The sequence below is a fragment of the Uloborus diversus genome, chromosome 6 (assembly GCF_026930045.1).
Source record: "Uloborus diversus isolate 005 chromosome 6, Udiv.v.3.1, whole genome shotgun sequence".
NCBI lineage: Eukaryota > Metazoa > Arthropoda > Arachnida > Araneae > Uloboridae > Uloborus > Uloborus diversus.
The window spans coordinates 97,481,067-97,541,339 of NC_072736.1; the positions used below are offsets into that span (position 1 = coordinate 97,481,067).

Sequence of the window (60,273 nt, forward strand, 5' to 3'; positions counted from 1 at the left end):
ATACACACACACATACACACACACACACAGACAGACAGACATTTTCCAAAAATGGTCGAAATGGACTCAGCACACCTCAAAACGTTCGAATCCGTCAAAATTCGAAATTCGAAAATTTGCACGAATCCAATACTTTCTTCTATATATTAGATATAGAAGAAAGTAAAAATAGTCGAAATCGACTCAGCACACCTCAAAATGTTCGAATCCGTCAAAATTCGAAATTCGAAAATTAGCACGAATCCAATACTTTCTTCTATATATTAGATATAGAAGAAAGTAAAAAATTGCCAAATGCCTCAGCTATTGACATCTTTCCACAAAAAAGTTAGTCGAGATTCCTGCTGGTCGACTGGATAATGAGTAGGTGTCCAAACAGCACAAATAAATAAAACAAACCATTAATTGCATTAAAGTTACATTAAAATGGAAAATAATCAGGCAAATCCATTTATTATTTGCCAATTTGGTGCGAAAATGTTACTTTAAGATTTGATTTGAGAAAAGCCTTCAATATTCAGCAAAAAATGCTCGGCATTGCCTGGGTCTGTAATAATTATGAGAAACAATCTCTACTTTTATTCATTTTCTACTTTAACTGAAAGAACTCAAAACATACTGTTATGACGAGATTAAAAATAGAGCTTCTTCCTTACCCTTAAAAGTAAAATGGAAGAACAAAATAGTATTCTTTAAGAATCGAAAAAAACAGCATTTGAGCATATACAAATTTTGAGGAATTTCCAAAATAGGAAATTAAACTTCACCTGTTTAAAAAGTTTTATCAGTTATTATTATTTTTGAACCTAGTCTAAAACCTTTTCTATAAGGCTATCTTAATATATAACTAGTATGTTGTGGCCATCACGAAACTTTCTTCTATATTTTTCCTTTTTCTGATCCCTCCCCATGCTTGACGAGGAAGCAATATTCCTAACAAAAACAAAATTACACATGCAAAAACTTGACGACCATCCCAATGTCTGAATTATTGTAAAAACAGAACAAAGAGCGAAAATTGAAAGTTACTTTAAAAGCCTTACTTGAATTAATTACAAATATTTTATTTATTAACAAACATAAGATGGCAACAGTTAAAAATTTTAAATCATTGAGATAATATTTCCGATCATTTCCATACAATTAAAATCACGAGAAATACGCAGACGACAATCTATTACGATTTATCTCTCTTATTGTTCATTAATAAAGCTATTTTTAATCGCAAAAAAAAAAAAAAAATCAACACCTCTTGGAGCGATCGGCGTCAAAATTGAACCAAAGCCTGTTTACATATGGATTCACATATATTCCAAATTTCAACCAGAACGTAGCATTACTTCTTGAGATAGGGCACTCAAAATGGAAAAAAAGAACGGGTGATTGCGCTACCCCCTTTTTAGCTGTTGACACAAAAATAAAATCAGTTCTTATACCCACTAAGGGCTACTTGCCGATAAATTTTTCTTTCATTCCGTTCATTATTTCTTGAGATACAGCAGTCACAATTGACGACAAAAAACGTTCTATAGCTCAACCCCCGTTTGAGTTATTGACACTAAAATTGAATCAGCACCTGTTCCTGTTAATACCAACATATAGACCAAATTTTGTTTGATTCCGCCAGTTACTTCCTGAGGAATAGCAAGCACGCGTAACTCGAAAAACGTCCCATTGCTCCACCCCCCTTGGAGGAATTCGCGCCAAAAACTAATGGGCACAAGTTCACATAAGGGCACATATGTGTACTAAATTTCGTTCGATTTCATGCGGTAGTTTTTGTTGTAGAGCGGCCACAAAAAACTGGTCACACACAGACGTGACACACATACATACACACACACATACACACACACACACACACACAGACAGACATTTTCAAAAAATGGTCGAAATGGACTCAGCACACCTCAAAACGTTCGAATCCGTCAAAATTCGAAATTCGAAAATTTGCACGAATCCAATACGTTCTTCTATATATTAGATATAGAAGAAAGTAAAAATCAATGTCCTGAGATAACATATATACATATATATATACATATATATATATCAACGCACAGCCGAAACCGCTGAAGCTTCAGACTTGAAATTTGGCAGGCATGTCCGCATGATTACGAAAGTAACCACTAAGAAAGGATTTTTCGAAATCTCAATTAGTTCGGGAGAAATTAATAAAAACCTCTTAATTTCTGCGAAATTAAAACCTGTTATTGAATTCAAATCCCTTATTTTCGAAGGCTTTCCTCCATTCAAATCATTATTCAGTACTTCATCTCAACTTTTGGTCGATAGCGAACTATAAATTTGATATTGTTTTTGTTTCTCACGTGGTTCTTCGAGGCTTTTCTCAAGTCAAATCATAATGTTTCTGTCTATTGCTTTCATTTCTTCAAAACTAGAAACGAAGTTTTTTTAAGAACATCATCACAGGCGAACTATCCTTTTGAATTTAGAAGAGTGTAGTTTCCTGTTAAAGTTTGCTTTGCAATAACCATTAATAAATCACAAGGACAGACATTAAAAGTAGCAGGGACCAATTTAAGAGAAGACTTTTTTTCACATGGCCAATGTTATGTAGCTTTCTCCAAAGTCAGTTCATCAAGCAGCTTAATAATTTTAGCACCAGAAAAAAAAACTAAAAATGTTGTATACAAAGAAGTTCTTGCTTAAACATAGGTATATCAATAAAATGTGGATGGCCTGTGTTTGCAAAGATAATCAATACTTTAAAAGGATCGTTAATAACAGTTAAAGATCGGTTAAGGACAAAGGCATATATGTAAGGAGTTCAGGGGCCCCGGGATCCTCCCCAAATTAGAAAAAGTTGTAGGTAATAAGAAATTATTATAGGGGATTTTCGAAACTAGGTGCACCAAGCACTGTTAACCCCTGCTAATTCCATTACCCGAGCAATGCCGGGTACGGGAATGCTAGTTGAAGTATAAATTGTTTATAAAAATGTAGCCGCCCGTAATCTTCCTAAGCTTGCTTTAGTTATTTGGGGAAATTTCAATTATTGTGTGTTCCTTCTGTGATTTAAAATATTACAAAATTTGCTGTTATCGTTTTGGGATACCTTGGATAAGGTATCCCCTTCCCTACTTTTAAAACTGTGTGTTACTAATTTTCGCTGAAGAGATATGGTCGCTAAATACTGAGATTCTTCTGGTGACTATAAAATGATGCTGCACATTTTCATCCAAAATGTTTCCAAAATAAGTAGTAAAATTTGGCAATTGTATGAAATAGTGCAAAAAGACAAATTAATTGAAGATTTTGTGCTGTTTATGAATTTGATTAATTAGGTTGGTGAATTACTTTACATGTTATCAAAAGATTTAAAGATTATTTTAATGACGATATTTTGGTTACATGGTGAAAACCAAGAACAATATTGTGTAGTCTTCAGCTACCAAATAGAGGACAAGTCCAAAGCGAATCCTTCTTGTTCTATGATCAACACAGGGTTGCTACAAAATCATTGAACGTTAAGTCCCGGTTCAAGCTGATTTCTACCAATGTCTTATCTCTCTATCTCTGATGTTGCTGACCACCATGATCCTCAGTAATTGCTCGTTTCGACGATCGCCCAAGTTTGTATTTAATTTCTATATAAATATATATAACTGCGCCAAGTGTTTAGAAATAATGTTGGAATTATTATTTTATTTTTGTGATTCGTAGTTACATTTTTACTTTCTTCTATATCAAGGGACGCAGGAGCGTCCCGCCCCGCCAAGGAAACCAAACGTCAGCAGCCAACAGAAGCAAATCCACCGCCAAAGACGAAAGAAAATAAAGCGACCAAGAACAAGATTACGCGACAGAACGAATTGGGGTTTTTCACCCCTCTGTATCTCAGCCCCATGAAGACCCCCGGAGCTGTTTTTTGGTACACTCAATTTCTAGTGGCTTCTGACGCCGTAAACCAAAATACAATCCCCTAGACCATGAGGGGGAGGAGGTATTAAAGTTATAAAATCGCTGTTCCAAAACGTTTTCACTTTCTTTGACAGAGCCCAGACGAAAAAAGGAATCAAGCTGAAATTTCGCACACACATTCCTTGAGCCCTACTGATGTGCCTTTTGACCCCCTCCCCCCCTCGTTTTTACCCCCCAAATTGTACCTTCCCGGGGTTCTATCACAGCCCCCCGGGGGGCTACGGTAATGATTTTTTCTATACATATTCTTGGGGGGCCATTGAGTACATATACAAAAATTCAACCCCCAGGGACATCATGGGCCGGAGTAATTAAAGTTTGAAATTTACTAATTTTCCCTAAATTCTTATGTACTTACTCTCAGCTCATAGGGTTTGTTTATCTCGGACTGCAATTGCAAGGTTAGAACAGATCTAACAGTTATTCCAAAGTTGTCTTAGGAAATGAAATTCAATCAAGACTAAAACATATCCAACAGTTGCAACTAGACGTTAAATCGCGGATATCACAAATTTGCCACAGCGACTGCGCATGTACGCAGACTTAGCTCATTGGGCTTTCTGTTTTCAGATTCTATGTTGTTTGTTTATACTTAAGCAGAGAAACAAATTAATGAATGAGATTAGAATGCTGTCCTCCCCCCCCCCCCCCAGTTTCGCCGATACAAAATTTCTTTTCTTCCTGTTTTTCAGTTTTGATATATTCATGGAGGGAAGAAATTTTAAATGTCGGTGCGAAACTGGGGGTTAAACCATTACAATATTTTACGTGACAAATTATATGAAACTGTGCGCATATGAATACGGCACATATTCGGAACTCCAGCGCTCGAATACGCTACCTTGCGGTGATTTACAAAACTGCCGTTGAAACTAAAACATTGCCACGTTGCGTTCCACTTGTGTCTGTTGACGTAAACACAGGCAGTTTGTTCTGAGAATTTATTAACGCAATCGATGAGTCTTAGTTTGCTTTCAGCTACAGAAATTAATTCGTCCCTTAGTAGTATTCTCGAGCTTCTCAAAATAATGTTAGTTTTCCTTATTTCCTTCTAAAATATGAGTTGATTGAAAATGGTGAAGGCGAAAACTGGATTAACAAACTTGGATAACGTTATACAAGGTAAAAAATTTTATTGTTTTGTATGAATTTGTAAGAATATGAATTTTTTTTAATCTTAAATTAATTTAACTAACCATCTTTTACAGCAGCATTTGGTTGGAATGGACGGTATGCAAAATATTTTCTTGAATATATTATCGTAAAACAAAATGAAAAATGTTTCACCGAGAAAGAATTTACTTTATTCCTTTTATTCTCAGCTGAAAGGTTTCGCCAAATTTGTTTAGGGTTATAGTTTTAGTATTGTGCGAGCAAAGTAGCCTTGGCGAGATTTCGCGTTTTTAGTTAAACCATTTTTAATTTTTGTCATGAGTGGAATAAAATGGTCGTAAGATTACAGAATTCGATAAGTAAAAAGAAATAATGGTCAATCAACTGAAAAGAAAACTACCACCATATATCCGTGAGAACTTTGTTGATGATTCGCATAACATGACACAATTAAATCGTAGATCAGAAATTAGAAAAATCGAAACAGAAAAATTTTAAATTAACCGATTCGGGAATTCGAGAGAAATAACTCAGCAACAAATGCAAAACAATAAGCGCTACCCAAGCAAGGCAAAGAAGTATCATCTTCTTTCGATAATAATTTGTAATGTCATATTGAATTTTCTAGCATTAATTGTTGTTCTTGTCAGGCTACAATTATTATTTAGTTTTATCAAGAATTGATAAATATCGAATTCAACGTCGTGGAAATAGCTGCTTAGAACTTAGTGATGTAAAATACCCGGGTATTTATTTTTAGGGGTAAATACCCAGGGTATATACCTGGTTAAATATCCAAAATGGGTATTTACCCGGGTATTTATTTCAAAAATTTATATTCAACTAAAATACTTTTCTGTATGTATTCCACTATGTATATATATGAACCATATACAAAACAATAAATTTTTGCTCAAAAGTTGTATTTTGATCACATATTTAAAGAACAATTGTGTGAAACAATTTAGCAATCTAATATGATATCCACATTAGATGTGTCCGATATGCCTAATCAATGTTGATAGCCAAATTTCAGATAAAAAGCTATTCTACAAAAAGTAAAAAGCTTAACTGGTTACAAAAAAAGCAAACATCAATTTTTTAAGGTCCTTGTCTTTTATAACCTAGTAATATGTCCCTGCATGACATCAAAATGTTGCTCAATTTATTATTACTGCTTATTTTCCTATATCTTCTGCAGAAATTTCCTCCAAACCTAGTTCAAGTGTTCAGGCGTATTCTGCATCTATAATGGCAAGTAACAAAAAAGGAATTAAACATTTGAAAAAAGGGAAGGAATAAAAAAAAATATATAAACAAAGCCAAAGACAAAGAAAAGTTGCTTTGAGATTGAACTCATCAGCATTGGAAATCTCAAAGTTTTTTTCGTACCAAGACTACAAAGCAACACAAATGGATAGTGAGGCAAATGCATTACAAATTCAAAAAAGGCATGCTTTGAAGCGGCAACCAAATTTTGAAAAGATAAAAAATGGGGAGAGAATGTAATGAATATGTATACAAATGTCTGGCGTGGAAATAATGATTTACCACCGGCAAAGACAAATTCAGGAAAACTATATCAAAATTCTCTTTTAAATTTTCCTATCATCCTATTTAAGTTTTAGAATAGTTCATTTTAAATTCTGACAGTTTTTTTTTCTTTTTTTTTGATAAGATTTCACTAAGCCTTTAATTAAAAAAAATATTATTTATAAATTTTTATATTTTTAATCTTCTATTTTATGGTTTATGTTTTAAAAAGTAATTCATCACCTTTTGATACCATCTCTTTTTTTTTTTTGCAAAATGCGCAATTACTAAGGGATTTATTTACCCTGCCTTCGGATAAATACCCAAAAAAATATTTACCTTCCCACCCTACATCACTAATTGCGTGTATTAAAAATAGTTTGAATCATGAAGTACTGGGGAGCAAGTGCAAATGAGCAGTTCAACAGAAAAAAATATTTTGATTTGTTTTTGCTTATTAATGTGAAAACTGTTTCTATATTTGCCCATTATCTTCTAAACAGCAATAAAATAAATAATATCATAGCGTTAATAACTTCTCAGTTTATTCTTCTAAACATCCCTCCTGCTTCCCTTTTTTTTTTTCATTTTGGATATGACTAAACTAGATTGTAATTTTGAAATTCTTGAGTTCATCATTGAATTGCTTATACTCCTCCAATTATGACATTGAAAAGAAAGATTCTTTTCACACGATATGTTTATTTCATAATTTCATCAAGTCTTTCAATAAAAAATATTATAAACTGTTTAATACATATGTATGTTTCAGTTTTACCAATTATTTCATATTTAAATTCAAAAAAAAAAAAAAAATCCCATTCACTTTTTGCAATTTTTTTGTAAAATACCCAGTTTTTGGGTATTTATCCAGGCCTCGGGTAAATACCCAAAAAATATTTACCTACCCACAGGGTATTTACCCGATCCACATCACTATTAGAACTACGAAATACGTAGTTTGCATTAATCTTTGACGTTTAGTAATGCTTCTTGAATTCTCATTTCTTTCTACGTGGGCCAGAATATCCACAAGACTTTGAAAATTAATTTAAAAAGAATAAAGCGAAAAATATCATACATACGAACAAAAATCACAACACTTTTAGCATTTTCTTCGTTATCACATGCGTTTGTTTTAGTTTTTAAGTCGGCCATTAGACAGTGACTGCAGTGCCCCCTATAGTTCGTTGGAGTTGCGAATAACTTTTTAATTGAAAGCGAAAAACAGCACTTTTTTATTGGTTTGCTTATTTTCTAAATTAATGGATTTTTCACAATCAATACATAATGAATTGAAAATATATGAAATACGTGTGTGGATATCCGTGCTTTGCAGTAATTTGTTAGCTGAAAATTTTTTTGCAATTAATTTAAGCAAGACTTTAAATGAGCTTAGTCCGCTCGCAACACGCGCATTCGCTATGGCAAATTTGGGATATCCGCGATTTGACATCGAGTAAAGTTGTATAGATCTTCTGACACATTCAATTTTAAAATAATTAATGGCTTTTTTTTTTTTTTTTGCTTGGTGATAACATGCGTTATTTCCTTTTTAAATGAACTTTTAAACAAAACTAGGTATTAAACAAGACAAAGACTTCTATCAAGAAAAAGATAAATCACCAAACAATTAAAATTATCCCATAAAACGTAAAATAATCCACGATTTAAGAAAAAATGTAATTAAACAAAAAGTGAAATGCTAGATTAAAATAGCCCTCAAGCTGTAAAACATTTAAAGAAACCTTCATGAAAATGTTGAATAATCTGTCAAATAAAGAAACTGTAATAGAATTTATCGCGAAGTTGTAAAATACTCGAAAGCAATATAATTTAAAATATAGTATTTTATTATCCAAGAAATTTTCTTTGCAACAGAGAGAGGATACAAGAATTGTAATAAAATTTAAACCGCCCAATTCTCGCAAAATGAACATAGAATCTTAATAGTCAGAAAATAACTTGACGTAAAATTAGGCTAGCCATTATTGTTCCTTAAAAACACAAAACAGCGTTGTTTCAATTGAAAATTTTTTGACTTGATGTTCTCAATTCTAAAAATACAGACAAAGTAATAATATCAAAGCAAAAAGATGTGATATCTCATCAAAAACAACCCTGTTGTAAAAATTTCCCCGCCAAGAAAACCTTTAACTTTCCGCACAGCAAAGAAAACCTGCATCCTAAACCCAAAAACCCTCAGCCATAAAGTTATGATATATAGTTTACCCGCCAAGTATCTACCAAACTATCATCCTCCCTCTTCTCCTTTTTCATCACAGCTACTTCCATTAGAACCTCCTCCCACCTTCAACTCCGCAGAAATATGGATAGATCTTTTAAATTGTTTATCTTGTTTGGCGGGAAGCTTTTCAAAGTGAAGTGGTTGCTTGGTGAGCAAAAAGCTTCCCGCCAAACAAGATAGACGTTGGAGTCCATTTCGATTATTTTTGGAAAATGTCTGTCTGTGTGTGACCAGTTTTTTGTGGCCGCTCTACAGCAAAAACTACCGCATGAAATCGAACGAAATTTGGTACCCATATGTGCCCCTATGTGAACTTGTGCCCATTGGTTTTTGGCGCGAATTCCTCCAAGGGGGGTGGAGCAATGGGACGTTTTTTGAGTTACGTGTGATTGCTATTCCTCAGGAAGTAACTGGCGGAATCAAACAAAATTTGGTCCATATGTTGCCATTAACAGGAACAGGTGCTGATTCAATTTTGGTGTCAATAACTCAAACGGGGGTTGAGCTATAGAACGTTTTTTGTAGTCAATTGTGACTGCTGTATCACAAGAAATAATGAACGGAATGAAAGAAAAATTTATCAGCAAGTAGCCGTTAGTGGGTGTAAGAGCTGATTTTATTTTGGTGTCAACAGCTAAAAAGGGGGGGTAGCGCAATCGCCTGTTCTTTTTTTCCATTGTGAGTGCCCTATCTCAAGAAGTAATGCTACGTTCTGGTTGAAATTTGGAATATATGTGAATCCATATGTAAACAGGCTTTGGTTCAATTTTGACGGCCAATCGCTCCAAGAGGTGTTGATTTTTTTTTTTTTTTTTTGCGAATAAAAATAGCTTTATTAATGCAAAAATAAGAAAGATAAATCGTAATAGATTGTCGTCTGCGTCATAGACGTCGGAGCCGGGGGAGCTCAAGCTCCCCCGGCTCCGGGGGGGGGGAGGGCTCAAGCTCCCCCTGGAATATTTCAGACCGGCTCAGCTCCCCCGGAAAAATTCTCGCACAGCAGCTTTCTGTTGTACATTGTTTACCTCAAACCTGATTTCAAAAATGTGATTTGCATTTTCTAAGAATTTCCACCTAATAAGCAACAAAAGCAGGGGACAGAGGGAGTGGTCAGTGCACTTGAGTGCACCTTCACCCCTTTTTCTCACTGTTTACACACCTCTTGATTCCCGGAAGAAAAATAAAAGAATTTTAGACAAGCTATCCTACCGGCTACAGAAAAGTGGGCTTTGCCCCGCGGCCTGCAAAAATTAGTACCAGAACCGATAGGGGTTTGCTCCCCACCTTCAGCTCGTGTTTCGGAAGCGGCATCGCAGTTTAGTTCACATTTTTATTAGTTTCGCCTCGCATGCCGTTTTTTCCTCACGTTATCACAAAAAGGATAGTGAGTCAGTTTGGCATTTAAATATGAATAATATGGAAGGTGCTACAGACATAACTATAAAAACTAGTATGTTGTGGCCATCACGAAACTTTCTTCTATATTTTTCTTTTTTTTTTTTTTTTCTGATCCCTCCCCATGCTTGACGAGGAAGCAATATTCCCAACAAAAACAAAATTACACATGCAAAAACTTGACCCAATGTCTGAATTATTCGCAACTCCAACGAACTGTAGGGGGCACTGAAGTCACTGTCTAATGGCGGAATTGAAAACTGAAACAAACGCACATGGTAACGAAGAAAATGCTAAAAGTGTTGTGATTTTTGTTCGTACGTATGATTTTTTCGCTTTATTCTTTTTAAATTAATTTTCAAAGTCTTGTGGATATTCTGGCCCACGTAGAAAGAAATGAGAATTCAAGAAGCATTACTAAACGTCAAAGATTAATGCAAACTACGTAGTTCGTAGTTCTAAGCAGCTATTTCCATGATGTTGAATTCGATATTTATCAATTCTTGATAAAACTAAATAAAAATTGTGGCCTGACAAGATCAACAATTAATGCTAGAAAATTCAATATGACATTACAAATTATTATCGAAAGAAGATGATACTTCTTTGCCTTGCTTGGCTAGCGCTTATTTTTTTTCCATTTGTAGCTGAGTTATTTCTCTCGAATTCCCGAATCGGTTCATTTAAAAATTTTCTGTTTCGATTTTTCTAATTTCTGAGTTACGATTTAATTGTGTCATGTTATGCAAATCATCAACAAAATTCTCACGGATATATGGTGGTAGTTTTCTTTTCAGTTGATTGACCATTATTTCTTTTCACTTATCGAATTCTGTAATCTTACTACCATTTTATTCCACTCATGATAAAAATTAAAAATGGTTTAACTAAAAACGCGAAATCTGGCCAAGGCTACTTTGCTCGCACAATACCAAAATTATAACCCTAAACAAATTTGGCGAAACCTTTCAGCTGAGAATAAAAGGAATAAAGTAAATTCTTTCTAGGTTAAACATTTTTCATTTTGTTCTACGATAATAAATCCAAGAAAATATTTTGCATACTGTCCATTCCAACTAAATGCTGCTGTAAAATATGATTAGTTAAATTAATTTAAGATTAAAAAAAAACTCATATTCTTACAAATTCATACAATAAAAAATTTTACCTGGTATAACGTTATCCAATTTTGTTAATCCAGAGTTTTCTTGTTTACGCGTCCACCATTTAATACTTTTTTGAAAGAAATAAGGAAAACTAACATTATTTTGAGAAGCTCGAGAATACTCTTAGGGGACGAATTAATTTCTGTAGCTGAAAGCAAACTAAGACACATCGATTGCGTTAATAAATACTCAGAACAAACTGCCTGTGTTTACGTCAACAGACACACATGGAACTAAAACGTGGCAATGTTTTAGTTCCATCGGCAGTTTTGTAAATCACCGCAAGGTAGCGTATTCGAGCGCTGGAGTTCCGAATTGCAAAAGCAAAGCAAAGAGCGAAAATTGAAAGTTATTTTAAAAGCCTTGCTTGAATGAATTACAAATATTTTATTTGTTAACAAACATAAGATGGCAACAGTTAAAAATTTTAAATCATTGAGATAATATTTCCTATCATTTCCATACAATTAAAATCACGAGAAATACGCAGACGACAATCTATTACGATTTATCTTTCTTATTGTTGCATTAATAAAAATATTTTTATTCGCAAAAAAAAAAAAAAAAAAAAAAAAAAATCAACACCTCTTGGAGCGATCGGCGTCAAAATAGAACCAAAGCCTGTTTACATATGGATTCACATGTATTCCAAATTTCAACCAGAACGTAGCATTACTTCTTGAGATAGGGCACTCAAAATGGAAAAAAAGAACGGGTGATTGCGCTACCCACTTTTTAGCTGTTGACACAAAAATAAAATCAGTTCTTATACCCACTAAGGGCTACTTGCCGATAAATTTTTCTTTCATTCCGTTCATTATTTCTTGAGATACAGCAGTCACAATTGACGACAAAAAACGTTCTATAGCTCAACCCCCGTTTGAGTTATTGACACCAAAATTGAATCAGCACCTGTTCCTGTTAATACCAACATATGGACCAAATTTTGTTTGATTCCGCCAGTAACTTCCTGAGGAATAGCAAGCACGCGTAACTCGAAAAACGTCCCATTGCTCCACCCCCCTTGGAGGAATTCGCGCCAAAAACTAATGGGCACAAGTTCACATAGGGGCACATATGTGTACTAAATTTCGTTCGATTTCATGCGGTAGTTTTTGTTGTAGAGCGGCCACAAAAAACTGGTCACACACAGACGTGACACACATACATACACACACACATACACACACACACACAGACAGACATTTTCCAAAAATGGTCGAAATGGACTCAGCACACCTCAAAACGATCGAATCCGTCAAAATTCGAAAATTTGCACGAATCCAATACTTTCTTCTATATATTAGATATAGAAGAAAGTAAAAAGGTTACTAAGGTAAGCAACTTGTTCAAATCAAATGCTTTCAACTTTCCAGAATCTTATCTTATTTTAAGATTTTTGACTTCTTAAGGCACAATGTAAAGAATTTTTAGCGGAGTCCTTTGAAACTGGTTGATGAAAATAAACTTGCAAAATATAACGTGACAGTTAAACTAAAAGACCAAGTGGTCGTGTTCTTTATTCATTGCAATTACCTACATAAAAAAAAAACTCGGGGAGGGGGGGAGATCCCCATTTACAAACAAATTAATTAATTTTTTTCTTTACTCCGTCGTTTATTTCTCTCTTTTATCATTTTTTACTCCTTCATGAAAAGTTAAGCCCCGAACAAAGAAAAATCTTTAAAGACTTCCCAAAAGTCTATGTAGTTACAAAACAAGAAACAGTCCTAAACTAATTCTCGAGAGATCATGAACGTACATATATTTCGGGTTTAAATTCTATGTTTCGATCAAAAGGTACCATCAGATTGCAGAAATGCCATTGTTCGATGATCTATAGAAACCGAAAGTAATCTGTTGCCAGATAGAGACCCTGTAGCGCCCGAAATAGATATTATTCAAACAAATTTTTTATTTATTTTTAATGGGAAATATTATCAAAAGAAACAACATAAATCGGTGGCGTACTCAGAAATTACTTTTGTAGGCGCAAATTATTGCTGTGATAAAAAACGCAATTTTTAGAACTATCTTACTGTAAAAAATTAAAAAACAAAATGTGCCTGTTGTTTTGTTTCATTTTAAACCGTCAGGGATAGATTTTTTTCATGAAGTTATAAAACTGAAAAGATATATATCATTCATAAAGGTACAGGAACATTACAGGAACAAAAATTCACATAAATCAAAATCGGCGAAATCTTCACTATTATAATATTCCTAAAATCTTTCAATGATTATAACAACAGTTACTACGTAAAAATCAGTTTAAAAAAATGCGAGTTCATTGAAATGAAAAATTTTGAACATAATAATACTTTACGAAGTTAGATTTATTCAAATTTTTTGCTTTCCTAATTTACGATTTTTTTTTGTCATATACAGATATATTTTTATGCCTAAATTGTAACTTTTCATTTATTATTTTTCATTTATTAAAAAAACTCCTACAATATTTTATAGTTTCTCTCAAAGAGTTTTACTAAAATTTATCTGAACAATAAAATATATAACGAACACTTCATTTTAACACATTTCCAACGTTCTGTTTCTATACCCTCCTGTTTCATCTTTTTCCCTTTTTCTAGTTCTCAGAAAATAAGAGTCTTCTAAATGCTACGCTACCGAAGTCCTCCCTTTCCTTCAAAATTATTACAGACGAACGCCTAAAATTTTGTTTTCAGGACTCGGTTCCCTCAAAATTTCCGAAAGAGAGTCCCTGAATACCTTGTTCTCCAACAACATGGGAAATTAAATAATATTGTCTTTTTGGGAATTCAATTTCGAAAAATTGCCCGGCGCCTAACCAGGGCCTGATTACGTCACAGGCCAATTAGACCTCGGCCTAATTGGCCTGGCCTAAGGGGCCCCAAATTATTCAAATAATTATGCATAACATTACAACTATACGAAAAAATTGCATATATTTTTAAAAGTAATAATTAAAAAAAATGACATTTTATTTAGAAAAGAACTTCCTTAAAGGAGAATTTTTATTAATTCTGCCACTAGCGAATTTACCATGCCACAATTTCGAGTGTCCCGAAGGGGATTCGTGAATGCACATGATAAATAATTTACATAGTTCTGGGCCCCGAAAATGCATTCCGACAGGGCTAATAGAGTCTTCAGGGAGCCCTGAAATTATTGCAGGCCTAGGGCCTCACATTTTGTTATTTGAAACCTGCCCCTAACGCTGTCAAATATCATCCGCAGTCGCGTCTTTTAGAGATTATAATTTCGAAAAAAATAAGGAGAAGGAACCTCTGAACCTTTTCTGATAACATCATTGAAGAACGCTCTCTAGGACAACTTTGAAAAATTACCAGAGTAGAACCCTAGTACAGCCTTTTCCCCTGACATCATTGAAGATTGTCTACAATAGCGATTTTGGATCTTCAAATTCGAAATATTGAGAGGGAAATGTAAATCGATTTGAAAATTCAATCGAGGACAATCCCTCGAGTCATATTACTAGTTTCACTAACGACAACAAATATGGTATATAATCCGTTTTTAAGACATTAACTTCGAAAAATTTTCTGGGAAGTTTATTCGAACCTTTTCTCCTCTTAACATTCCAAAAATCGCTTAAAAACTCTTGTTTAGAACAAGAATTTTGAAATTTTCCCTTATACGCGCTCATCTTCGAGTACTGACCGATCCCCTTTCAAAACGAGAGTTTTATCACCTCATTATCTCCATATACAATGTATTTATTAAATATGATTGAAAATTTTGCTGGGAAAGAGAGAGAGAGATGGAGAGAGAAAAGCTTTGAGAAGCTAATATTTTATGGGGGAAAAATTTAAGTGCCCCCCCCCCTTAAATTATTTTCTGGTTATGGCATAATGTGTCTCAGCTCCCCCTACTTCCACCAAGTTCCTACGCCTCGGGTCTGCGTATTTCCCGTGATTTTAATTGTATGGAAATGATCGGAAATATTATCTCAATGATTTAAAATTTTTAACTGTTGCCATCTTATGTTTGTTAACAAATAAAATATTTGTAAATAATTCAAGCAAGGCTTTTAAAATAACTTTCAATTTTCGCTCTTTGCTTTGATTTTGCAATAATTCAGACCTTGGGATGGTCGTCAAGTTTTTGCATGTGTAATTTTGTTTTTGTTGGGAATATTGCTTCCTTGTTAAGCATTGGGAGGGATCAGAATTATAAGACAGATATAGATGAATTTTACCGTAGATGGATGACCCGTTACATTCGGCATCTCTTTAGTTAAAATAGCTTCCAAAGGTTTATATACTTGAAAAATTTACAAGATACAAAAAGATGTATAGTTAACTCATTCTATGACCAGACCGAAAACCCTTAAAGCGCATGCCGCAGTTAACGAACGGAGTTGCTTTTTGCTATGTTGTAATAGCACTTTTCTCCCCATTTTGCTATCGGGATTTTAATGTTGTTTTTGCTGTTCAGCTTGCATTCGAAAATCACTTTGCTTTATTAGTTTTTAGGCACTGAATTAAAAAAATAGTGCAATAAAATACAAGATTGCTAATATGTGCTGAAATATTCATACATTTACACAGTACATAACAGGAAAATAATAAGCAATAGAGGATAGGTTGAAAAGCAATTATATTCGTAACACTAATTATTTTATTGATTTATTTTTCCTTTTGCTTTTATCTCAGTATATCATTTTTTTTTCTTTTACTGTTAAATGTAAGATGATCTATCTTTCAAAAGGCCTCAACAAAACATTCTTCAAACAATTGACTGATCGATCCAACTTGAGAGCAAGGGAATTGAATGGGCAAAAATGCTTGGGAAACTATGTGGGACTGATTTTCTAAGAGGATAAAAAGTATTCTTCGGTGCCTTTTGATATATTGTGACACTTCAAAACAACCAATAAACACAGAGACATCCCTTTGTTGGTCGCTTCTTTTATTGTAACACCAATGACTTTTAAATCCCTTATGAGTGCCCAGATATCAGTTACTCAAGCGTGGGAAGTATTTTAAAGATAAATGATTTCAAAAGATCAAAACTTGCAGCTAACCCCCCATTTCCCTAAAGGATACTTTTGTGCATGCAACTAAAAGCCCCAAGCTGAGAGAGGAATAACAGAGCGGGCCTGGGAGCATTGTGAGAGAGATCGATTCCCTAAGGAGGTGTCCCTCTTGGTGTCTTGTGGTCAACCCTTCCACATTATTTTCTTACAACAAAACAGTTTAGATCAGAAAGGAATTTCAAAGCAAGCTTTTATGCTTATACAATGAAACATGTCTTCAGAAGAAAAAAAAAGGAAATCTTGCTTGAGATCGAGTCGGATTTTTTAAATCTTTTTTTTAAACATACTTGAATAAATTTGTTATATTCAGTAAATTACCGCCCTATAGCAAGGGCTAAGGCAGAAATATATGAAATATATTTCAGCCAGCTCAGTCAATTCCAGCCGAGGACTGCAGTTTCGTTGAAGATGAAACTGCAGTCCTTGGCTGGAATTGAATGAGCTGGCGGTGTATTTCCTGTAAATTTTAGTTAGTTTCATAGGATTATTTAGTAATAATGGCAATTTGATTATTGAAAAGAAACCAAATATTTAATTTCTATTTTTACAATCTCATAAATGAAGGTGAAATTAAAACATTGGAGCTATTTTAAGACAATAAATAAAATCTGAAAAGAATGGGAGAAAAGTAATGTTTCATTTCGTATGAGTAAAGCGTACAACAAAAGAACTCAAGATATTATCATTTCATTTGTACTATCGTATCAATTTTATGTTTTGCATGGTCAACTTTTACGTATTGTCAATGCGGTCATCATAATTTTTTTATGTGAAATTAAAAATATTCAAAACTGTATCACTAAAAATCCATCAAAGGGTGCTGTGAATTAAAAAGTTACAATTTACAATTGAAAATATCGTGATTTAAAAATAAATTAATAATAAATAATAATAGTATACAAATAAATAAAAAGCGTAGTAAACACATAATTAAAAAAAAACATTTTTTTTAAAATACTCGTACAAAATTAAGATAAGTATTATAAAATTTGAGGATTATGAACTATTTAGTGAAGGATGCTTGTGTAAGAAGGTGGATTTTTGATAACAAATATATATATATATATATATATATATATATATATATATATATATATATATATATATATAAATATATATATATATATATACATATATATATCTGTTTATTTGCTTTATTCAGGCATAGAAATATTGGTAAATGTGGAAGGAAATATTTTCACACTTGTTCATCAGGAGTTTAAATGCCAGAATGCTAAGAAACAAAGCTTCCACGAAAATATAAAAATATAATGCCTGATTATTTGAAGCATTATACCTGTCCCATCCAAGAGTACTTGAAAGGTTAATATCTTAGTAAAATAAAATACAACAAGTTTCGTGAAATACTATAAGTTACATCCCTTTTGTCTCAGGAAAAGAGCTTGATTACCGCTCCCCTAAAAGCACCAGAACCCAACAGAGAAGCGCAATAACAGGGTTCTGCCCCTGGAAGGATTGCCGACACATATTTGGCCGAAGCAAAAACTGCTAGAAACGCCGTGACGACACCGGATCGTCGAAGGCAGTTAGGAACCATTTTCTTATGACGAGCCTGAATTTTTGGTAAAGCACAAGCTCAATGAAGGAAGTTTTCAAAATAGAAGATTTTTACTAAATAAGTTATTGCAAAAATTCAGTGACAAATGGCGACAAAGAAATGTTGAAGATTTTTTAATACACATTTAAGAAAAATATATATATATAATACAGCTAGAAGTCTTTGCCATATCGTCTCATTTCATAGTAGGGGATTAGGGGAAAATTATCGTTTTGAAACAGGCTCTTCCTTTACATTATTTTAATAGCAATTAAATCTGGATTGAAATTTAATTTCATTGCAGAGAATATTGTATTGGTTTTAATGTAACTAAATTTCATCAAATAGAAATGTTCAAAAAAATTAAGTCCAAACACACAAGTTGACCGTTTATGTGGGCCTATGTTCATTACAGCAAAACCGAATTTTAGCTTAGGCTTTGATAATCTCCAATTTAAGTTATACAGAAATAACATTATATGACAACATTTGAAATATCCGTAAAACAAATTTTCACTACAGCGGAATCATTGAAACAGGATTCGACGGTGACCAAATATTTTCCAACCAGGGAATCACACAAATTGTGCAATAATGAAAAACTTAATGTGGGTATCAATTGAAAGAGCATAAGTAGACTTATTTTTTGGAGGGGGACAAATATATTATTTGCCTATACCCTCCCCTGTAAACAAAGTAAAAAGTTTTAAAGTCTGCAGAAACTAAAAAATGTTGACAAATTTAAGGACCTTGCAAGAAATGAATGTGGTAAGACATCCATCTGCAAAGCATGGGAAAGTTGTCCCCCAGTTAGTTCTCACCAAAACACATTGAATTAGGCAATTTTCCCTTACATTTTGGCCCCATACTATGATAACCGTTCCAAGAGAAACAGCAGAGCCCCGAAAACTCAGCCTAGATGACTGAAAAGTGGTCAAGTTTTAAGATGCCTTGCTATCACAAATGAGTGTTTAACATGTTTTTCAAGCATGGGTTCTTTTGGTCTCGCCAGAATGTGCTCAAGTTTTCTACTTTTGGCTGCGTTATTGGGTGCCACATTTCCAGGACTCAGCAGTAGAAAATTTTTTTCTTCAATGATTGGTCCCAAATGTGAAGAAGTGTTGCATCTTTTAATTTTTTGGAAGAGAGATGTATTGCACAGTATAACATGGCGCTGTGTGGAACTGCTCTACAAATAACGAGTAAATCTAAAAAGTGTTTTTTAAAAGAGAAAAAATCAGTATTTTAAAACAAAACCTAGATGGTTGTTAGTGAAAATCTTAATGTGACAATGTAAAAGGGTTGTTATGACAGCTAAATAATGAATGGATTTTACAAAACCAGATACTAAATTATTAACCTTTTTCTTTCAATTGAAAACAATAAGGAACTAATTATAAGAGAAAAATTACTTTATAAAACATGTAGTACAAATAATTTTGTGACAAGCATCAAAATTAAATATGTTTTCTTTAAATATATATCAACAATACAAAACTAATTTGTACCATAAGTTTAAATAAAAAAAATAGATTCGAAATAAGTTGTTAATGCTGAAAATGCCAATGGCAAGGTAGTTGCATCAATGAGAGTGAAGTGGAAAAACCACAGCGGCTGTACCAATTGCATATTTTTACTTGTAAGATTTACAAATGAAGGAAAACTAATGGAAGAAATACATTTAATTTAAAAAAATTATCACACAATCAAGAACTGAACAAACTTCTTTGGCTGCGAATGAGGTATGGATTGTCTTTGCACCAATTTTCATCAAAATATCATAAAAGAACTGCCTGATATTCTTGTAGCAAGCACTCTTCGATTCATTTATAGAGTGCCAGATCTTTTGGGGAATTCATTGTTTTTCTATAAAAAATAACTAATGTCAATTGGTACTATTTGCATATAAAATTCTGTAGTCGCCTATTCCATGTCCGTACAAGCATGATTAAAGTCAATTAGCTGCAAGACAATGTGAGGTTCCCAGATCAATTGCATCTAGGACAATAATATATGCCTGCCTTTCAAAGACCATGGGTGTGCAATCAGTGAGATCTGTACAAATTGTTCTGTCTGCAACACCCCTTCATGGCTTCCACTCCAGAGAACTGGTATCAATTTAAGAATTTAAGCACTGTAGAGGAATGAGAAGGTGCAAAGTAAATGAATCTTGGAAATACATTTTGAAAAGTAAAAGGATGGTTCAAAACATTCCCATTTTCAAAGTGGAAACTGAATAGAGCATGAGAGGTCTCCGAATAACACTTGTATGAATCACAGTTTCTCTGATCAGTTGTAGGTCAGTTGGTGGCAGGACAATGAGCAATTATTTGCAGCCTTAAAAGTTCTGACTTTCCTGACCTTCAAAGAAAAAGAGATTTAAAATTAGAAGGTTTAATGAAGTTACAAAGCATACTATTAAACAAATGAAAATGCTAAAACAATTTTAATGCAATAATTTCTTCAAAAAATGAGTTTTTAAAATTATTTAGAATGTGACTAATATGTCACGTGTAAAATGAAATACATCACACGTTTTCAACAAGTAATATCATTAGGATTGAAATTGCAATTTCAAAACCAACAAATACAGTCAACTTTTGATAACTTGAAGTCCTAAGGAACCAGCTAAAACATTTGAGATATTGGTAGTTCGAGTTATGGAAAGTTTCCAAAACAGTCTCAAGAGTTTGGGACCCAATGAAAACTTTGAGATGAAGGAATATTCGCTTCGGAAGGAATTAAGCTTTGAGTTACCAAGATTCGACTGTGTGTATATATATATTTGAATTTTACAATTCAAAATCATTTTTTCTTTCTGATTCTTTTGATCAACTAAAATTGACTTGGAATACATTGCAATGCTCAGTGGAGAAAATTTGTGCCTATTAACATTGTTTAATTTACTTTTACATAATTAATATGCTCAAAAAAAAAAAAAAATAAATAAATACTGAGACTGGACTCATTAAAAGCAGCAGTCTTATATTGCTTGTAAAATATTGATGCCAAGTTAAACGCTCAATATATTAAAAAGTTAAGATTTTCTCATGCAGGAAAAAAAAGCTTAGGGGCCAACTTGACTTTCAAACAGAGATCATAAGGAAAAATTGAAAATTCCAGACTTTGGGGTCCGAACGAAAATTCTAGTCCACAATAAGAGGTGAAAAAAGGCTTTCATTCATTTAGATCAACATTTGTAAATAAGGACAGAATTAAACTTTACCTTTAAAGTATTTACTATCTAAAGTCCATTTCAACAAAACTTAGTATTGTGCATTAAAGTGGTCCATGCATTAATGGACTAGATTCTGTACTTTGCCAAGTGAGCTATTCCGATTATTGAGATAAAGGTGCTGAACTTTGGATTAGCAGCTAGTGCAATGTCTGATTAAAGTCTTGCATTTCCTTCTCTCTCTCTTGAAGGGTTTGGAGCAGATATGTTACAAGCCACAAGGATTGACTTTTTTTATCAAAATTTTTATTTCTATTGAAATAAACATGACAATGGATTACGTCATTTGCAGAAAAACATATCTGGCTTTAGTATTGCCAAATATAGGATGTATAAGACCTTTTAAAAGTTCTACAAATAGTTTTTTTACACTGGAAATTGGCCTACTGAAAAATTCACATCATGTGGAATAACACATTCTTGCCCTAAATTCTTGAAATATGCGATTCAGTGGCATAAACTTTAGACTCAAATTGCTCAACTGAATGACTGTATGAAATGCTGCAATATCCACAGAAATAATCTTTTTTCTTCCTCTCTTCATCTTCTTAATGACATTCAATCATTGTGATAAAACTGAACGTATTCCAGGCTTTTTAATTAGATTTATAGGATTTCCCGAGTATCGATTGTGAAGATGTTCAGTATTTAAGAGTTAAAATAATTGAACGAGGTTAAAAATAGAGTTTATAATACTGGGATGTTCAGAGTACAGAGAGATCAGCCTATGCCAAGTCTACGGAGTTTCGCTGGGAACACCAAAATGTGTTCAGAATATTGGGGTGTTCACATTAGGGAGTGTTCAGATAGAGTAAACTTAGCATGAGGTTTGAAGGGAAACCAGAGCATGTGTATCAAGAATAGTTTTTGAGAATATTGATGGTTTGTGATTGGTGTATTGAATTAACCTCCAATACATATGCAAATAAATAGCATTACACTGAAAAATAAATGTTTGTTAATGATCTAGTTTTTTATTGGGCATCTGGCTCATAAAATTTTTTAATCTGGCACACTGATCTATTATATGTTGTTAGATATTAAAAATTAATTATCTTTTATAGTTTCAAAATACACTCTATAACAAAAAAAATCGACGCACCAAGAAGCAGTCATCCAATTGCTTTGAAATTTTGTATACATAAATGTTTTGATCAGATATGCAAATGATTAAAATTTGGTGTCCAATGAATGGTTTGATCTCCAGCGCATTGAAACTGCGCATCCAGCAGATGTATATAAAGAGCAGTTCTACAACAGTTGTTACAACTTTCGGCTTGATTGCCATTCAGATTACCTTTCAACAACTTAAAAATACTTGGCCACGTGGTTTGTGCTCATTACGAGCAACTGTCCGAGTTTAAAAGAGGTCGTATCATTGGATTGAAAGAGGCTGGTTGGTAAAATCAGAAATTCACTCGTTATTTGAGTCGAAGAGATGCAGCGATTTGAAGATGCTGGCAAAGGATGGGTGGAAAATGGCAGGGTTTAGCATCAGGCTGGTAGCGGTCAACCTAGGGTCACAAAAGATCGTCATGACAGAGTGATTGTCGGATCAGCTGTCACAGCGCTTTCTTCATCTCTATGAATCAACAGACGTTCAACCTTAACACCAGTGTCCATCATGACCATTTATAGACGGTCGGGACTACGAAATCTACGCTCGCGCCGACTGTCACACCACCTGCCATTGATGCATATACACTGCCAAGCAGGCTTGGAGTAATCGCCGATTACGTAATCGTAATCTGAGTAATCGATTACGTTTTTCTGTAATCATAATCATAATTGTAATCTGCTGATGGGATACTCCCGTAATCGTAATCGAAATCATAATCAGGATTTTCATGCGTAATTGTAACTGTAATAAAAGTAAAATAATCCGTAATTTCCTCCTTGCTATTGTGTAATCTTGACTTTCAAAAGTGAAAAAATTTAAGCTGCCCTTTTACTAATGTATGGAAAGATAACATAGTTCAATAGTAACATAGAAAATGACTTCTTTCTTTAAAGGACTATTCAGTGCTCGTCCCCACTCGTCCCTGTTTGCAAACGAGAGTCATAAATCGAGCCCTCTCTTAAGTGTTTAGTAAAATTAGTACCCTGTGGGCGCCTTTACAGGAAGCTTCATGGGAACGTCTTCCCAAATCTTTACAATTGGTCATTCATCAGTTTCCCTTTCATCTGTCAATGTTCAAGGCAATCAAGCAAAGCACATTGCCACCTCAAAATCTTATTTTTGCAGAAAAAGTACAATGACATCAAAAGTACTTAGCTTGGCGCAAAAAAAGCTTTTGGTTTTTTTCTACTTTAATGAGAAAGTAGTGAATGACTGGAAAAAGATTTTGTCAAAAGAAAACCAAATTCGCATTTGTGTTTCAGTGATTCTTTACACACTCTTGCCTTTACACGCATTGCATTTATGTTTTGCTACATGACATCTAATCTAAACCCTGATGAGTAAGATTTTTTTTTTTTTTTTTTTTGAATGTTTTCAAAATAATTTCTAGCATAGTTTCTTCTTAAATGTATGTTTATATGTTCACAACTGATATTATCCCAAATTAATGAGAATGTATGAAAGTGAAAAGTTCGCATGGATAGATTTTAAAATATTTGCTTACGTTTAATTGTATCAAGGAATTAACACAAATTTTGAATTTTAATTATCTTTTTATGCCACATTTTTAAAGTGAGAAAAATTGCACTTCACTTCTGCATCAAAACTGTGATGTATAAATATTATTATAAAATACTCATTTATGCAAAAAAAAGCTGTTTGACTAAAAAGTGGAAATCATAGCAAAACATGTTCAACAAGGCATTATGGTCTGGGGTGCCATTTCCTTTAATAACTGGATCCCTTTGGTCGTAATTAGAGGTACACTTACTACACAGTAGTACGTCGACGACATCCTAAGACCTGTTTTGCTGCTGTTCCTTTTTTAGTACCCTCGGTTGGTTTTCAGCAGTACAACGCCAGATAACATACGGCCCGTGCTGCTATGAACTGTCTGTAAGCTTGTCAAACTCTTCCGTGGCAAGCCAGATCGTCAGATCTCTCTCCCATCGAGCATGTCTGCGGTACGATGGGATGGCAATTGCATCTGGTAAGGAATGTTGATAACCTAGTCCGACAATTGGAGCGAATTCGGCCGGAAATACCGCAGGACACCCTCCGGGAGCTTTATCAGTGTTTGCCACGCCGAGCTTCAGTTTGTATCCAGGCTAGAGGCGGCTCAATATCTTATTGAACTTGTTACTGTAACTCTGACAAATTATTCAATTGATCTGAGAATTTAATCATCTACTATTCTGTGTATTGTCTTCCTACCCACCAATTTTCGTCTCAATCGGATCACTCCTTCTTGGTGCGTTGATTTTTTTTGTTATAGAGTGCACAAAAAACCTGAAAATTGAAACGCAAAACAAAATGTATATCAAATTTTGAACAAAAGAAAAATTCTCACCATTTTTTCCCTTTTTTTTTTGCTAAAAAGATAATTTCTAAACATCTTCTTGACTTTTCCTAACACATCGTGCAACTTTTCTTTTAAATTCTATATAATTCTCTCTCCATTCTTTCTGCAACATAAAAATTACTTTATGAATACAACACAATAAAATTGACAAAATTTGTATTAAAGTAACCTTTTTTTTTCACATTAAACAGACTTTTAAGAATTCATTCACTCAGAAACCTTAATATTATTGTCTAAACCACATCTTACAACAAAATAAATTTACTATATTTTTCTAAAGATTTAAGAAAATAATTACATCTCGTATACAATACATATATCAATAACATGTACTCTTTAATTAAAAGCTCACCTTTAAAACATAACTCAATAATTTTACTTCCTACTGATAGATAATATATCTTTCCAGAAAATGTAAAATCTAATTTTATATTTAATTTTCTATTTAGAGTATAAAAGAACGAAGGTATTTAAAAAGTACTTTTTTTTTTTTTTTTGAAAACAATGCATTTCATTAAACATTCTTGAAAATCAACTCCAAAAATATCAAGAGCATGCAACACTTAAAATGACTTTACTAATTGAATAGAACCTAAAATACAGAAAGACTAAAGCATCATTTACAAGAAAAATTTCAGCAAGAAACTACTTTATTTCTACACTAACTGTATTTTTAATGGTTTGCTACAACGGAGCACACAGGAATTTCTCATGGGGGTATGGAGGTTAAGGATCAAAGGTCCACTATTCTCATATACTCCAACACACATCCAAACTTATTCTGTTAATTTTATCGATTGTCAGGAACAAAAACAATCAAAAAAAAATTATTGAATAACGACTTAGCATTTGTTAAAAGAATAAATTTAAGAATAACAAAAACTTAAAATACCACTAAGTACAAGAATGAATGTATTTACTTTTCTCATAGTTAAAAAAACAGCAAAGCAAAATCCTCATTCTAGAACAATTTATGATCATACAGTACAGTAGGAAGAAAGAAGTAAATTTTAATTTTTTCATTTATTGAATCTGAGATTACTGTTACCACCTTAGCTTGGAATTATTTCATGTACTTCATACATAGGATTATGGTCAATTAAAAAAACTCTAGCGTTCACACAAGGGAAGGGGTCTGGACCCCCAGAACCCTCTCTTTGTGTGCGCCACTGTTCAGGCAAATGAATAAAATATAATATTTTTTTCCTATAATTTGTACATATAATAATGTTTAGAGAGAAAGGCATGAGAAAAAAGGTGATTTAAGAAATAAATTATCATTGAAAAGATTTTGGTGTTACATACAACAGAAATTCAAAAAGGAGGAGAAACATAAATAAAGGCAAACAATTTAAACGAAATCAATGCATTTCAACAGCAGAAAAAATACCGAGTACATTTGGATTATAAATTCTAGGTCTGTTACAATAATAACTTAGAAAATACTGATAAATAAAAAATATTTTTTAAATATTAAAAAGTAAAAAGATGAAACCTACTGCAGCATCTACATTAGCGGGAGATTCATCATTAGGATCAGCCAACATTGATATAACTGAAATTAGGATAGTTTCCACAGTGTGAACAGGCAACCACCGCTCTGATGCTTTTTCATATCCAAATTTATCATCTCCAGGCTCATGCAGAATTGATATGCACACATCACCAGTTTTATCAACTAAAGTAAAATATCAAAAGATAATTATATTATAGTAATTATAAACAAAATAAGAGCTACTCATCCATATTGTTTGCAGTTATTTCTTTAGGGGAAAGAAAAAACAAATAATTGTTTGTAGTCTTTTTTTCCGGAATATGTATAAAGCACTCTGAAATTTCTTTTATTTTCCGTTGCCGATATAAATCAAAATTGTAGAATGGAAGTATGTAAAAACTTCACGAGGTTTTGTTATCAAGAAAGCAAGAAACATGTATCTTGTGTCTGGTGCTAGGAGAAAAAAAGGCTGTTTTACGAATCCTTGGCGATAAATTAGGCAGTGCTAACGCATTTAAGGATTTTTCTCGTAATTTGGCAGGCTTGAGAGAGTTCAAAATTAGAACAGTTTGGCCGATGATATTTGAAGCTGAAGTTTTTTTTTTTACACTTCTATTTTTTCATTTTTTATGTTTCAGTTGCTTTTAGGCTGAAATAGTAACATTTTTTTAAAAACAAAATTGTCATTTTTGTCTTAATTTAGGCTAAAATAATTGTTACAGTCTGCAACTCTTGAAAATAGTAGCAATAGTCACTTTTGTCACCAGTAGCAGCCCTGGTCTATGTACTCTAAAGTAATTGGGGGGAGGTGGTGGAATGTCTCCACCACCTCCCCCCAATTTCTTTAGAGTACATAGACCAGGGCTGCTACTGGTGACAAAAGTGACTATTGCTACTATATTTTCCCCTATCTCAAAACCCTATTTTGCAGTTATTATACATTTAATTCATCTATTTATTTTTGCCTTTTTTTAAAAAGGTATTTTAAAGATTCATTACGCCATCTTTAATGCTTTTTTTCTTTTACGTTTATGGGAAAGTCAGCATTTCAAACTGAAATGGTATAATTATGCTTACATCATGGTACTGAATCTGGTCCGTATGTTTGAATGAGTTACAGTTCAATATGCCTGTAATGTTTGATTCAAAAGTTGTGATACAATATTTATAGTTTGATCAAGTGGCGGGGGGGGGGGGGGGGGGGGGGGGGCGCAAAATAGTTTTAAATATGAAGTTTTTAGGTATACAGCTGTAGACCCCTACCCCCCCCCCCCCCCCAATGCAAGAGAGCTCTTTTTCAATTTTACAGGGATGAAAACAGCCCGAAGTCAAAAAAGAGGAAAAATTGCGAGACTTCAAATTTGAATATATATATATTTTTTACATTAAGTGAAATTATATCAATACTATACTGTCTTTCAAATATTAATAGATTTTTTTCTTTTTTTTTTTTTACTAGTAGAAATGCTAACAAATGAATCATTAAAATAAGCTTGCATTTATTTAAGATTTTAACAGATATATCAATCCCATTTACCATTTTCATTTTCCCATAGCCCACAAATCAGGTGAAATTAAAACTTTATAATGTGATATATAATGCTATAAAACTTCCATATAATTAAACACTTAATACAAGCTGAATCATTGGACACCATGATTACAAAATGACATTATCAGTGTAGCTAACCTTTTTGTGGAGCAGCTGGGTATATTCTATAAAAATCATTAAAAACTAAACCCAATCTAAAACTTTTTGAGCTTTGATGGTCATTTTAAGCACTAGCATAAAAATGATTATTTTTAAATTGATAAAAAAGTTTTAAACACTATGTCATGATTTGGGAAGATAAGCATTTTTAATTTGCTATATTTACATGTCTGTTATAATAAAATAGCATATTATAATTAAAATAAATTTGATTGTATTAAGATCTTTGGTAAGCCTGATAAGCATTAAAACTAGATTTGAAGAACGATGTTGGCTTAAATTAACTCGGATGGAATAGAATAAACATATTTGAATTTTTTGTGGCAGTCTTCATAAAAAATAAATAAAGTATAAGAAGGGTTGAAAATATTAGTCAACAAAAAGGTATTAATGTCTAAAAAGTAGAATGGCAGAGCAGATAAAAATGAGAGAGTGTAACAGAAGCGGATGCAATCGGATTTCAAAAGCTACATCTAACGATTGCATCCACCATCACTCTCCAGCATTTCTCCCTCCATTCTTATTTCACCCTCTTCACCAACACAGCAAAAAGTTCCTTGCTTCTTTCTACTCAAGAAAGAATGTATGCCTCAGCAAGAATCCTGATGGGAAGGTCGGGGCAGAAGGGAGGTGAAGGGGTATTTGCGCGAGCGATCGATCGCTAGAAAGTGACTGTGAAATGGGCGTGGCAAAACAATGAGCGTACAAGTCTTCAGCAAAAAACAAAATACATACAAGAAGGGTTGAAAATAATAGTCCACAAAAAGTTATGAAGGTTTAAGTGATAGGATGGCACAGTACACAAAAATGAGCGACTGGAAGCAGATGTAATCGGATTTCAAAATGCATAAACACCGACGCTTTCTATGTCATTCTCGAGCCTTTTTCCTCCCCACTCACAAAACGAAGCTCCTTCCTTCTTTCTACCTTAGAAAGAACACGTGAGTCAGCAAAAATCTTGACGGGAAGAACGTGATCGCGATCGATTGCTGGAAAATGCTCTGCGTTTGGGAAATGAAAAAAAAAAACAAAAAGTGGAAAATCGCGGATTTGAGGAAGATTTTCATCCCTGATTTTAACAAATATAATTTAAGTTAAAATTTATTTTTAAAATATATAGTCAGCTCCAGGTTATCGGCGATCGGATTATCTGCGGTTTGCACTATCAGCGGGTCCTTTCCAATTTTTTTACTCATTAAATGTTTTACAAACTTATCGTGTTATTTTTCTGTTTATACTTTTTACATACATTTTTTACATTCAATGTTAGAAGACGCACTATAGTGATGCTTTTAGCTATGGTTTAAATCTATGTGTCAGTGTTAATTCATATTTTTTATCTATTGTATACAGTAATATCGCTTTTTACCCATTATTCATTATCTGTGGTTTTCGCTTATCCACGGTTACCGCGATACCCTATTTTGCAGATAATCAGGATTTAAGTGTATTTATCATTGAAAAAAACTACTGAGAAAACAAAGATTTTTATTATTAATCAAAGATTTGCAACATTTGGAAGCAGGGTTGGGTTTTTTTGCCGGCAAAAAGGTATTTTTGCCGGGGACAGTGGAAAAACCATGGTAAAAATGGAAAAAAAAACGGCAAAAATGGAAAAAACGGCAAAAACCTAATTGCAAATAAAGTAGCATTATATTGTTAATCAAGAAGTAGTGACAGTATAATATAAATAATGCGCTTTAATATTTTAGCTATGTCTCTTCATATTACTTCTAATTTATAATGTGAAAAATAAATAAAAAACAAATGTTGGGATTGCAAAACTTAAGATTTTAAATGTTTGCTAAAACAATTTTTTCAGAATGAGCCAATTCCTTCAATGCTAAAACAAAGAATGTTTACTTAAGCTTAGTAAATTAATAAAAAGTTTGAATTATATATATATATATATATATATATATATATATATATATATATATATATATATATATATCACATATTTAATTAAACACTTTTTTTTTTGATCCCACTAAGATTTTTAAGCATTTAATTCAATCTAAATTAAATTCAATCTAATGATATTTCAATCTAAAGAAATGTGTATTTTGCTTTTTAATTACTTTTATTTTTATTTTATAGTTGCATCTTGATTAAGTATAATTTATATAGACATTTAGTATTCTGTAAAAAATGCTATAATAAACAAGCTAATTAGATTTTCATTGTTAGTTAATTATTTGTCTTAGATGTTACAAACTGAAATTTTAAGTTAATGTTTAAAAATTTAAAAGTAAAAATGCTCCATAACTTTAAAAGTAAGTTAAACCTTAAGTTTTTTTAAACTATAAAAAAAATTAAATTAAAATTTTATCAAAATCTTTTCATGCTTTTACTTTTATATAAAAGGAAAAAAAACTGTCCGTAAGTTGTTAACAAAATCTATTTTTGCCCCTTTGGCAAAAACCTATTTTTGCCGGGCGGTAAAAACAGTGGTTTTTTCCATGGTTTTTTCCGCCCCCGGCAAAAATTTGCCAACCCTGTTTGGAAGCACTTAAGCAAAACTTTTGAAAATATGACAAAGATATGAATATATTTGAAAAATATAGAGTAAAACTTACTATTTGGATGCCAGATTTCTGTTATGAATTTCATTTTTGGAGGCCGCAGGGGATATTCTTTTGGAAAGTAAAGATGTGCTTTGAAAAAGCCACCCTCACTGAAAAGTAGATGTCATTTTATTTTGTGAAAAATAATCTCATAGAAACATTGATATAATACATAAAAAAACATGATAGTTTTCAGTGCAAAAATTTAATGACTTAATATTTTATTAAACCTTAATAGTGCTTAAATAAAGATAAAATCATAAGAAACATTTACTTGAAACTAGCCAAGAAAACCAAATTACACCTCCATGACTAGAATGTTCAATCTTCATTCATACGCTTTCCATTATAGGTACACAGAATCAAGGCATTTTTAGTTTTGGTTGTTATATTTCTTTTTATTCATTGCTGCAACACTGAAACTACTTGTTTGCTGATACTATACATTTTCTATTTACTGAACTTTTAAACAAAACCAGCCATCAAACAAGTTTGAATTGAAAGGCAAAGTTATCTGCCAAATAAATTAATTTTGCCCTTACAATGCAAAATAATCAGCCAAGGAAAAAAAAAACAAGTCATTGAACACTGAATAGTTTAAAATAAAAAATCTGTCAAAGCAAACTAAATAACTTGAGATTATTCCAAAAAAAAAAGTTCAAGACATGACTTATTTTTTTGAATTTAGGAGTAAATGGAGAATGTCTACTATCCCTCAAAGTACAATCAAATACAAGTTCCTTACATCATACGCACTAACAGTCAAAACTCAGATATCTCCGGGAGAAAACAGAAAAATTATCAGGTATGCAACATTAAAAGAGCCCCATTAAAATATTTAATATTACATCAAATAAGTATGAGTCACCCAAAAGCAGATTACTTGATGATGCTCTGCAACGTAAAATCATTTGACCAAAATTTTTCTGCAAGTACTTCAAGCACTGTATACACAAGCAACCAATGTGACCTTTTCCATAAATCGTTTCAAACAAGTTTTTTTATTTTATTATTATTTTTTTTTAATTATTTTTTTCAGTTTTTAAAACTTCACTGCTATGTATTTCTGTAGAACCTTACCCGATTCAGATACTTCAAAAATATTTTAAGAGCTTTCTAAAATGTATAGTAAGAGCAAAGATGCAAAATTTTATAAAAATATGAACCTAGGTGTCAAACCACGTTTTTTTTTTTTTTTTTGGTTAGTTTTGCATGTCATGACGGAGCAATTAAAATAACGTTACCAAATAAACAAATTACTGAAATAATTAATAAAATGAGTCGAGTTAGGGTAGCATATAATAAAACACTTCAAAACTTTTTAAGCAACTGAAATATTTTCAGGATGCAAAAGGATTGAAATCTCAAACAAGACATGCAAGTTTCGGCGATGGACACATTTCAATGTTGGCATGTTTCCAAAACACAGGTTTATGAAGGAAATTGCAGTGGATGAAGATCGATTAGGAAAAATAAGAAAAAGGGGAACCGAAAATGCTAGAAAAATCAGAACAGTTTCAGATTTAGAATATGAAATTTCTGCAGAAAATCTGCAGTATATTTTCCAACTCAAGATAGTTTTTGCACAAATTCTGCAGATTTCTTCAAGTTCAAAATAAACTAAAGTTTCTGCAAATAACTTATTGAATTCAACATCTCGCAAAGATTTTCTACAAATTTAAAGAAATCTGGAGAACATTTGCAAAATTCTATCTTGAGTTGAAAGACATTTGTAGAAAATCTGAAGATTTTCTGCAGAAAATTTGTCTGAGTTTTTCTCTCACATTTGAACAGAATTGTTTTGCAGCTAAGGCATCTGTTCTGTGAAGTATGTTGTAAATATGGCATTATTCTGCTATGGGGGTCATTAGCAAACAATAAACAACAACTAAAATTGCAAAAATAAAAAAAAAAGCAAATACGGTCAGATATTAACATTTTTTAACAGACTTCAAAAAAGGGTAGTTATGATTTTGTCTGCGGCTTTTTATGTATGTTTTCGTATTACTCAAAGAAGACTGGACGGATTTGAAAAATGCTTTTTTTATTTGGTAGAGAATACTTTCCACATGGTCCCATGTTAATTTTGTCTGGATCTGATGAGGGGTCCCGGAGAAATCTAAGAAACTTTACCAGGTTTCGTCAGCTGCGCGATACGTCACATGTCATGTTGTTTTTGCGTGAACGGGGCATTTTTTCGACGGAGGAATGTCTTGAACAATGTTTAATTCTCACACATCGGGATGTTTAATTTTCTAATGTATTTATTACTCAAGAAGCAATTCAGTAAATTAAATGTATTTTGCAACAAAAATAAACAAATTAATTTAATATAAAATTTTTTTTGCTAATAAATAACTTCATTTAGTCATTAAAGTTTTTTTAACATATTAGTTTTGCATTTAGTATTTGATTTGAGGAGAATTGAAGACAAAAATCCCCCGCCCATTTCAATGATGAAATTTATCTTCCTTAATAAATATATCGTAACTGGTGTCAGGTAGTTTTTTAGAAAATTCAAGGGCACTCGATTCATTCAAAACTAAGATTAAATAACAATATTTTCAAAATGATTGAAATTGTTTAAAGTAGCAATGTGGAAGAACTAAAACTTTTACCCTAGATTAAAAAAAATAATAATGGAATTATTTTCCTTCTTTTTTTTCTCTCTCCTTTCTTTTTTGTTCAAAAATGTTTTCATTTGTTTACTAGGTATTTGTTGAAAACAATGTACTTTCAACTTATTTTAGCGTTTCTTTGATGCCATGTGCCATACGTAATGTAAGCGTTTTGCTGTAATCGTGCAGCAATTTTTTAAGCAAACGCATTTGGAGTACAATACTTCTTATTTTCTTATTAGTATACAACACAAAACATATTGAGCCAATTACAAATCTACTTTCCAGTATAAATATGATTAACTTGTCACATTGATCTGCATACCATTTTATGCATAATAACAAAACTCAACATTCTGCAGATCATAGACTGATGCCAATAATCATCAGTTTTTTCTTCATATATTTAAAGGATGCTTACATTAAAATTAAAATTTTCCTTTTCTAGAAAATAATTTTTAAAATTCATAATTTATTGCACATTTTATGTTACTTTCAATAGATTAATTACATTGAGATAAACATCAAAAATTCTGTTTTTACGTCGACTTTCATCTTGCAAAATGATCAAATATGGAGACTAAGTGAATAATTTAAGATGACAAATAAACTTTTGAATGTGTTGCACAGATGTAGTTTAAATAATTAATAATCCGTAAAAAACTACAATTAAGACAAAATAATCAGTTTTTAGCACATAAGTGTCTAAATCAATTAGAATTAAAAAATATTGTAAAGATTAAATTTTGCATTTTTCCAGAAAATAACTGCCAATTATCCGAAAAAAAAATGTACATTTAGCATTGTTTTCAATAGTTTGCATTTCAATAACCATCCAATGCCGTCTTCGGAAAATTAGGCACTTAAAAAGTCTTGTGAATAACCAAACCATCTTGGGAATAACCAAATACGGTGGCTACGCTAAAAATTAAGAAATAATTTTTTGAATTTGTAGTATGAAAACAATTTAAAAATAGTAAATCTTCACGAAACTACAATTTAGTTGAAAAGTTTTTAGCAAATTTGCATCCAAGGCAATGAGGATAAGATTAAGTTTTAAGAACAAAATTTTTAATTTCGCAAAAAAAAAAAATTTTTTTAATAATAATAAAAAATAAATAAAAAATTTACAGCACATTTTGCATCATTTTCAGAAGTTTGCAGTTGAAGAAAAGAAAATATCCAGTTCTGCTTTGTTTTTGGAAACTTGGGCATTTAAGCATCGTGTCTTGTCTACTTCCATCTTGTGAATGACCAAAAATGGCGACTACATTTTATAGGTAGATGAAAAGAAGTTTCGATCAAAAAGCGTATTTTCCCCGAGCAACTCTCCGATCCTCAGGCTTGAGCTTCCGAAGCAGTAAATTGTCTTCTCCCCATTTGAGTTAGTGCATGATTCATGTTCACCTGAGAAATTTTTTTTAAGGAACTATTGAGGGCTAAAAAAGGCAACTGTGGAAGTTTTCTTGTATCACCACCTTTTTATTGCAAGCGTTATTTTTCCTCAAAATTTTTATTTTTTTTTTCACGAAAATTGATATGAACAAAGATTAGATGTCATGTTACAAAATTACGAGGAGAAAAATGAAAAAAGAAATTTTGGGGGCAAAATTAGAAAATCCCCCCAACTTTTCCCTGACATCTTTAACTATATCCTTTTCCCTGACAATTCCAGATTTTCTGGGAGCGTACAAACCCTATAATTAAGACTTTGTTGGAATTTTTTTTATGTACTATGCTCCCCGATTACTAGAACATGCCTGGACCGATTAGGAAAATTCTTTTGTTTCGTTTGAAACTGTATATTTCTCCTGGACATCTAATGGTCTTCAAGTCTGGGTATGAGAGATCCTGCAGAAATCGAGGGAACTCTTCAAATTTAAACTCGCACTTTGCTGTTTGTAAATTCATAGCATCTCAGTTAGTGAAATTATTTTTATGGGGTTCTTTTTTGTTTAATGAATAGGAGTGATCTAACTTAGGTCCCAAACCTTTTCTTCGCCATATTTGTTCTTTAGAAAAAAGTTATGGGCAAAAAAAAATGAACTTAATTTAATTTCAATATTAAACAATTAAATATAAAATCCACTGTCTGATACCCAAAATATTTTGCAGGATGCAAAAAGATTGAAATTTGAAACACAAGAGCTATTTTCTGCAAAATCCGAGCAAGTTTAATGTTGTCCAAAATAATTCTTGTTACGTATTGAAATTGAACAAAAATAAACTAATCTGATGCACAACGTGTCAAAATAACTTCTGATTGTAAAAAACGTCAAAATATTTACAAGATGCAAAAGGATTGAAATCCAAACAGGGAAGCAATTTTTCACGATGTTGCAAATTGAACACATGTTCAGAAAATTGCATTGGTGAAATACTTTTTTAAAAATTTTAAGCACATTCCGATGATTTTTGAAAGAATTTAAGCACTAAGAAACTTTTTCAAGGTTTTCAAGCACTTCAAAATAAACTTTCTTTTTTCAAGCACTTTTCAAGGTTTTTCAAGGGCGTACGAACCCTGATATAAAAGGTTATGCGCATTAAGATTTTTTTCTTTTCTAACAAACATCAAAAAAGATGTTCTCAATTCGTTGATATCTTTTTATGTATGTCCCCTGTAAACTCAAACATGCATAGACCAATTTGGAAAATTCTTTTTTTTTTCTCGTTTGAAAAGGTATATGCCTCCCAGGTGATCCCATGGTCATCAAGTCAGTATCTGAAGATGGGATACTTGAAATCAAGATGGGATTGAATCAAGAAAACTCTTCAAATTCTATGGGCAAAGTTAAAGCGATTTCTGCTGTTTATTAGTGACTCGTGAATTCTTTTCGTGAATTTTTTTCAGAAAGCATACTCTGATAAAGTGAAATTGATGAAGACAATTTTCTTTGTGAATAATTGCGCATTTGAAAAAGCTTTTCTTCAGTCTTCGGAAGTCTCCAAGACGCAGCGCTCTATTTCTTTCTCTATTTTCGTCATCTTAGCTGTTTTCAGACTCCCGTGCTCGACGCTTTCTCACTCGAGATGTACGTAAGGAGTTACCATACTCTACTCTACACTTATTTTATATTTGCACCACTAAAAAGCAAAAAATAAATTATTTTCAAATAAAAAAAAGAACCGACTTCAAAAAAAAGAGGAACTAAAAAGTAAAAATTAATTGGTCATACTTACATACAATTTCCTATCCTAACATATAAATCAAATTTATTTCCAGTACAAAAATCAACTAAACTAAACACCCAATTATAAAATAAAGACTGATTGTAATTACAATATGATGAATTATTTTAATGTCTCCCTCATTATAATTACATATAATCTCAATTTTTAATAACCATTTGAAGTTTGCCTCCTATAAACTACTACTTAAATGTAACTGATGCGAAAATCTTTAAACCTACAGTAAAACCTGTAAAGTTGACCACCCTTGTAAGTTGACCACCTGTCTATGTTGACCGCTTTTGTCAGGAACGGAATTAGCCCTATCTCATATAATGAAGGAAAACCTCTGTAACTTGACCACCTCTCTATCTTGACCACCTGTCTATCTTGACCACTAACATACGCCAAATTTGGTCTGGAGTATTGTAAAAACCCCTTTGTAAGTTGACCACTTGGTTTATTTTTTTAAACTTTCTTCAGCATATTATTTTAAATTATTATTTATTTATTTATAATAATAATAAAATAGTATATATATTTTTTGATAGCTTTCAAAGAATGTTTTTAATGCTTTGATGACAGACTAGCATTTTACTAACTAAACAGCAGCATAAGGCTTATTCTACTCTTTATACTCCAAACTTGTTTTTCATTTGTTGTTCTATTCGAGATTGCTTTTTGTACTCTGTTCAATGAAAATAGATGTCAGTAGAAAAGTTCAAAGTCTTTTCTTTCAGTTACAATATGTTATGGCAACACAGGAATTCTGCTAAAAAGAGCAGGCCCAGATCTATACATTTCGGGTCCCCTGCAACAAAATATGTAGGGCCCCTCCCTAGTGGCCAGCAGTGTCTATTTATAAAGCAAATAAGCCTTAGTGCTAGTTTTTTTTTTCTTCAATTTCTAGGGTTGTTAGCTCCTTTAAGGACGCGGGCTCCTTACACTACGGGTAAGCAGATCTGGGCCTGGTAATGAGTAAAGTTACATGTTTCTGGCGCAAGGGATTAAGAGATAGAACATTTTAATTTTGCCTTTATGAACTGGGAGAGTCGAGCTTGCTGCTTTTTGTGCTATAAGTTTTATATAAAAAGGCTTCAAAAAGAAAGTTAGTGGAACTTGAGATTAATAAAAAGTATGAAATATTAAAAATAATTGAAAATGGAGAAAGTCAGAGAAAATAATGAAATTTCTAAAACTCCAGTGTCTAATATAGTTAAAAACAAGGGAAAAATAACAAAAGTATTTGAATAGTATTTTTAATTATTGTTTCACTTTCAATAATGTTAAACAATGAAAGTGGAGTTGAACAGAAAAAGTAAGGGTGAACTCCTCAAAAAAAAAAAAAAAAAAAAAAAAAAAAAAAAAAAAAAAATGAATACATGGTGCAAGAAATGACAAAAAAAAAAAACATTACCGCCTTTTATAAGTTGACCACCAAAGTACTGCACCGCGAGTGGTCAACTTACACAGGTTTCACTGTACTCAGTTATGTTTGGTAATAGTTTATAGGAGGCTCCCCGACTTCAAATAGTTAATAAAAATTAAGAGCTTGCATATAATTAGTTAGGTATTAAAATAATTCATCCTATTGTAATTAAAATCAGTGTTTATTTTATAATTGGGTGTTTAATTTAGTTGATTTTTGTACTGGAAATAAATTTGATTCATACGTTTGGGTAAGAAATCATATATAAGTATGACCAATTATTTTTTACTTTTTAGTTCTTTTTTTATTTGAAAATAGTTTTCTAAATTAGCCAAAGTAGAAAGTAAACAATTTGTCAAGCTAAACTTTCATGGAAAAGCAGGGGTGCAGAAAAAATCAAAACCTTATTATTTCTCCCAAAACATAAAATTTTTTCACAACATTTCCTCAGACTGTATTTGCATATATTTAAAGAATTATTGTATAAGGTAAATAATATGATCTATGCGGCAAATAATAATAAATCAGCAATCTGACGTTATTTGACTCAGCATAAATGTGTTTCATATGTCTAATCAATGTTGGCTGCAGAATTTCTTCATTCTACAAAAATTAAAAAGCTTTAACTAAAAAACTGATTACTAAAAAAAATTTTTTTAAGTAGAGTTTTAAAAAATTCAGTGAGATGCCCAGCATGACAGCAATGTTTAATTAAAAATAGCTTCTTTTTCTTTGCAGATATTTCTTTCTAAGAGCTAAAACTTCCCCCAAACCTATTTCTAGCGTTCAGACATATATTCTGCATTAAACGGAAAATTACCCTTCGTTTGAAGTAAAAAATAGACATAAATGGGCAAAAAAGTTTAACCTGAAGACATAAACAAACATACTTGAAGGCTGATCAAGATTAACTGTAAAACTGTCTGTGAACTCAAATAATTCCTTAAAACTTTTCTGTAAAAAACTATACCTTTTAAATTCTATTTTGCCACCAACAGTGAAAATAAAAAGTAGTTATATTGTTGCAGGAAGGTTAACAGCAATAACTGCAAATTATCATTATTATTATTCATTCTTGTCATCCATTGTACCTACTTACACTTTATTATGCAAGCTTGCTTATTTGGTTTCGGCTGAAAATGAAGTATGAAAAGAATAAGTCAAACTCCACAATTTCTGTAGCGTAAGTATGGTAATACAAGAGGCATTAAAAAAAAACTCAAAAACACATTTTTGTAAATACTGTCTTTGACCTTTCCACTGCAGAATATGCTAGTGGAGTGCCATTAAATCATGGCTAGTTGAGTGCCAGTATGATTATTATTTTTTTACAACTATACTTACTTCTTTCTGGGTATTAACAGCCAGAAGCATAAAATTGGCAAGTAACACATGTTGTTCCATGTATAATTTTCTTTTTAAATCATTAAACTGCCAGCACATTTTGAAAATTTTCTGCAAACGGCATTTGTCTATAAAAGACTGCCTGAAGGCAATACTTACTGAAATATAAAGTTAACTTACTATAAAGTATCAGGAGGCCCAATTATAAGAACTTCCCACTTATAAATATCATTATCATCAATCAGTCCAGCAGAAAATCCTTCCACAGGATTTTTCTTCAGTTCTAAAAAAAAAAAAAAAATCATTTCACACTAATGATACCATGTAATAAAATTAAATGAAATGAATAAATTAAGAATTAGTTTACTCCAATTACTTAACAACGGTTTACTTCTAAAACTTTGAAACAAAGATATTAGAAATAAAGTGTGCAGAAATGCTTATTGCATAATTATACAGTCATGCCCATTTATAGTAAAGCTGTAGGTCAAATTTATGGCAATAATATAATAGTTTCAATTCCCTTCATGTTTCACAATAAATATTAACTTTTTACATTGAAATTTTTATTTGGTGCCTACACTATAAACAGGTGCAATCGCACACGGGTGCAGAATATGTCCGATCCGGAGATCTAGGATCGGGGGAAATTTGAACCATCTGGGGAAAATTTTGCAGATTCGATTTCAAAAAAAGAAAAATCCAATTTTTTTCTGCAAGTGTCTTTTGAATGCATTTTCTTTTGCATCACCACTCTTTATATTTTATCAACTATTTGTTGAATAATAATTTACATTTAAAATAAATGTAGATATGATATTTTAATTAAAACTTACATGCATTTACTTAATTTACTTTTTAGATACCGAGTTCTAAGGCTACTAGTTCATTCTATTAGTTTTAAAGATGCAATTGCTTTTTTTCCCCAAAAAAACTATCTCTACCTATAGTAATAGGAATGAATTTTTATCTGAAACATAAAGCATATTGTAAAATTTTGGGGAAATTTTCATACAGTTTGGGGGAAATGTTGGTGTTAAAAACATTTTCTGCACCCCTGCAATCGCATAAGTATAATAATAATTATTATTAATTTCATACTTAAAGCTTTACAGTAATGCCAAAATTGCATTGTAATAAATAATTTGACATTATAAATTGATTGATACATAAAAAGCTGCATTGCTAATCGAATTTTACCCGACTGAATGGCGTTTGCGTACATGGTTAAATAGGTTACAGATCACTAATAGAAAATATTTTTCATCAAGATAAGAAAACTGAATGATTTTGGGAAAACAAGTTTTCCAAGCACATTAAAATGGAAAGACAAACTGTAAATGAATGCGCAATATAACTAAGGCAGTGCGAGTGCACATAGGTTATTTCGTCGATCTCGTGTAGTACATTGATTTTTATTACTACTTCCAAGACTGATTACATTACTTCTATAATCTTTCCAGACATTTACTGTCTTAGAAACAAGACAATAGTATTTTCAAAAATGCCTGAAAAAGCAGAAAACTGCAAGATCTACGATAAAATGTTCATGTAGTATGAAAATGTCTTTGTTTACTAATTGAGGACGACTTATGGTATTAGGCCTAACCAGTGCGGAAACTGGAAAAGATCACTTAAATTAAACAAAATGATAGAAAAGTATTGCTTTAAAGAGTAAGAAGAAATGTCTATTGATAAAACTACTAAAACAATAAGCAATGAAAATTTTCTGTCCACGCTTACCGTTCAATTGCTTACGAAGTAGCAGTGATGATTGTTGAGCAGCCATGGAGATAAGCTACCACTATGTTGACGAAAATGCACAATAACAAATGAAATAAATATGACGGCACTGACAAGAGTAGCGCATGCGCTTATAACATTTACTTTTTAATTTTATTTAAAATGTTCGTTTCAAACATAAAATACAGCATTTGAAAGAAGGTATTTCCTAGTTTTCGAAATAAACTTCATTTCATACTTCAGCGATATACAAAAAATTATTATCGATGCCAACAAAACAAGAAAAACAGAATAATTTATTGCGGTTACAACCTTTGGAGGCGATTGGCCAGAAATACAGAAGGTGGAGTTTTAAAAAAATAAAATAATTTCGAATTACAAAAACTGCAATCAAAAAAACTTTCTAAAGAAAAAAATTTCAGAGAAGCAAATAATATAGCTTCTCCTTCCCTAATCCCTCGTTTATTCAATCTGGCAAGGAGCATCAAAATTTTCTTTTAACCTAATCCCCGGAGTCCATTCGGAGGCGCTAGAAAAAAGTTTCGATGACGTTCGGTAGAAAAAAATATATGCACATACCAATAAGACGGAAAGCAACTCTTATTGAAGCACAAATATTATCTGGAAGGTCTTTTTTATAAATCTAGCGTCACTTCCGAAGCCAAAAGTAGAAAATGAATTTTTTTGACTTGGGGACTTTTTGAGCCCGTACCTAAAATAGTTGAACTAACTTGGCAACTAAAAGCTTATCCCCATACATTAGTTTCAATTTAAGAGGGGAAAAGAAAATCCATGTGAAAAATTTAACGGGAACGCAGAGAAAGCTGATCAGAAAAGAAAAATCGATTAAAGCAGGGAGGTGGTTATCCCTCCAAGTGCAAGGGAGCAGTCATATTCGGCTCGTGCCCCTCACTTCCAAAAGGAAAGGGGCCATGCCTCCTCACTTTGGGTAAAAAATTAACGATCGATTGAAGATAAAGTAAATTGATTTATTTCACGAAAATAAAAACTAAAAATTCCAAATAAGTGGACTTCTCTCGCATTATTTCATAAGAATGGAACTTTTAATTGAAAGGATGGAGTCAGAGGTGGATACAGGAATAATTTCTGGAAGGGGCCTCTGAAATTGAAAAGTGCAACTCCCTCCCCTCCCATACAATGTTTTATAACAAAGTTTTTATGACTTTATTTCAAATGCTTTTTAGGATCTCTTTACGCCAATAAATCTACTTTAAAGTGCATAAATAATTTGCACTTATATAATTTGAATGTGGACGTAAAATATCTATAACATTTCAATAAAATAAATACTGAATTCTACATCATTTCACAAAAGTGTTATTAAATAAGTGGTTTTAATTAGGAACATAGTCATAATGATTATAACACGAGGACAAAGTTATTAAATAACCAATACCTCATTGGATTTTTTATAAATTAATTTGTATTTTTACTATAAAATATTGGAAAAATTTCAACTTTTGATTCCATCAAATAAGAATTAATGGACGAATCGTGATATTGCGTTCCCCTTGAATTCGAAATCAGTGAGTTAAATGTTCCCTTCCTCTCTGATCTTTGACTCCACTATTATTTCTTTGGCAAACAAAAATGCTTTTATTCAAATTAGCTTTGGGTGCTTTGTGATCTTTTTAAACATCTAAAAAAAGTTCTTTATATTATACAGAAGTCAATTAAAAAATGTAAAATGAGTTAGTCAATTTTTTTTCCTTTGGGAGGGGTCCGGGGCCTACTGACCCCCCCCCCTCCGCCTAAAATCCGCTGCAGGCGGGAGTCTACGACAAGGGCGCCCATATAGGGGGGCAAGGGGGGCTCGAGCCCCCCCCTTTCAAATTAGAATTTCCTTGCTTTTAGTACTTTTTTCTTTGCAAAAATGTAAAAACATTTCTTCTCCAGCCATTAATGAATAAGTTATTATAAATGTCAAATTTTAATGACTGTAATCTGCCATGAAATCGGTTTCCACGTGGAAAATATCCAGCTAAACCACGGAGAAAATATTTGAGCCCCCCTTTCAACTTTGCATATGGGCGCCCATGGTCTACGATGGTTATCCGTCGAGATTTTCTAGCCACATTCCGCACTTATTACAGGACGTTTAACCAGTAATCTGAAAATCCAATCATATATTGCTCGATTTTATGAAAAAAGGGAAGCAAAGTAGCGTTTGAGAGTCGCCCCCTCACCCCACACCTCTTTTGTCCCCCCCCCTTTTTTTTCTTTTTGGAGCACCAGCAGTCTATGTAAGCACCTCATCTCCGAACACCGTGAAGCCCATCCAATACAGAGAACTCTTGACAAAGTAAAAATAGATTCAATAATCAACCACCTAAAAATGTCAATAAAGCGCTGAATGCGTCATTGCCCCCCCCCGCCCCCCCAGTCTCTCAATAACACTCCCTTGAGTATCGTTTCTTAAAGCAGTAATGACTGCACTAAGAAACAACAGACGGTTAGGCATACTACAAGCTTTCTTAGGGCGGCTAAACATAAGCATTAATTATTCTTTGCGTAAGCCTTCTTCAAACAGTCGAACATATAGTTGTAGGTTGTAGTTTTTTTTCTTCGTATTGTTCCTATAATAAGCAATTATTTTTTTAATAACAGTTAATGAAACATTACTAAATACACTGTTCGATACTGAAAATGCAACACCAAGAAGGAGAAATTTTATAGTAGACGTACATCACTGAGTTATGTAAATGATGTGAAATGCGAAGCTCTCCGACGCACGTCAAGTAAGATATAAGGGAAGGAACTTGCAGAATGGGCAATATTCGTGTCGTTATTTCTGACTGGAGAATTATCAAAGAAATTTTGTTTTTGTCTTATAGGATACGTGTAACACGAGAGAATGCAAGGCCGACATCAACGAAGACTCTTCCAGCAGATAGACGATTTTACGAGGGGTATGGTGATCGAACTGAGAAGGAGAGGTTGGTCCGTCCGTCAGATCGCAGCTGATACCCACAAGGATGCGAGCACGGTGCATCAGCTGTGACGAAGATGGTTGGAACAACGAAATGTGGCAAGATTGAGAGGTGCAGGGGCAGCCAGAGTGACGTCAGAACGCGTGGATCGACGCATCCACCGACAAGTTGTAGCAGACCCACAAGTCACTTGTTCCTCGATTCTGCAACAGGTGCAAGATACCCTGAATGTTCCCGTGTCAACCAGAACCATTTGACGTCGTTTGGTCGCACGTGGTCTGCAATCACGGCGACCGCTAAGAAGACTGTCATTGACACTACAACATAGACAGAACGTTTGGTATGGTGCCGGACTAGAGCGACGTGGATGACAGAATGGCGAAATGTCGTGTTCTCAGATGAATCTCGGTTCTGTTTATCCCGTGGTAGTTGCCGCATACGTGTGTGGCGTCGACGTGGAGACACATCTAAAGCATTGGTTTCCTAGGAGGGAACGCCGACCTTCGGCGTCGCTTCTCGCCGAGAGGAAAACTTGATTCTTCTGCGCATGCACGCCCGACCAAAACCGACGTTGTGAGTGGCACTCCGGAATCACTTGACTTTGATTTCAGCGTCACGCCGAGCAGCGATGTCAAAGCTCGGTGATTTCGCTCCTAGGAAACCAGGGCTTAATCCGGCAGTAACTGTGGACGTCCTACCGCAAGACAATGTGGCATAATAGTTTAAGGCGCAATTGCGTACATTTCCATATTACCTCTAGTTCGTATTCAGGGCACTATGACGGCCCAACGATACTTGGATAACGTGCTGCGGCCGGTGGCAATCCCTTACCTTCAAGGGCTACCTAGCAGGATAACGCCCGACCACACAGCGCTTGCATCTGCCAACATGCTCTCCATGGCACACAGATTATTCCCTGGCCACCATACTCTCCTGACCTGTCACCAATCGAACATGTGTGGGATGTGATTGAACACCGTTTACAGACTCTGTCCCAGCCTCGTTCAGAAGACGAACTGTGGCAAATAGTTGAAAGGGAATGGAGAGCCATTCCTCTGGACACCATCCGCACCCTTATTGACTCTATGCCTAGATGGGTTTCTTCGTGTATCGCTGTTCGCAGTGGTCTTACATCTTACTGAGCCAACGCCGTTCTCGCTCCGTATTCTGCCTATCATTTTGAAACTAAGATCATTTATTATTCCTTTCTGTCTGTGTCTTTTTTCCAACTTTCATCAATTTCTGACCACTCCTTCTTAGTGTTGCATTTTCAATGTCGAGCAGTGTAGTATTCTTAATTTTTGTTAATAATTGATTTAGTTTAAAAGTATAAATAGGTTTAAAAAAGCGTGAAAATCAACTATCTCATTAAACATGCAAAAATATAAGAATCTTCATATATATATATATATATATATATATATATATATATATATATATATATATATATATATAGTAGTCAATGATCGAGTAACGCTCCTGACATCATCAACAATGAAACTCGCGCCACGAGATGATAATTTGATAATATATGTTTTGGTAATTTTTAACATGCAGGTAAAGGCTTTATTGTGACAAGGCTGAATTGGATCCGGTAACTTAACTGTTAAACTGGTAGGACTGTCTCGTTTTAGGGAAATGAAGAAACGAAAAATTTTTTAACGAGGCTTTTTGAAAGATGTCACACACGTATCGCTCCCAAATGGTTTTCATTTCGAGTTGGGTATTTAAATATTGAATGTAACGGGGAAAAGTACTTTACATAATTCAGCTAAACATATTGTGTGTTTACACTGAAACCAAGACTCAATGAGTGTTAAAAAAGTAATAATAACAAAAATAATCATAAATAAATAAATAGAACGAAGTAAGAATTGTTTATTTCATACTCAAAGAACAATTTAAACTAAGCATTCGTAATGTGCATACGTGAAAATCAAATGATCAAATCATGAAAGAACAATGATCTATTTACCTTAAATTACATTAATATTTTTTGATAATTTTTGGTTTTTGAGAAGAAGTGAAGTAAATAAATTCTACAATTGATTTAAAACATTCCAAATAGTGTTAAACCACATAAGTGTTAGAAGTTCGTAATAGTTTATAAGCTTGAAATTTACTAGTTTTTTTTCGTGTGCAAATAAAAATTAATTTCATCTCCATTCTTTATTTTTTGAATTAATCCTTTCAGCTGAAGTATTTACTAGCTGCTTTCCCCGGCGTTGCACGGTCTACTTCGAAAATAAAAGTTGTGTTAAGTGCCGCATTTTCAACAATCAAGATAAAATAAAAGAAAAATACAATACTTCCTTTTTTGTAAAAGGAAGTAAAAAAATAGCCTAAAATTTCTCATCAAGGTGTATAAAAGAGCAATTTTATGCCTCAAAAATTTGAATTTAGACGTCTTTGGCTCTTTTTTTATTCAAAAAATGTTTTCATTGTTACTAATAGGCGTTAACATCCCGTTTCACGGATTTACGGCAAAACCCCCTTAAAACGGTCGACCCCCCCATAGAGAGGCGAAAATATCCCTATGTGAATTCTTGAGCATCTAAGTATCTCTGTGACAAATTTGGTAAAGGTTCGATGTAAACTGTATATGAATTAAAAAGAAAAAAACCCCTCCCCAAGGGGACAAAAAAATCCCCATGTGAGTTTCTGAGCATCAAAGAACCTCTGTGAGCAATTTGGCAAAGAAACCGAAGTAAACTGTGGATTTTCATAAAGAAATCCCCCCCTGCCCCCCAACTGCTGCGCGCGGTCACACACGTACGCTCTAATGTTACACTCGTAACCATAATAAAATATTTTTTTTATTGCTATTGTGTGAGCTTTAGATTCTTTTTTTGTGGAATACTTAGTATACTTATTTGACACATGCACAAACGATACTGTTCATTATCTCTTAAAACTTCGTAGGAAATTACAAAATAATATGAGATATAGCTTATTTTCAAATTTTCTGAGTCACGCATGTACGTAACGCTGCATTTAACATTTTATAAAAAATTTAGAATTCTCCTATGGAAAAAAAAAACTGCCACCTAAAAACTCTTACATACCTTCTGTTACTCCATTAGAGAAACTATTTAGAAATATTTCAAGAATATCATATTGTTTTTTATTATTATTTGCAAAGAAATGGTGTCAAAAATCACGAACGAGACGCTGGAATGGCCCTTCTAGTAGTAATTTTTAATTTGCATTGTAACAAGTAATACAATTTACCAAACAATAAAAAAAAAAACAGATGGCAACAATCAATTTCAGGCTATATAAAAAAAAAATAATAAGAACAATTTAAAAAAGAAGAGGAAAAGTGGAAGAGTTAAGGCTAATTACACTTTAATCGTAACCAGGCTTGGAGTCAATTACGACTGAATGTAATCAATTACGATTATGATTACGGGCCCAAAAAAGGGAGATTACAATTACGATTACAATTATAATCCTCTGGCAAAACGTAATTACGATTACAGCAACTATCCGATTATGTAGAAGATGTAATCGATTACGATTATAATATGCCGATGACAAATTTGATTACGATTACAGATTTATATTATAATCTATATGTATAAAAATGGATGTATGTTTTTGGGTGTGTGGGTATGTGTGTATGTTCCTTATACAAATCCACAGTTTTCGTCGGATTTCTTCCGAATTTGGCAAAAAGGTAAATTGTTGCTTAGGAATTCATATAGGCGGGTTTTTGAAATTTTAAAAGGACCCAAAGAGGTCTAATTTCATATTTTGAGTCATAAAACTGCTCTTTCCTGCACGAACTAATTTTTGTATGGTTATGAATTTAGTCTAAATGAAAAGTCCGTAAAAAACTGCCCTACATGAAGTTTCTTCAAAGATTGACTTTAATCGTTAAATTTGTAAACCTTGGTTAAAAGCAAATGAAAACGGTTATCAACATATAACCACCAGGAGCTATTTTAAATGCAATCAACACAAAACGTATCCTAAACGATGGCCGTCAATGCCGTTTAGCGATGAGTGTTGAAGCATGTTTAAGCGAGAAAGCCGTAGATATAATAAATGATGCTATACATCGTTTCTTAAACTGCGACCTACGAGGCCCCAGGGGTCCATTGACACTCATGGTGTTACTTAATTTGATGTTACGTTTAATTATAACTTTTAAATATTGTTTAATTATAAAATCCACAACAGTAAGGCTTCGTTTAATTTTTGATCAGTGTTTATCCCGTTAATAGCAGGAAAATACAAACATGAGTAAGGTAATAGTATTGCATTTAATATTGACGTACAATCTTCGACTGTTTCAACATTAGACTACTTTTATTAAAACCACATCTATTTCATCCTTGCAACAGAAATTTTATTTAATGTTCTATGATCCTTATCAAACCAATTTGCAATTTGTAAATTTTCTTTATACTATTGCTTGATTTAAGTCGAATCTTTAAGTAATTCGGTTCAACTATATCGGTATTTGTGAAATTTTGTTCAAAGCAAATGAAAATGGTTAACAACATATAACCACCAGGAGATACAGTAGAACCTCGATTATCCGAGGTAATTGGGACTGAACCTACTTCGGATAATCGAAATTTTCGGATAATCGAGAATTCATCAATGATAATCTAGTTTAGCATGTAGTATCGTCTTTGAACTGTTATGACTATTTTATTTGTTAAATAGAGTAAAATTATAACAAAAAATAAATTTATTTCTGAAACAAAAACTTACAATGGTTTAAATTAAAACTTCATCTGGTATAAATTGGCCATCATCTTTTTGCCGTACAGCTCTATCCCGAAGTTTTGTTAAAAGCATGAGTTCAGAGGAATCACTGTTCATGTTGTTCCAACTAAACAAGGCATTTTAAGAAACACTCAAAAGCATCATTGTTAATGATTTTATTTACTCCGGAATCACTATCATCTTCATCCTCATCTTCTTCTTTTGGGAGAATTATGGACTACTGCTATTAATTCCTTATCATTGAGCAACTGAAAAGAAGACAATTCAACCAGTCTGTGATTTCTCTATCCCCACAATTTTCAAAACATTTCATTGTCTTAAAAAGGCTTGAAAATTCAGCAACACTATCTTTCACAACGTCTGTAGCATTTTCATCTGCGCCAATTGAAAAATTCAGCAAATGTTTTCCCAACTTCGTCTTAGTGTTATCTGCACTCTTAGTTTGGAAAGGATGGCTTGCATACAAAACAAATGTGAGGGAAATTAAAAAAATTTAAAAATGCGTGTTTGTTAAGAGAAAATTTTGGATGATAGTAGAAAGTGAAAAAAAAGTGAAGACGAAACCGACTTCGGTTAACGGAGAGTTTCGGTTGATCGAGGTTCGGATAATGGAGGTTTTACTGTATTTTAAATGCAATCATCACAAAAAGTATCCTCATCAATGGCTGTTAATGTCGATTAGCGACAAACGTATAGCATGTTTGGCAAAAAAGCCGAACGAAAAAGAAATGCTGTCTTTCAGTAGTTCTTAAATTGCACCCTGCAAAGACACAGGGATGCATTGAAATCACCATCGGTGTTTCTTCTTCAATTTGCTTGCGCATTTCGCTAATAAGTTTTCAAGTAATAATACTGTAACAGTAAACGAAATTTTGATCTGTATTTTCTATACATAAACAGCACAGAAAATAACAAAATGAGATAGGTATTATCGAAATACAATCTTCAACAGTTTTACAATTAGAATACTAAATTTATATTAAAACGACATCATTGCATCGGAAATATAATTTAGTATTGTATTATCTTTAAACAAATCAATATGTATATGTTATTTATACTATTCCATGATTTACCTAATTCAGTTCACCTAAGTTTCACAGAAATCGCTCCATGTTATCAGAGACCAGGGGTAAAAATACTAATATGGCTAATGAATTGCAAAATAATCATTTTTGTGCATAGTAGCGTAGATTGAATTTATCTTTCAGGAGGAAGGGGGATAGCCATGGGGTTCATTACATGTACATAAACTATCATACTAGGATTGCTAATGTGTGGTAGAGTAAAAGGCTGTGCACCTTTAGACTCGAAACCACACGAAAATTTAATACGGCGGAATTCATAGTTTTAGAAGGGTAAAAGTTTAAAGTTTGAAAAATGTAAAAAAATATTAATTTACATTTAAACTTTTAAAATGCATAAAATGTCTCCATTTTTTACGTAAACAAATTTCCTAATCGTTTAAAATTTTATATTACTTTAACGCCCGAAGCAATAGTACACCTGAAGGAGCATCATCGTTGACTAGCAATAACTTTAAACCAGTTAGCGGGTATGAGGCAACTTTTGACACGAAGAGATTGCTACTGAAATGGGCATGATGAAATATTACGCCACATTATAAAGTTCTTTCGTTTTAGTCTTCATCGGGAAATTAGTAGAGCGAAGCTCCATTTCCAGTTACAAGACTCTCAGTTCGATAATTTTATTGTAAACTAGCAAAAGTACCCGGCGTTGCCTGGGTCAGTAATAATTATTAGAAAAAATCGTTATTTGCTTTTATTTTCTGTTTTAAGTGAAAGAATTTAAAACACATCTTTTTGACGTGATTAAAAATCGAGTTTCTTCCTTACCCATAAAACTAAAATAGCAATAAGTATAAAGAACAAAGTAGTATTGATTTAGAACCGAAAGCACTATATTTAAGCATATACAAATTTAAAAAACATGAAATTAATCTTCGCATGTTTAAAAAGATTAATCTGTTGATACTTTTTTTTTAACATGGAGTCTAAAACCTTCTCTGTATGGCTAATGAAGTACGAAGTGATTAAAAAAAAGTAGCTGCGCTCGTAATCCCCTTATACTTGCTTTAGTTATTTCGGGAAATTTCAATCATTGTGGCTCTTGGTGCGATTTTGCCGAATTTGCGAAAGTCGTTTCGAGGTACCTTCGATGATGCTCCCCCATTCTTTCCTTACTTTGTAAAACGGTATGATATTAATTTTCGTTACAGAGATATCGTCGCCAGATGCTGAGATATTTTTGGTCACCATAAAATGGCGCTAAACAGTTTCATCCGAAATGTTACCAAAATAAGTAATAAAATTTGGTGATTGTTTGAAATTGTGCAAAAAGAAAAATTAATGGAAGTTTTTGCGCTGTTTATGGATTTGCCTAATTTAGTTGCTGGATTATTTAACACAGTAAAAAAAGTCTTTTGAAAATTCTTTGATTGGCGATATTTCGTTTACATGGTGAAAGCTGAGAAACATTATGACGTAGTCTTCGGCTGCAAAAACAGCAACGTTGAAAAAGCTGCCAAATGCATCAGCTACGGAAATCTTTCTGCAAAAATTTTGGCGATCCGCTGGTTGTTTGGATAATGAGTAAGTGTTCAATCAGCATAAATAATAATAAAAACTATTAATTACATTAAAGTTCCGTTTAAATGGAAAATCATCAGCCAAATCATGTTTTATTTGCCAATCTTGTGCAAAAATCTTACTTCAAGATTTGACTTGAGAAAAGCCTTGAACAATCACGAAAAGCAAAGAAAGTCAACAATACAACAATTGTCGCTATCGACAGGGAGTTGAGATGATACACTAAATACTGTATTGAGTTGAGGAAAGCCTTCGAACATGGATCTAAAAAGCTCATAACTCGTTTTTTATTCTACTTAGAAATTTCGAACAGGTGCCATCTTCAGCAGAAAAATCAGAGCTTTCGATGGACATATAATGTAAATATGTGCAAGTATTTTTTCATCCCAATATTAGAGAATTTATACAAAAATTGTGTTTTATTGCCCCCCTAAGGGGGTTTTGCCCCCCATAACGGGACGAAAACTACCCTATGTGTTATTCTGATGCATAAGCTATATTATTGTAAAGTTTCATCAAAATCCGTTCAGTAGTTTTTGCGTGAAAGAGTAACAAACATCCATACATCCATCCATACATCCATCCATACAGACAAACTTTCGCATATATAATATTAGTAAGACAATCGAAAAGTATTACTGTTTGTAACTACAACTAAGTAATTCAGCCGTCATTGAAAAAATGCTGTAAGATAAAAATGGATACGTATCAGTGTTATAGAAGCAACTCTGTTCACAGTGGAGGGATAAGGTTAAACAATTTGTATCTCACGTATATCCGTTAATCTCAATACATCATTCTTTAAACTTCAAGAAATTAAAATCTCCAGTGAGACTTAAGTTCTGTATCACGATCAATAAGTCAGAAGGGCAGGCGATTAAGTACTTTAAATGCATGTGAAATTTACCTATTTCCCATAAAGATAATTTTATGTTGCATGCTTAAGGTTAGGTCAAAAATGTATTTCATTTTGCTGCTAGAAGGGGGACTAAGAATTGTATTTAGGAGCAAGATTTGAGTTAAATTTAAGAATTAGAAAATTTTGAATAATTTAACTTTTTAGTACTTGGATTACGTTTCTAAACGTGGAAATACATTTCCTTCGTTTTGAAGCTGCGGATATGGGGAACAGAATGTGCAACAAGTTTTTGTAAAACATAAACAAAAGAATTGTCTATTATACAGTTGTAAGTAGAAAAACAAGACGGTTTTTTTCTTTCTTTTAATTTCTTGGCCTGTAAATAATTAAAAAAAAAAAAAAAAAAACGACGCGGATAGTGACCAAAATGTGCACGCCTATTTCTTTTTCTATAAGGCAGTTCAATTGACGGGTTTTATATAGTTCGTTCCATAAGTTCGCGTCCACGTACTCCATTTTTAATGCTTTATGTATCTTCAAATAATAACTGTAACTGTTTCTATGCCAACTATTATTTAGTGGAACCATTCCTACCCCTTATGACGACTGTGTCTCTGCAAATTAAAATTTCGATATTCTCAAAAGAATACTTCAGAGCAGCAAACCTAAATAAGTGATCTTACTACCTGTATCAGTTTGAGTTATCATGTACAATATTTACGGCAAGTGTGAGGTTTTAAAAATTTGAAATAAAATTTTAATCTAGACAAATTTTGAATCGTTGCAAGACACCAATATTAATATCTAACTGTCATTTTTACCTACGAAAATAGAAGTTTGACATAAATATAGGAAATAAAACGTAGTTGACGTACGCCTTTTTATACAATTTACACTTATCTAATATTACTCCATGGCATGCTACTAAGTCGCCACGGAAAGGGAAAACAGACAAATTTTGTGAAGTTATTTATACTAAGTGAACGTTTTCTACGGAATGTGCTTACATTCCTGAACACTTACAAAAAATTATAAAATGAGTCTACCTAACACGTGAAACCTTGAAAGTAAAAACACCGCCAATTATTCGTAAAACGAAATGTTAACGGCTATTAATAACAATGACCGAATTCCTTATTTTCTGTACAGTGGACTATCTGTTTAGCTTTTGGGCCATGAGGATGATTTTCATATCTGAAAATATTGTAACGGTGGCATATTTTGCATATATTTGTAACTAATAAAAGCCATTGAATTTATTAACGACTCTTTCCAGGAAAACACTCCAAATTTTTTTTTCAGAATAAAATGTATGTGAAGAGTACTATAGCATGCTTTAATGTCTTGAGGTATACAAAACCGTCAAAGGCAGCACAATGGTTTTCGTATTCGAAGCACCACGCAAAAAGTTGTCCCACAAGATATGCAAGACAATCATTTGTCTCTGCATTAAGACATTGGATGTACCGTCCGTCTGATTCAATCGCAGATAACGTGCCAGTGGACACGGCAGAACCAAAGAATATCGTTGACAGAACCCCGATAACATGTCTCATTGCATTTTCGTTTTTACTTGATGCTATTTTTCCTGCAAATGCTCAACTTTCTGTGCTATTTACAGTCTTTTGAAAGTTTGAGCCTAGAGTGGTGTGAATGCAGTTTTTTACTCTCATTTAGATAGAATTCATCCATTTAATTATCTAAATGATATGTTGCACTAAAAAGCACCCGGGCAACGCCGGGTAATAAGCTAGTGTATATATATTACTCATTTGCATCAACAACGTGATAGTTGAAAATTATGATTTTTGATTTAATATTAAAGAGATAATTGCTACTACCGTGTAGTATATAAACTTAAAGATAATTTATTTTGTATTATTGCGTTGTTGCAGGAAAAGAGCAATATATGAAGGATAAAAAAACATCTAGAAAATTCTAATTGCTTACATTACACAATGCTACACTGACTGTACAGTAATAGGCACACACTGTTGTTCAAATGTATACACAGTGCATATTGTTTTTGACTCAGCTGTTCATTATTATTTTGCCATTACGGTAGTTCTGCCTTATCCCTGGCTTGAGGGCAATAACTTACTGCTAAACTGCTCAACATTTTAGAACCTATAATTTCTGAAAATTTTGTGGTATATTTCAGCATTGTACTCTCAGTTATTTAGTATATGATCAGTTAATTTAATACGCAGTTATTTTAAAAAAAAAGAGCCTCCTATGGTTCTTTATGCTGAAAAACTGCAATGTAATAAAATTCGCAGAAAGTGTAAATGAAAGATAAGGAACTAAACAATTAATTTAAAAAATACTTGGGTAGTATTATTTTTAGCAAAAGGATACATATGAGTGTTAGACTCCCCACAACTCTACAGGATCGATTTTATGATCATTTGATAAGCTATTTGCATATGCTTTAATTTCATTCTTCAATCAATCATTTACTAATGAAATTGCACTTTTACAAGTACGAGAAGATTTCAACTTAACACTCATAAAAAAAAAAAAAAAAAAAAAAAAAAAAAAAAAAAAGATTGGGCATAACATGTTTTGCTATGGTTTCCACTTTTTAGTCATACAGCTTTTTCTTTTTTGCATAAATGAATATTTTATAATAATATTTATATTATAGTTTTAATGCAGCAGTGAAGTGCAATTTTTCTCACTTTAAAAATGTGTTATAAAAAGATAATTAAATTTCAAAATTTGGGATAATTCCTTGATACAATAAAACGTAAGCAAATTTTATAAAACCTACGAATGCAAACTTTTCACTTTCATACATACTCATTAGTTAGAGATAGTATCAGTTGTAAATATATAAATATACATTTAAGATGAAACTATACGAGAAATTATTTTAAAAACATACAAAAAAAAAAATCTTATTCGCCAGGGTTTAGATTAGATGTCATGTAGCAAAAACTAAATGCAATACGTATAAAGGCAAGAGTGTTTAAAGAATCACTGAAACACAATTGCGAATTTGGTTTTCTTTTGACAACACCTACTTGTTCACTACTTTCTCATGAAAGTATGAAAAAACCAAAAGGTTTTTGTTGCGAGAAACTTTAACTATTGATATCATTGTACTTTTTCTGCTAAAATACAATTTTGAGTCGCAAATAGGGCTCGATTTATGACTCTCGTTTGCAAACAGGGATGAGTCTGGACGAGCACTGAATAGTCATTTAAAAAAAGAATTCTATGTAACTATTGAACTATGTTATCTTTCCATACATTAGTAAAAGGGCTGCTTGATTTTTTTTCACTTTTAGAAAATCAAGATTACACGATTACAAAGGGAAATTACCAATTCTTTTACTTAGATTACAGTTACGCGTGAAAATCCTGATTATGATTTCGATTATGATTCTATTATCAATTGCAGGGTCATTTCATGTCATATCGTTTAATGCCATGTGCCGTCATATCTCCGATTTCGTCCATTATGTTTTTACGAATATATATCTATGAGATAAGCCCAAATTAATTTCTTTAGATTTTTTGAATAAAAATTACAATTTGGAGAAATTTTCAAAAACATCAATTTTTGATCATTTTTCGGAGACACTGTATTGGCATGAATTTGGAAAAATCTCTCTATTTTCTTAATTTTTCAACCAATTAAGCAGTACTTGGTACCAATTTCAAGCTAATACATTTTTCTTTCAGTGTAAATAACAGAAAGTATTCTGTAAATAGTTCGGTGTTGCCACTACGTATCTAAAGTCAGTTTTTATGCTTTTTCAATTGAGAAATTTAATACGTCATATCTCCGAAGTACCAACTATGATCTACATCATTTTTTTGTAGCATATTTAAATCATTCTCTATCTGTGTAGAAAAAAGTGGAAGGATGTTTTTTTCTTTTTTTTTGTTTTGAAACAATAAAAAAAAGTATTTTTTTCAGAAAATACAAGTTTTCTATTACTTTAAAACCCTTTTAAGCTTAAAAAAAAAATGCTTTGTCAAAGGATGAAAATTGATTGGTAGCAATAGTTAAGTGTAAAAAAAGTTGTTCACGTTTTAAAAGAATTGAGCAAGAACCCCCGCTTCAGAATTCAGGGGGGAAAAAACACTTTTTGACTTGAAGTATACTAAGTATTAAGAATAATAATTTGTAGAATTGTGTAAAAAAATATTTCTAATTGCATTATTTTGCAAGTTTTTCGATATTAAAAGATTAAAAAAAAAGAAAGAAAAAAAAATAATAATAAAAAAGAATGAATATTGAAAAGTTTTTATAGCATAAACTTGTTTGGATTACGTAACACCTGACAATAATCCTCCACTCTTACTACTAGATTTCTCTGAAGAAGATTATTTGTGCTGATTGAATTATATTTTGAAATCTCTTTGAAACTTATTTAAAAATTGATAAAATTCTGATTTTCTCATCTTTTGATACAAAGGAAATGTGGTTCATCTGTCATCTTTTTAACGAGATCAAACCGAAGATATTGAAGGAAATTTCGTAAGTTGTTCTGAAATAAAGAAAAAAAGTATGATTATAAGTTTGAATTGAATAAGGAAATAGAGTATTATTTTAAAAATATAAATGCAGTGTTCATAAGCATCTCTTTCCTTTAACATTTTATAATCGACTAAAGCTATGTGTCGATTCACTTTCAAAGCATTAGAAGAATAATGTGCAATATGGCCTAGAAAAATGAAATGAAAAAAAAAAAAGTTCAAAAAGGGAGAGAGAGCAAAGAAAAAAAAAAAAAAAAAAAAAAAACACGAGGGCGCACAGATTTATGGGTCCGAAACTAAACAAAGGCACACAGGTTTAAGGGCGTAAAAAAAAAAAAAAAAAAAAAAAAAACCACCGAAAGCACATAAGTTTTAGGTCGCAGCAAAAAGAAAAGAAAAGAAAAAAAAAACGAAGGGGTACAGAGGGCGTTCGAAGGTGCACAGGCGGGAGGGTGCATCGGCCTGCGGGCTAATGGTCCGTCGGGCCATTCTGCCCCGTCCCCCGATTCATGATGGTCAACTAACAGCTTTTTATAACATGAAAAGACGAAAGAATACATGAATTAATGTTTTGTTTTAACAAAATATCAACAGATAGCAGCATCAGTCCCTATTATTATTATTTCTTTTTTACAGTTTTATAAGATGGAAGCACATAAAGGATGAAGAATTATACCGAAATTCAAGTATTTGTTGGCCAAAAAATTAATAACAAATAAATAAATGAAAGGAGATGAAAAACATTAGATAGGATAATTATAAGTTGAACACGTAGTAGTAAAATTTGCCTCAGTAATGTATTCATTTTCAGTGCTCCTGCAGCACATTTAAAAACACCAAGAACTGTTAAAAAAAATTAAACACCCAGTTTGTATAAAACTAAAGAAACACAATTTCTTTCTTTTATAAAATTTATTACTCCTGAACAACGTTAACTTGATTTTGTAGCAGTTATTTGTGAATTATAAAAAAATGCGTTCAATTATTTTGTTATACAAAATGACTCATAGATGGCAGCACAGCAAATAACAAATCCATGCTGAAAAATTTGGCTGATATCTGAAGTCGTTTCATTTTATGTCATTTTTCAATTTTCATGTTGATTGATTTCCACACTAAACAGCTAATGTTCTTGAATGGGTCAACAAATCATGCAACAGGTGCCGGTGTCCACCCCCCTAAGATTAAGAGTGAACCTCCCCTTAAAAGAAAGCTCCCCAAAAAAGAGAAAAATTCCCCTCAAAACACCGCCCCCTTAAAAATTTTAATGGCTCAGTCTGCGCCATGACCGCCCCTCCCCCCTGCACTCGCTAGGACAAACGGGACAACTGCCGCGGACCACTTTCAGGGCCACCAAGAGCCTGGCAGGCGGGCCCCTTCTCAGTTAATGTCGCCGACTTCTCCACCACCCAACCCACGGGAGTGATTAGAGGGGGCTGGCATGGGCATCTGAACAACTAAAACAACACCACTATGTGCGTTATGATTGTCCCTACGTAGCGAGAATCTTGGCTACGCCCATGCACCCCCCCCAAAAAAACCCCCTCAAAACTGCCTACTATAAAACAATTAACTTTATTTGAGTGCCACAACAGAAAATACCAAAGGAAGAAATTTTACTTTATCTGTACGTTTTTTCTTATTCGGAGTTTTTCTCCTTTTTCCTTTCGTCCTTTCGTTTTTTCTTTCTTCCTTCCTTTTTCATACTTTTTTTTCTTTCTTGCTCTTTCTTTCTTCTTCTTTCTTTTACCCTGCGTCAGTTTTGCCGCCCCCTTGCCCCCCAAGGCCCGGACTCCTAGTTTTCAACTAGGCTGACATGGCTACCCCGTTTTGGTTTCTCGCTTTTTTTTTTGAAAAAGATAAGGTAATTTTTTTTTTATGGTAAAAATATATTAGCTCATTGTTCAAAGGTGCTACTACTTTACTTGTTCGTTTATTTATTTTTACATTTCTATTTTGTCAGATGAGAGAAGCATATTATGTTTTTAGAAATCAACTGTAAATGTTAAAAAGGTATGTTTTATATGATTTGCGCGTTTTTAGCTAATTAAGAGAACATTCACCAGATGGGAGAAAGTAGACTCGTTTAGTTCTGGACGTAACTTCTTGCTTGATTTCGATGTTTCTCGTGTTGGTGAATCAAGACATTTTACGTTTTATTACACTGTAAGAAAAAAAAATGTTTTAAGGATATTGATTTTTTTTGTGCATTTCCTGAAAATAATTGAATTCAGCTGTCATGACTAATACTAGTTTTTAGTACGCCCATAACTAAACGAGTGCGACCATAACTGGTCAAGCCAATGTATTCCAGTTTATTTCAAAAGATATATATGAATAATAGTTGAAAATTATTGGAAATTTCACCTATAAAAGTACAAAATCTAAGTTTTAACACCGCGAGAATTAGTTTTTCCACGAATAAGAACTGCAGCAACACAGTTCGTCAACAATCTAAATTAAAATAAAGACCCTTAACCATAACCATGCCCATCATAACTGGTCATTTACTCTAACTAAATTCTTATTTCATATTTTGAAAAAAAAAAAGAAAAAAAGATTTTTTACTAGTTTATGGTAGAATTTTGGCGATAATAAATGAAACTCAAACGAAGTTCAATAATTTTTCAATTAAATAAATAAATAAGTTTAACAAAATTTTTCAAATGAAGTATAACAAATAGCTAAAATAAAAATATAATTAAATAAAATAAAATAATTACATATTTTCAAAATGGAACAAAGCATATAAAATAAAATAAAACGAATAAATAGTAAAAAAAAAGATAATAATTAAAAAAAAATAATTTGAATTTTGACATCTTGAATTCAAATTATGTTTTTCGCAATCACGAGTGTGTGTGTGTGTAGATAGGCGTGTGTGTTTATGTGTGTGTGTGGGGTATGTGTGTTTATGTGTAGGGGAGTATGTGTATGTGTGTAGGCGTGTTTGTTTGTGTCTGCGTGCAGGTACGAGTGTGTGGGTAGTTGTGTGTATGAGTGTTTGTGTGTGTGGGGGGGGGCGGAATGTGTATGTGTGTGTAGGCATATGTGTTTGTGTCTGGGTGCAGACATGAGTGTGTGGGTAGTTGTGTGTAGGCGTGTGTTAATGTGTAGGTGTCTGTATGTATGCGCGTGTGTGTGCATGTGTTTGAGTGTGTGTTTGTGTATGTGTGTGTAGGTGTATGTATGTGTGTGTGTGTGTGTTTGTGTGTGTGTACGTGCATGTATGTATGCGTGTAAGTGTAGGATATTGACGCAACCTGGAGACGGTTTTCGCTAGAGGATCAGCATCGTGAGGTGCGACACCCGGTTGACGGTGGTGCTGCAAAGGGTGCTGGCGGGAAAATAAAATGATAGCACATCAAAACAGTCAAATGAAAGCAATAAGCAATCATGATTGCTCAAAAAAAAAAAGCAAAATAAAAAAATGCAATAAATAAATTAATGGATTAATTTCATAAATCAGAAAACTCGAATTAAAATAATATAAATGATAAAAAATTAAATAAAATGAATTAATTATAAAATCATTTCATGCCTGGCCAAATAGAAATACTTTCAAAACACTTTCCTTCTTTCTTTTCTCTAAATTTAACAATGTCACTATTCACGTAAGGACCCAGTGGCGCACACAGGAATTTTGCTAGGGGAGGGTCCGAGATCAAAAGCCTCATTTTCATATTATACCCCAATACATCGCCAAACATATTGACTTGATTTTGTCGATTCGCGAGAACGGAAAACAGTAAAAAATAAACTATTGAATAAATAATCAGCATTTTGTAATGAAATATATTTAAACAAATTACCAGAAAGTAAAACAATTTTA

At 32.7% G+C, this 60,273-nt stretch overlaps 1 protein-coding gene across 1 annotated transcript; it reads right to left on the bottom strand.

The window, feature by feature from the left end:
• Positions 1-19,411: 19,411 nt before the first annotated feature.
• LOC129225170 (ubiquitin-conjugating enzyme E2 G1-like) lies at positions 19,412-41,051 on the bottom strand. Its single transcript, XM_054859736.1, has 6 exons — positions 40,792-41,051; positions 39,229-39,331; positions 30,502-30,599; positions 26,216-26,394; positions 24,705-24,819; positions 19,412-20,360 (listed from the first exon to the last, which is right to left on the bottom strand). Exons 1-5 carry the CDS (start codon positions 40,835-40,837, stop codon positions 24,742-24,744), a joined length of 504 nt encoding a protein of 167 aa, XP_054715711.1. The 5' UTR covers positions 40,838-41,051; the 3' UTR covers positions 19,412-20,360; positions 24,705-24,741.
• Between the last annotated feature and the right edge of the window lie 19,222 nt (positions 41,052-60,273).

Coding starts and splice junctions, on each gene's coding strand:
- LOC129225170 (XM_054859736.1), bottom strand. CDS start 40,837: ATGGCTGCTCAACAATCATCACTGCTACTTCGTAAGCAATTGAACG. Junction 26,395..30,501: donor AGAAATCTGGCATCCAAATA/GTAAGTTTTACT, acceptor ATTTTACTTTAG/TTGATAAAACTGGTGATGTG. Junction 24,820..26,215: donor CCGCTAATGTAGATGCTGCA/GTAGGTTTCATC, acceptor TTTATGTTGCAG/AAAGAATGGAGAGAGAATTA.